Source organism: Triticum aestivum, chromosome 4D (assembly GCF_018294505.1).
Source record: "Triticum aestivum cultivar Chinese Spring chromosome 4D, IWGSC CS RefSeq v2.1, whole genome shotgun sequence".
NCBI lineage: Eukaryota > Viridiplantae > Streptophyta > Magnoliopsida > Poales > Poaceae > Triticum > Triticum aestivum.
In genome coordinates this window covers 390,958,324-391,030,412 of record NC_057805.1, presented here as the reverse complement: position 1 = coordinate 391,030,412, position 72,089 = coordinate 390,958,324, and the positions used below count along the sequence as shown (strand labels likewise).

Sequence of the window (72,089 nt, the reverse complement as noted above, 5' to 3'; positions counted from 1 at the left end):
CAATATTTGAATCTTCTCTGAATTCTTTTATGTATGATTGGTTATCTTTGCAAGTCTCTTCGAATTATCAGTTTGGTTTGTCCTACTAGATTGATCTTTCCTGCAATGGGAGAAGTGCTTAGCTTTGGGTTCAATCATGCGGTGCTCGATCCTAGTGATAGTAGGGGAAACGACACGTACTGTATTGTTGCCATCGAGGATAAAAAGATGGGGTTTATATCATATTGCTTGAGTTTATCCCTCTACATCATGTCATCTTACCTAATGCGTTACTTTGTTCTTATGAACTTAATACTCTAGATGCATGCTGGATAGCGGTCGATGTGTGGAGTAATAGTAGTAGATGCAGGCAGGAGTCGGTCTACTTGTCGCGGACGCGATGCCTATATACATGATCATGCCTAGATATTCTCATAATTATGCACTTTTCTATCAATTGCTCGACAGTAATTTGTTCACCCACCGTAATACTTATGCTATCTTGAGAGAAGCCACTAGTGAAACCTATGGCCCCCGGGTCTATTCTCCATCATATTAATCTCCCGTCAACAAGCTATTTCTATCGCCGTTTATTTTGCTATCTTTACTTTTAATCTTTATCATAAAAATACCAAAAATATTATCTTATCATCTCTATCAGATCTCACTTTTGCAAGTGGCCGTGAAGGGATTGACAACCCCTTTATCGCGTTGGTTGCAAGGTTCTTATTTGTTTGTGTAGGTACGAGGGACTTGCGTGTGGCCTCCTACTGGATTGATACCTTGGTTCTCAAAAACTGAGGGAAATACTTACACTACTTTGCTGCATCACCCTTTCCTCTTCAAGGGAAAACCAACGCATGCTCAAGAGGTAGCAAGAAGGATTTCTGGCGCCGTTGCCGGGGAGTCTACGCACAAGTCAAGACATACCAAGTACCCATCACAAACTCTTGTCCCTCGCATTACATTATTTGCCATTTGCCTCTCGTTTTCCTCTCCCCCACTTCACCCTTGCCATTTTATTCGCCCTCTCTTTCCGTTCGCCTCTTTTTCGCTTGATTCATGTGTGTTCGTTCTCTGTACTACCGTCATGTCTGAAACGGGGGAGGTTATCGTTGATAAGGATAATAGTATGGAAAACTTTGATGTTTTTGATGATCCTCTTGAAGATCCTACTATTTTACACACTAAAAGTTTCGGATTGGTAGCGGTAATATTATTGGGAAAGGAGTTCTTCAAGATTTCTTTACTTGTGCTGGTACCTTACCCTCTATGGGTGGGTCTATTCTTCATAGAACTAGTAGTCTTGCGGAGGCTATATCCTTGCTCGTAGTTGAACTTGAAAGACAATTTATTCATTTGCATCCTTGCATACAAAGGATATTTCTAGAGTTCTCCAATATAGAGCATTCTTCTGTTAAGCGAGCTGCTACCATCTTTTTGGCACATGAGTTTAGATTTATAATGAAAAAGGCGAATGAAATTTTTGCGCATTATAGGGTGGACGCTGGTCGTCCTCCCATAGAGGCTATCCTTTTTAATCAAGAAGATTTAATGCGCTTACGATCCGTAGATCATGTTGCTTACAATGAAAACCTTAGAAAAAAGGTACCTACCGATGTTCTACTTGATAGAATTTCTGAACTTAATGATGACTTTGCTATTCAGAACAACGGGTTAGGTTTTTCTCTTGAACAAAGGCTCATGACTAATTGCCAAAAGAATGCTTATAATGATGAATTGGTTGTGCAATATAAGGGGCCAAAGGAGGAACCCATACCTCCCGAGCTTGATCTTGGGGACTTTTGTCCTATTAAATTTAGCCCTTTTGATTACTTTTTCTTGCCACAAAGAAAACTTTATTGTGAACATAGGGAATATAAGATGAGTTTTCGTGATTTACCCTACTATCATTATGGCAATACCTAGATCTATCCTTGCCTTTATGCCTAGCTAGGGGCGTTAAACGATAGCGCTTGTTGGGAGGCAACCCAATTTTATTTTGGTTTCTTGATTTTTGGTTCTGTTTAGGAATAAATAATCCATCTAGCTTCTATTTATATGTGGTTTTTTGTTTTAATTAGTGTTTGTGCCAAGTAAAACCTTTGGGAAGACTTGGGGAAAGTCTTTGCGATCTTACTATAAAAAACAGAAACTTTAGCGCTCACGAGATTAGCTACAACTTTTTACTGGAGAGTGATATTTAGTTGATTCTTTTTGCAGATGATTAATAGATAAATTCCTCACGTCCAGAAATTTATTTTAGAATTTTTGGAGTTCCATAAGTTTGCGTTTGTTACAGATTACTACAGACTGTTCTGTTTTTGACAGATTCTGTTTTTCGCGTGTTGTTTGCTTATTTTGATGAATCTCTGGCTAGTAATGGAGCTTATGAACCATAGAAAATTTGGAATACAGTAGGTTTAACACCAATATAAATAAAGAATGAGTTCATTACAGTACCTTGAAGTGGTGTTTTGTTTTCTTTCGCTAACGGAGCTCACGAGATTTTCTGTTAAGTTTTGTGTTGTGAAGTTTTCAAGTTTTGGGTAAAGATTTGATGGATTATGGAACAAGGAGTGGCAAGAGCCTAAGCTTGGGTATGCCCAAGGCACCCCAAGGTAAAATCTAAGGACAACCCAAAAATCCTAAGCTTGGGGATGCCCCGGAAGGCATCCCCTCTTTTGTCTTCGTCCATCGGTAACTTTACTTGGAGCTATATTTTTATTCACCACATGATATGTGTTTTGCTTGGAGCGTCTTGTATGATTTGAGTCTTTGCTTTTTAGTTCACCACAATCATCCTTTCTGTACACACCTTTTGAGAGAGACACACATTAATCGGAATTTATTAGAATACTCTATGTGCTTCACTTATATCTTTTGAGCTAAACAATTTTGCTCTAGTGCTTCACTTATATCTTTTAGAGCACGGTGGTGGCTATGTTTTATAGAAATTATTGATCTCTCATGCTTCACTTATATCATTTTGAGAGTCCTTTAGAACAGCATGGTAGTTTATAAAGTGCATTGAATAGTAAGAGAAGTTTGATACTTGATAGTTGTTTTGAGATATAAAGGTGGTAATATTAGAGGTGTGCTAGTTGAGAAATTGTGAAATTGAGAAATACTTGTGTTGAAGTTTGCAAGTCCCGTAGCATGCATGTATGGTAAACGTTGTGCGACAAATTTGAAGCATGAGGTGTTCTTTGATTGCTTTCCTTATGAGTGGCGGTCGGGGACGAGCGATGGTATTTTCCTACCAATCTATCCCCCTAGGAGCATGTGCGTAGTGCTTGGTTTTTGATGACTTGTAGATTTTTGCAATAAGTATGTGAGTTCTTTATGACTAATGTTGAGTCCATGGATTATACGCACTCTCACCTTTCCATCATTGCTAGCCTCTTCGGTACCGTGCATTGCCCTTTCTCACATTGAGAGTTGGTGCAAACTTCGCCGGTGCATCCAAACCCCGTGATATGATACGCTCTTTCACACATAAACCTCATTTTATCTTCCTCAAAACAGCCACCATACCTACCTATTATGGCATTTCCATAGCCATTCCGAGATATATTGCCATGCAACTTTCCACCATTCCGTTTATTATGACAGGCATCATCATTGTCATATTGCTTCGCATGATCATGTAGTTGACATCGTATCTGTGGAAAAGCCACCTTCATAATTCTTTCATACATGTCACTCTTGATTCATTGCATATCCCGGTACACCGCCGGAGGCATTCACATAGAGTCATATTTTGTTCTAAGTATTGAGTTGTAATCTTTGAGTTGTAAGTAAATAAAAGTGTGATGATCATCATTATTAGAGCATTGTCCCAAGTGAGTAAAGGATGATGGAGACTATGATTCCCCCACAAGTCGAGATGAGATTCCGGACGAAAAAAAGAGGCCAAAAAGAAGAAAAAGAGAGAAGAAGGCCCAAATAAAAAAATGAGAGAAAAAGAGAGAAGGGACAATGTTACTATCCTTTTACCACACTTGTGCTTCAAAATAGCACCATGATCTTCATGATAGAGAGTCTCCTATTTTGTCACTTTCATATACTAGTGGGAATTTTACATTATAGAACTTGGCTTGCATATTCCAACAATGGGCTTCCTCAAATGCCCTAGGTCTTTGTGAGTAAGCAAGTTGGATGCACACCCACTTAGTTTATTTTGTTGAGCTTTCATAAATTTATAGCTCTGGTGCATCCGTTGCATGGCAATCCCTACTCCTTGCATTGACATCAATTGATGGGCATCTCCATAGCCCGTTGATTAGCCGCGTCAATGTGAGACTTTCTCCTTTTTTGTCTTCTCACACAACCTCAATCATTATATTCTATTCCACCCATAGTGCTATGTCCATGGCTCGCGCTCATATATTGCATAAAAGTTGAAAGAGTTTGAAAAGGCTAAGTATGAAACAATTGCTTGGCTTGTCATCGGGGTTGTGCATGATGAGAGCATTTTGTGTGACGAAAATGAAGCATAGCCAAACTATATGATTTTGTAGGGATAAGCTTTCTTTGGCTATGTTATTTTGATAAGACATAATTGCTTGGTTAGCATGCTTGAAGTATTATTATTTTTATGTCAATATTAAACTTTTGTCTTCAATCTTTCGGATCTGAACATTCATGCCACAATAAAGAAAATTACGTTGAGAAATATGCTAGGGAGCATTCCACATCAAAAATTCTGTTTTTAACATTTACCTACTCGAGGACGAGCAGGAATTAAGCTTGGGGATGCTTGATACGTCTCCAACGTATCTATAATTTTTTATTGTTCCATGCTATTATATATTCTATTTTGGATGTTTAATGGGCTTTATTATACACTTTCATATTATTTTTGGGACTAACCTATTAACCCAAGGCGCAGTGCAAATTGTTGTTTTTTTGCCTATTTTAGTGTTTCGCGGAAAAGGAATATCAAACGGAGTCCATACGGAATGAAACCTTTGGGAGAGTTATTTTTGGAACAAACGTGATCCAGAGGACTTAGAGTGGATGTCAAGAAACATACAAGGAGGCCACGAGGCAGGGGGCGCGCCTACCCCCCTGGGCGCGCCCTCCACCCTCGTGGGCCCCTCGTGGCTCCACCGACCTACTTCTTCCTCCTATATATACCTACGTACCCCAAAACCATCGAGGAGCACCACGAAAGCCTATTTCCACCGCCGCAACCTTCTGTACCCGTGAGATCCCATCTTGGGGCCTTTTCCGGCGCTCCGCCGGAGGGGGCATCGATCATGGAGGGCTTCTACATCAACACCATAGCCTCTCCGATGATGTGTGAGTAGTTTACCACAGACCTTCGGGTCCATAGTTATTAGCTAGATGGCTTCTTCTCTCTCTTTGAATCTCAATACAAAGTTCTCCTCGATCTTCTTGGAGATCTATTCGATGTAACTTTTTTTGAGGTGTGTTTGTCGAGATTCGATGAATTGTGGGTTTATGATCAAGATTATCTATGAACAATATTTGAATCTTCTCTGAATTCTTTTATGTATGATTGGTTATCTTTGCAAGTCTCTTCGAATTATCAGTTTGGTTTGGCCTACTAGATTGATCTTTCCTACAATGGGAGAAGTGCTTAGCTTTGGGTGCAATCATGCGGTGCTCGATCCCAGTGACAGTAGGGGAAATGACACATATTGTATTGTTGCCATCGAGGATAAAAAGATGGGGTTTATATCATATTGCTTGAGTTTATCCCTCTACATCATGTCATCTTACCTAATGCGTTACTTTGTTCTTATGAACTTAATACTCTAGATGCATGCTGGATAGCGGTCGATGTGTGGAGTAATAGTAGTAGATGCAGGCAGGAGTCGGTCTACTTGTCGCGGACGCGATGCCTATATACATTATCATGCCTAGATATTCTCATAATTATGCACTTTTCTATCAATTGCTCGACGGTAATTTATTCACCCACCGTAATACTTATGCTATCTTGAGAGAAGCCACTAGTGAAACCTATGGCCCCCGGGTCTATTCTCCATCATATTAATCTCTCGTCAACAAGCTATTTCTATCGCCGTTTATTTTGCTATCTTTACTTTTAATCTTTATCATAAAAATACCAAAAATATTATCTTATCATCTCTATCAGATCTCACTTTTGCAAGTGGTCGTGAAGGGATTGACAACCCCTTTATCGCGTTGGTTGCAATGTTCTTATTTGTTTGTGTAGGTACGAGGGACTTGCGTGTGGCCTCCTACTGGATTGATACCTTGGTTCTCAAAAACTGAGGGAAATACGTACGCTACTTTGCTGCATCACCCTTTCCTCTTCAAGGGAAAACCAACGCATGCTCAAGAGGTAGCAGAAATCAGTCTGGTATTTTATTTGCCCACACAGGACTTCGACATCTCCAACAATCCCAATTGGTGATATAGTGTCTCTATTAGCAAGTTTAATAGTAACATCTATGTCTTCTATTTCTACGGGTGCTATGTCATTCATAATTTCTTGATATAAGGTGTAAGGGATAGCACTCACACTAGCACCTATGTCACATAAACCATGATAACAGTGATCTCCTATTTTAACTGAGACAATGGGCATGCCAACAACATGTCTATGTTTATCCTTTTCATCAGGTTTGGCAATTCTAGCAGCTTCTTCGCAGAAATAAATAACATGCCCATCCATATCTTCTTCCAAGAGATCTTTAACCATAGCAATACTAGGTTCTACTTTGATTTGTTCATCAGGTTTAGGTGTTCTAATATAGCTTTTGTTAACCACAGTTGAAACTTTAGCATTTCCTTTATCCTAACAGGGAAAGGTGGTTTCTCAATATAAGCAGAAGGAACAACTGGATCGACATTATAAAGTATAGTTTCTTCTTTAATTGGTATCGGTTCTTTAATTTCTTCTTTACTAGGTGGGTGATATTTAAACCACTTCTCTTTAGGGAGTTCAACATGAGTAGCAAATGATTCACAAAAAGAGGCTACTATCTCAAAGTCAAGTCCATATTTAGTGCTAAACTTTTGAAAAGCATCGGTATTCATAAAAGATTTAACACAATCATACTTAAGTTTAATACCTGAATCTTTACCTTCGTCGAGTTCCCAATCTTCAGAGTTGCGTTTAATTCTTTCCAAAATATCCCATCGGAATCCAATAGTCTTCTTCATAAAAGAACCAACACAAGAAGTATCAAGCATGGTTTGATCATTACGAGAAAGCCGAGCATAAAAATTCTGGATAATAATTTCTCTTGAGAGCTCATGATTGGGGCATGAATATAACATTGAATTAAGCCTCCCCCAAGCTAGAGCGATACTTTCTCCTTCACGAGGCCAAAAAATATATATAATTCCGATCATGATGAACTAGATGCATAGGATAATTTTTTTAGGGAAACTCCAATTTCAATTGATTCCAATTCCAAGATCCAATATCACCGCATAGCCTATATCATGCCAATGCTTTTCCCTTCAAAGACAAAGGGAAAACCTTCTTCATAACTTCATCTCTGGGTAAACCTGCAAGCTTAAACAATCCACAAATTTGTTCCACATATATCAAGTGCATATCAGGATGTTCGGTTCCATCTCCTGCATAAGGATTAGCTAGCAGTTGTTCTATCATACCCGAAGGAATTTCATATTCAATATTTTCATTAGGTGCAGTAGGTTGAGGGGTAGCTAATTGTGGTTCCGGTCGAGGTGAAGATACCTCGAACAAACCCCTCAAAGGATTGTTTTCCATAGTAACAAGTGACAGTAAATTTCAGCACACTATATAAATGTTTCCTTACCAAAGGCGCTTCACTCCCCGGCAACGGCGCCAGAAAATAGCCTTGATGACCCACAAGTATAGGGGATCAATTGTAGCTCTTTTCGGTAAGTAAGAGTGTCGAACCCAACGAGGAGCAGAAGGAAATGACAAGTGGTTTTCACTAAGGTAATGTCTACAAGTGCTGAAATTGTAAGTAGCAGAGTAGTTTGATATCAAGATAATTTGTAACGAGCAAGTAACGATAGTAGTAACAAAAGTTCAGCAAGGTAGCCCAATCCTTTTGAGGCAATGGACAGGCCAAACAGTCTCTTATGATAAGTAAAGCATTCTTGAGGTTACACGGGAATTTCATCTAGTCACTTTCAACATGTTGGTTTGATTTGTGTTCGCTACTTTGATAATTTGATATGTGAGTGGAGCGGTGCTTAGGTGTTGTTCTTACTTGAACAAACCTCCTACTTATGATTAACCCTCCCGCAAGCATCCGCAACTATGAGAAAAGTATTAAGAAAAAATTCTAACCATAGCATTAAACTTTTGGATCCAATCAGTCCCTTACGGAATAGTGCATAAACTGGGGTTTAAACTTCTATCACTCTCGCAACCCATCATCTGATTGCTACTCCACAATGCATTCCCTTAGGCCCAAATTGGTGACGTGTCATGTAGTCGACGTTAACATGACACCACTAAGGGAATCACAACATACATACTATCAAAATATTGAACACACATCAAGTTCACATGATTACTTGCAACATGATTTCTCCCGTGACCTCAAGAAAAAAAGTAACTACTCACAAATAATAATCATGCTCAAGATCAGAGGGGTATTTGAAGGAAATATGCCCTAAAGGCAATAATAAAGTTGTTATTTATATTTCCTTATATCATGATAAATGTTTATTATTCATGCTAGAATTGTATTAACCGGAAACTTGATACATGTGTGAATACATAGACAAAACAGAGTGTCCCTAGTATGCCTCTACTTGACTAGCTCGTTAATCAAAGATGGTTCAGTTTCCTAGCCATAGACATGTGTTGTCATTTGATGAATGGGATCACATCATTAGAGAATGATGTTATGGACAAGACCCATCCGTTAGCTTAGCATAATGATCGTTTAGTTTTATTGCTATTGCTTTCTTCATGACTTATACATGTTCCTCTGACTATGAGATTATGCAACTCCCGAATACCGGAGGAACACCTTGTGTGATATCAAACGTCACAACGTAACTGGGTGATTATAAAGATGCTCTACAGGTGTCTTCGATGGTGTTTGTTGAGTTGGCATAGATCGAGATTAGGATTTGTCACTCCGAGTATCGGAGAGGTATCTCTGGGCCCTATCGGTAATGATCATCACTATAAGCCTTGCAAGCAATGTTACTAATGAGTTAGTTGCGGGATGATGCATTACGGAACGAGTAAAGATACTTGCCGGTAATGAGATTGAACTAGGTCTGATGATACCGACGATCGAATCTCGGGCAAGTAACATACCGATGACAAAGGGAACAACATATGTTGTTATCCGATTTGACCGATAAAGATCTTCGTAGAATATGTAGGAGCCAGTATGAGCATCCAGGTTCCGCTATTGGTTATTGATCGGAGATGTGTCTTGGTCATGTTTACATAGTTCTCGAACCCGTAGGGTCCGCACGCTTAACGTTCGATGACGATTTGTATTATGAGTTATGTGATTTGATGTACCAAAGTTTCTTCGGAGTCCCGGATGAGATCACGGACATGACGAGGAGTCTCTAAATGCTCGAGAGGTAAAGATTCATATATTTCAAGGTTGCATTCGGACATGGGAATGGTTCCGAGTGATTCGGGCAATTTTCTGGAGTACCGAGAGGTTACCGGAACCCCCCGAGGAAAGATATGGGCCTTATGGGCCATAGGAGGGAGGCTAACCAGCCCACAAGGGGCTGGTGCACCCCCCACAAGGGAGGAGGCCGAATTGGACTTGGGAAGGGGGCGCCACCCCCCTTTCCTTCTCCTACTCCCTCTCCTTCCCCTTTTTCCCCTCCGGTAGAAGGAAAAAAGGGTGGGGCCGAATCCTACTAGGACTGGAGTCCTAGTAGGACTCCCCTCTCCCTGGTGTGCCCCTTGTTGGCCGGCCTCCTCCTCCCCTCCTTTATATACGGGGGAAGGGGCACCCCAAAGACACACCAAAGTTTCTCTTAGCCGTGTGCGGTGCCCCCCTCCACAAAAACACACCTCGGTCATATCGTTGCAGTGCTTAGGCGAAGCCCTGCGCCGGTAACTTAATCATCACCGTCACCACGCCGTCATGCTGACGAAACTCTCCCTCGGCCTCAGCTGGATCAAGAGTTCGAGGGACGTCACCGAGTTGTGCGTGTGCAGATCGCGGAGGTGCCGTGCATTCGGTACTTGATCGGTTGGATCATGAAGACGTTCGACTACATCAACCGCGTTACTTAACGCTTCTGCTTTCGGTCTACGAGGGTACGTGGACACACTCTCTCCGCTCGTTGCTATGCTTCTCCTAGATAGATCTTGCGTGATCGTAGGAAAATTTTGAAATACTACGTTCCCCAACAGTGGCATCCGAGTCAGGTCTATGCGTAGATGTTATATGCATGAGTAGAACACAAAGAGTTGTGGGCGATAATAGTCATAGTGCTTACTAGCATGTCATACTTTGATGCGGCGGTATTGTTGGATGAAGCGGCCCTGACCGACATTACATGACCGCGTTCATGAGACTGGTTGTACTGCCGTGCTTCGCACATAGGTGGCTAGTGGGTGTCTGTTTCTCCAACTTTAGTTGAATCGAGTGTGACCACGCCCGGTCCTTGTTGAAGGATAAAACAGCACACTTGACGAAAAATCACTGTGGTTTTGATGCGTAGGTAAGAACGGTTCTTGCTAGAAGCCCGTAACATCCACGTAAAACTTGCAACAACAAAGTAGAGGACGTATAACTTGTTTTTGCAGGGCTTGCTCTGATGTGATATGGTCAAGACGTGATGATATATAATTTGTTGTATGAGATGATCATGTTTTGTAACAGTTATTGGCAACTGGCAGGAGCCATATGGTTGTCACTTTATTGTATGAAATGCAATCGCCATGTAATGTCATTACTTTATCACTAAGCGGTAGCGATAGTCGTAGAAGCAATAGTTGGCGAGACGACAACGATGCTTCGATGGAGATCAAGGTGTCAAGCTGGTGACGATGGTGATCATGACGTTGCTTTGGAGATGGAGATCAAAGGCACAAGATAATGATGGCCATATCCTATCACTTATTTTGATTGCATGTGATGTTTATCTTTTATGCATCTTATTTTGCTTAGTACGGCAGTAGCATTATAAGATGATCTCTCACTAAAAATTTCAAGGTATAAGTGTTCTCCCTGAGTATGAACCGTTGCGGCAGTTCTTCGTGCTGAGACACCACGTGATGATCGGGTGTGATAAGCTCTACGTTCATATACAATGGGTGCAAGCCAGTTTTGCACACGCGGAATACTTAGGTTAAACTTGACGAGCCTAGCATATACAGATATGGCATCGGAACACTGAGACCGAAAGGTCGAGCGTGAATCATATAGTAGATATGATCAACATAGTGATGTTCACCATTGAAAACTACTACATCTCACGTGATGATCGGACATGGTTTAGTTGATATGGATCACGTGATCATTTAGATGACTAGATGGATGTCTATCTAAGTGGGAGTTCTTAAGTAATATGATTAAATTGAACTTTAGTTTATCATGAACTTAGTCCTGATAGTATTTGCATAACTATGTTATGTTGTAGATCAATAGCTCGCGATGTAGCTCCCCGTTTATTTTTGATATGTTCCTAGAGAAAAATAAGTTGAAAGTGTTGGGGAACATAGTAATTTCAAAAAAATTCTACGCACACGCAAGATCATGGTGATGCATAGCAACGAGAGGGGAGAGTGTTGTCCACGTACCCTCGTAGACCGAAAGCGGAAGCGTTAACACAACGCGGTTGATGTAGTCGTACGTCTTGACGATCCGACCGATCAAGTACCGAACGTACGGCACCTCCGAGTTTAGCACACGTTCAGCTCGATGACGTCCCTCGAACTCCGATCCAGCCGAGTGTTGAGGGAGAGTTTCTTCAGCATGACGGCGTGGTGACGATGATGATGTTCTACCGACGCAGGGCTTCGCCTAAGCACCGCTACGATATTATCGAGGTGTAATATGGTGGAGGGGGGCACCGCACACGGCTAAGAGATCAATGATCAATTGTTGTGTCTATGGGGTGCCCCCTGCCCCCGTATATAAAGGAGCAAGGGGGAGGCCGCCGGCCAAGGAGGAGGGCGCGCCAAGGGAGGAGTCCTACTCCCACCGGGAGTAGGACTCCTCCTTTCCTTGTTGGAATAGGAGAAGGGAAGGGAGAAGGAGAAAGAAGGAAGGGGGCGCCCCCCCTCCCTAGTCCAATTCGGACTAGTCCATGGGGAGGGGTGCGGCCACCCTTTGGGGCCTTTCTCTCCTTTCACATATGGCCCATTAAGGCCCAATACGAATTCCCGTAACTCTCCGGTACTCCGAAAAATACCCGAATCACTCGGAACCTTTCCGAAGTCCGAATATAGTCGTCCAATATATCGATCTTTACGTCTCGCCCATTTCGAGACTCCTCGTCATGTCCCCGATCTCATCCGGGACTCCGAACTCCTTCGGTACATCAAAACATAAACTCATAATATAACCGTCATCGTAACGTTAAGCGTGCGGACCCTACGGGTTCGAGAACTATGTAGACATGACCGAGACACCTCTCCGGTCAATAACCAATAGCGGAACCTAGATGCTCATATTGGCTCCCACATATTCTACGAAGATCTTTATCGGTCAGACCGCATAACAATATACGCTGTTCCCTTTGTCATCGGTATGTTACTTGCCCGAGATTCGATCGTCGGTATCTCGATACCTAGTTCAATCTCATTACCGGCAAGTCTCTTTACTCGTTCCGTAATACATCATCCCACAACTAACTCATTATTCACAATGCTTGCAAGGCTTAAAGTGATGTGTATTACTGAGTGGGCCCAGAGATACCTCTCCGACAATCGGAGTGACAAATCCTAATCTCGAAATACGCCAACCCAACAAGTACCTTTGGAGACACCTGTAGAGCACCTTTATAATCACCCGGTTACGTTGTGACGTTTGGTAGCACACAAAGTGTTCCTCCGGTAAACGGGAGTTGCATAATCTCATAGTCATAGGAACATGTATAAGTCATGAAGAAAGCAATAGCAGCATACTAAACGATCGAGTGCTAAGCTAACGGAATGGGTCAAGTCAATCACGTCATTCTCCTAATGAGGTGATCCCGTTAATCAAATCACAACTCATGTCTATGGCTAGGAAACATAACCATCTTTGATTAGCGAGCTAGTCAAGTAGAGGCATACTAGTGACACTCTGTTTGTCTATGTATTCACACATGTATTATGTTTCCGGTTAATACAATTCTAGCATGAATAATAAACATTTATCATGATATAAAGAAATAAATAATACTTTATTATTGCCTCTAGGGCATATTTCCTTCAGTCTCCCACTTGCACTAGAGTCAATAATCTAGTTCACATCGCCATGTGATTTAACATCAATAGTTCACATCACCATGTGATTAACACCCATAGTTCACATCGTCATGTGACCAACACCCAAAGGGTTTACTAGAGTCAGTAATCTAGTTCACATCGCTATGTGATTAACACCCAAAGAGTACTAAGGTGATCATGTTTTGCTTGTGAGATAATTTTAGTCAACGGGTCTGTCACATTCAGATCCGTAAATATTTTGCAAATTTCTATGTCTACAATGCTCTGCACGGAGCTACTCTAGCTAATTGCTCCCACTTTCAATATGTATCTAGATCGAGACTTAGAGTCATCCAGATCTATGTCAAAACTTGCATCGACGTAACCCTTTACGACGAACCTTTTGTCACTTCCATAATCGAGAAACATATCCTTATTCCAGTAAGGATAATTTTGACCGCTGTCCAGTGATCTACTCCTAGATCACTATTGTACTCCCTTGCCAAAATCAGTGTAGGGTATACAATAGATCTGGTACACAGCATGGCATACTTTATAGAACCTATGGCCAAAGCATAGGGAATGACTTTCATTCTCTTTCTATCTTCTGCCGTGGTCGGGCTTTGAGTCTTACTCAATTTCACACCTTGTAACACAGGCAAGAACTTTTTCTTTGACTGTTCTATTTTGAACTACTTCAAAATCTTGTTAAGGTATGTACTCATTGAAAAAACTTATCAAGCGTCTTGATCTATCTCTATAGATCTTAATGCTCAATATGTAAGCAGCTTCACCGAGGTCTTTCTTTGAAAAACTCCTTTCAAACACTCCTTTATGCTTTGCAGAATAATTCTACATTATTTCCGATCAACAATATGTCATTCACATATACTTATCGGAAATGTTGTAGTGCTCCCACTCACTTTCTTGTAAATACAGGCTTCACCGCAAGTCTGTATAAAACTATTCCTTTGATCAACTTATCAAAGCGTATATTCCAACTCCGAGATGCTTGCACCAGTCCATAGATGGATCGCTGGAGCTTGCATATTTTGTTAGCACCTTTAGGATTGACAAAACCTTCTGGTTGCATCATATACAACTCTTCTTTAATGAATCCATGCAGTTTTGTTTATCCATTTGCCAGATTTCATAAAACGCGGCAATTGCTAACATGATTCGGACAGACTTAAGCATCGCTACGAGTGAGAAAATCTCATCGTATTCAACACTTTGAACTTTGTCAAAAACCTTTTTCCGACAAGTCTAGCTTTGTAGATAGTAACACTACTATCAGCGTCCGTCTTCCTCTTGAAGATCCATTTATTTTTTATGGCTCGCCGATCATTGGGCAAGTCAATCAAAGACCATACTTTGTTCTCATACATGGATCCCATCTCAGATTTCATGGCCTCAAGCCATTTTGCGGAATCTAGGCTCACCATCGCTTCTTCATAGTTCGTAGGTTCGTCATGGTCTAGTAACATAACCTCCAGAACAGGATTACCGTACCACTCTGGTGCGGATCTTACTCTGGTTGACCTACGAGGTTCAGTAAAAACTTGATCTGAAGTTTCATGATCATCATCATTAACTTCCTCACTAATTGGTGTAGGTGTCACAGGAACCGGTTTTCTGTGATGAACTACTTTCCAATAAGCGATGAGGTACAGTTACCTCATCAAGTTCTACTTTCCTCCCACTCACTTCTTTCGAGAAAAACTCCTTCTCTAGAAAGGATCCATTCTTAGCAACGAATGTCTTGCCTTCGGATCTGTGATAGAAGGTGTACCCAACTGTCTCCTTTGGGTATCCTATGAAGACACATTTCTCCGATTTGGGTTTGAGCTTATCAGGATGAAACCTTTTCACATAAGCATCGCAACCCCAAACTTTAAGAAACGACAACTTTGGTTTCTTGCCAAACCACAGTTCATAAGATGTCGTCTCAACGGATTTAGATGGTACCCTATTTAACGTGAATGCAGTTGTCTCTAATGCATAACTCCAAAACGATAGTGGTAGATCGGTAAGAGACATCATATATCGCACCATATCTAATAAAGTACGATTACGATGTTCGGACACACCATTACTGTGGTGTTCCAGGTGGCGTGAGTAGTGAAACTATTTCACATTGTTTTTACTGAAGGCCAAACTCGTAACTCAAATACTCTTCTCCACGATCAGACCGTAGAAACTTTATTTTCTTGTTACGATGATTTTTCGCTTCACTCTGAAATTATATTAACTTTTCAAATGTTTCAGACTTCCGTTTCATTAAGTAGATATACCCATATCTGCTCAAATCATCTGTGAAGGTCAGAAAATAATGATACCTGCTACGAGCCTCAATATTCATCAGACCACATACATCTGTATGTATGATTTCCAAAAAATCTGTTGCTCTCTCCATAGTTCCGGAGAACGGCGAGTTAGTCATCTTGCCCATGAGGCACGGTTCGCAAGCATCAAGTGATTCATAATCAAGTGATTCCAAAATCCCATCAGTATGGAGTTTCTTCATGCGCTTTACACCAATATGACCTAAACGGCAGTGCCACAAATAAGTTGCACTATCATTATCAACTCTGCATCTTTTGGCTTCAATATTATGAATATGTGTATCACTACGATCGAGATCCAACAAACCATTTTATTGGGTGTATGACCATAGAAGGTTTTATTCATGTAAACAGAACAACAATTATTCTCTAATTTAAATGAATAACCGTATTGCAACAAACATGATCAAATCATATTCATGCTCAACGCAAACACCAAATAACACTTATTTAGTTTCAACACTAATCCCGAAAGTATAGGGAGTGTGCGATGATGATCATATCAATCTTGGAACTACTTCCAACACACATCGTCACCTCGCCTTTTACTAGTCTCTGTTTATTCTGCAACTCCCGTTTCGAGTTACTACTTTTAGCAACTGAACCAGTATCAAATACCGAGGGGTTGCTATAAACACTAGTAAAGTACACATCAATAACATGTATATCCAATATACCTTTGTTCACTGCCATCCTTCTTATCCACCAAATAGTTGGGGTAGTTCCGCTTCCAGTGACCAGTCCCTTTGCAGTAGAAGCACTTAGTCTCAGGCTTAGGTACAGACTTGGGCTTCTTCACTTGAGTAGCAACTTGCTTGCCGTTCTTTTTGAAGTTCCCCTTCTATCCCTTTGCCCTTTTCTTGAAACTAGTGGTCTCGTCAACCATCAACACTTGATTTTTTCTTGATTTCTACCTTCGTCGATTTCATCATGAAGAGCTCGGGAATTACTTTTGTCATCCCTTGCATACTATAGTTCATCATGAAGTTCTACTAACTTGGTGATGGTGACTAGAGAATTCTGTCAATCACTATTTTATCTGGAAGATTAACTCCCACTTGATTCAAGCGATTGTAGTACCCAGACAATCTAAGCACATGCTCACTGCTTGAGCTATTCTCCTCCATCTTTTAGCTATAGAACTTGTTGGAGACTTCATATCTCTCAACTCGGGTATTTGCTTGAAATATTAACTTCAATTCCTGGAACATCTCATATGGTCCATGACGTTCAAAACGTCTTTGAAGTCCCGATTCTAAGCCGTTAAGCATGGTGCACTAAACTATCAAGTAGTCATCATATTGAGCTAGCCAAACATTCATAACGTCTGCATCTGCTCCTGCAATAGGTCTATCACCTAGCGGTGCATCAATGACATAATTCTTCTGTGCAGCAATGAGGATAATCCTCAGATCACGGATCCAATCCGCATCTTTGCTACTAACATCTTTCAACATAATTTTTTCTAGGAACATATCAAAAATAAACACAGGGAAGCAACAACGCGAGCTTTTGATCTACAACATAATTTGCAAAATACTATCAGGACTAAGTTCATGATAAATTTAAGTTCAATTAATCATATTACTTAAGAACTCCCACTTAGATAGACATCCCTCTAATCCTCTAAGTGATCATGTGATCCATATCAACTAAACCATGTCCGATCATCACGTGAGATGGATTAGTTTCAATGGTGAACATCACTATGTTGATCATATCTACTATATGATTCACGCTCGATCTTTCGGTCTCCGTGTTCCGAGGCCATATCTGCATATGCTAGGCTCGTCAAGTTTAACCTGAGTATTCTGCGTGTGCAACTGTTTTGCACCCGTTGTATTTGAACGTAGAGCCTATCACACCCGATCATCACGTGGTGTCTCAGCACGAAGAACTTTCGCAATGGTGCATACTCAGGGAGAACACTTTTATCTTGAAATTTTAGTGAGAGATCATCTTATAATGCTACCGTCAACCAAAGCAAGATAAGATGCATAAAAGTAAAACATCACATGCAATCAATATAAGTGATATGATATGGCCATCATCATCTTGTGCATGTGATCTCCATCTCTGAAGCACCGTCATGATCACCATCGTCATCGGCGCGACACCTTGATCTCCATCGTAGCATCGTTGTCGTCTCGCCAACTATTGCTTTTACGACTATCGCTACCGCTTAGTGATAAAGTAAAACAATTACATGCCGATTGCATTTCATACAATAAAGCGACAACCATATGACTCCTGCCAGTTGCCGATAACTCGGTTACAAAACATGATCATCTCATACAATAAAATATGATCAATTGGAGTTGAACAAAGGTATATTGGATATACATGTTATTGATGTGTACTTTACTAGTGTTTATAGCAACCCCTCGGTATTTGATACTGGTTCAGTTGCTAAGAGTAGTAACTCGAAAGGGGAGTTGCAAAGTAAACATAGACTAGTTAAGGGCGAGGTGATGATGTGTGTTGGAAGTGATTCCAAGGTTGATAAGATCACCATCACACACTCCCTTTAATTACCTTCGGGATTAGTTGAAGCTAAAATAAATGTTATTTGGTGTTTGCGTTGAGCATGAATATGATTGGATCATGTTTATTGCAATACGGTTATTCATTTAAGTGAAAGAATAATTGTTGTTCTATTTACATGAATAAAACCTTCTATGGTCATACACTCAATATAAATGGTTTATTGAATCTCGATCGTAGTGATACACATATATTGAAGCCAAAAGATGCAAAGTTAATAATGATAGTGCAACTTATTTGTGGCACTGCCGTTTAGGTCATATTGGTGTAAAGCGCATGAAGAAACTCCATGCTGATGGGCTTTTGGAATCACTTGATTATGAATCACTTGATGCTTGCGAACAATGCCTCATGGGCAAGATGACTAAGACTCCGTTCTCTGGAACAATGGAGCAAGCAACTGACTTATTGGAAATAGTACATACTGATGTATGCAGTCCGACGAGTGTTGAGGCTCGCGGCGGGTATCGTTATTTTCCGACCTTCACAGATGATTTGAGAAGATATGGGTATATCTACTTGATGAAACATAAGTCTGAAACATTTGAAAAGTTCAAAGAATTTCAGAGTGAAGTGGAAAATCATCGTAACAAGAAAATAAAGTTTCTACGATCTGATCGTGGAGGTGAATATTTGAGTTATGAGTTTGGTATTCATTTGAAACAATGTGGAATAGTTTCGCAACTCACGCCACCTGGAACACCACAGCGAAATGGTGTGTCCGAACGTCGTAACCGTACTTTATTAGGTATGGTGCGATCTATGATGTCTCTTACCGATTTACCACTATCGTTTTGGGGTTATGCATTAGAGACAACTGCATTCACGTTAAATAGGGCACCATCTAAATCCGTTGAGACGACACCATATGAACTGTGGTTTGGCAAGAAACCTAAGCTGTTGTGTCTTAAAGTTTGGGGCGGCGATGCTTATGTGAAAAAGTTTCAACGTGATAAGCTCGAACTCAAATCGGAGAAATGTGTCTTCATAGGATACCCAAAGGAGACTGTTGGGTACACCTTCTATCACAGATCCGAAGGCAAGATATTCGTTGCTAAGAATGGATCCTTTCTGGAGAAGAAGTTTCTCTCGAAAGAAGTGAGTGGGAGGAAAGTAGAACTTGAAGAGGTAATTGTACCTTCTCCCTAATTGGAAAGTAGTTCATCACAGAAATCAGTTCCAGTGATTCCTACACCAATTAGTGAGGAAGCTAATGATGCTAATCATGAAACTTCAGATCAAGTTACTGTCAAACCTCGTAGGTCAACCAGAGTACGGTCCGCACCAGAGTGGTATGGTAATCCTGTTCTGGAAGTCATGTTACTAGACCATGACGAACCTACGAACTATGAGGAAGCGATGATGAGCCTAGATTTCACGAAATGGCTTGAGGCCATGAAATCTGAGATAGGATCCATATATGAGAACGAAGTGTGGACTTTCGTGGACTTGCCCGATGATCGGCAAGCCATTAAGAATAAATGGATCTTCAAGAGGAAGACGGACGCTGATAGTAGTGATACTATCTACAAAGCTCAAATTGTCGAAAAAGGTTTTCGACAAGTTCAAGGTGTTGACTACGATGAGATTTTCTCACTTGTATCGATGCTTAAGTCTGTTAGAATCATGTTAGCAATTGTCGCATTTTATGGAAAATGGATGTCGAACCTGCATTCCTTAATGGATTTCTTAAAGAAGAGTTGTATATGATGTAACCAGAAGGTTTTGTCGATCCTAAAGGTGCTAACAAAGTGTACAAAGCTCCAGCGATCCATCTATGGACTGGTGCAAGCATCTCAGAGTTGGAATGTACGCTTTGATGAGTTGATCAAAGCATATAGTTTTATACAGACTTGCGGTGAAGCCTGTATTTACAACAAAGTGAGTGGGAGCACTACAACCTTTCTGATAAGTATATGTGAATGACATATTGTCGATCGGAAATGATGTAGAATTTTATGGAAAGCATAAAGGAGTGTTTGAAAGGAGTTTTTCAAAGAAAGACCTCGGTGAAGCTGCTTACATATTGAGCATCAAGATCTATAGAGATAGATCAAGACGCTTGATAAGTTTTGTCAATGAGTACATACCTTGAAAAGTTTTTGAAGTAGTTCAAAATGGAACAGTCAAAGAAAGAGTTATTGCCTGTGTTGCAAGGTGTGAAGTTGAGTAAGACTCAAAGCCCGACCACGGCAGAAGATAGAGAGAGAACGAGAGTCATTCCCTATGCCTCAGCCATAGGTTCTATAAAGTATGCCATGCTGTGTACCAGACCTATTGTATACCCTGCCCTGAGTTTGGCAAGGGGGGTACAATTTTGATCTAGGAGTAGATCATTGGACAGCGGTCAAAATTATCCTTAGAGGACTAAGGAAATGTTTCTCGGTTATGGAGGTGATAAAGAGTTCGTCGTAAAGAGTTACGTCCATGCAAGCTTTGACACTGATCTGGATGACTCTAAGTCACAATTTGGATACATATTGAAAGTGGGAGCAATTAGCTAAAGTAGCTCCGTGCAGAGCATTGTAGACATAGAAATTTGCAAAATACATACAGATCTGAATGTGGCAGGCCCATTGACTAAACTTCACTCACAAGCAAAACATGATCACACCTTAGTACTCTTTAGGTGTTAATCACATGGCGATGTGAACTAGATTATTGACTCTAGTAAACCCTTTGGGTATTGGTCACATGGCGATGTGAACTATAGAGTGTTAAATCACATGACGATGTGAACTATTGATGTTAAATCACATGGCGATGTGAACTAGATTATTGACTCTAGTGCAAGTGGGAGACTGAAGGAAATATGCCCTAGAGGCAATATTTAAGTTGTTATTTATATTTCCTTATATCATGATAAATGTTTATTATTCATGCTAGAATTGTATTAACCGGAAACTTGATACATGTGTGAATACATAGACAAAACAGAGTGTCCCTAGTATGCCTCTACTTGACTAGCTCGTTAATCAAAGATGGTTAAGTTTCCTAGCCATTGATACGTCTCCAACGTATCTATAATTTTTGATTGTTCCATGTTATTATATTATCTGTTTTGGATGTTTAATGGGCTTTAATATGCTCTTTTATATTATTTTTGGGACTAACCTATTAACCAAAGGCCCAGTGCCAGTTTTTTCCTATTTCAGTGTTTCGCAGAAAAGGAATATCAAACGGAATCCAAACGGAATGAAACCTTCACAATGATCTTTCTTGGACCGAAAGCAAACCAGGAGACTTGGAGATGAAGTCGGAGACGCAACGAGGCGGCCACGAGGCAGGAGGGCGCGCCCCCCACCCTCGTGGGCCCCTCGTAGCTCCACCGACGTACTTCTTTCGCCTATATATACTCTTATACCCTAAAAACATTAGGGGGAGCCACGAAACCACTTTTCCACCGCCGCAACCTTCTGTACCCATGAGATCCTATCATGGGGCCTTTTCCGGTGATCTCCCGGAGGGGGAATCGATCATGGAGGGCTTCTACATCAACACCATAGCCTCTCCAATGATGTGTGAGTAGTTTACCACAGACCTTCGGGTCCATAGTTATTAGCTAGATGGCTTCTTCTCTCTCTTTGGTTCTCAATACAAAGTTCTCCTCGATGTTCTTGGAGATCTATTTGATGTAATACTTTTTGCGGTGTGTTTGCCGAGATCCGATGAATTGTGGATTTATGATCAAGATTATCTATGAATAATATTTGATTCTTCTCTGTATTCTTAGATGCATGATTTGATATCTTTGCAAGTCTCTTCGAATTATCGGTTTAGTTTGGCCTACTAGATTGATCTTTCTTGCAATGGGAGAAGTCTTTGGCTTTGGGTTCAATCTTGTTGTGTCCTTTCCCAGTGACAGTAGGGGCAGCAAGGCACATATTGTATTGTTTCCATCGAGGATAAAAAGATGGGGTTTATATCATATTGCTTGAGTTTATCCCTCTACATCATGTCATCTTACTTAATGCGTTACTTTGTTCTTATGAACTTAATACTCTAGATGCATGTTGGATAGCGGTCGATGTGTGGAGTAATAGTAGTAGATGCAAAATCGTTTCGGTCTACTTGACAAGGACGTGATGCCTATATTCATGATCATTGCCTAGATATTCTCATAACTATGCGCTTTTCTATCAATTGTTTGGCAGTAATTTGTTCACCCACCCTAATATATGCTATCATGAGAGAAGCCACTAGTGAATCCTATGGCCCCCGGGTCTATTTTACATCATATTAGTTTTCCGTCAACTTGCATCTAGAGTATTAAATACTATGGGAAGTTTGATTCCTTATGATTGTTTTAAGATATGAAGATGGTGATATTAGAGTCATGCTAGTTGAGTAGTTATGAATTTGAGAGATACTTGTGTTAAAGTTTGTGATTCCCGTAGCATGCACGTATGGTGAACTGTTATGTGATGAAGTCGGAGCATGATTTATTTATTGATTGTCTTCCTTATGAGTGGCGGTCGGGGACCAGCGATGGCCTTTTCCTACCAATCTATCCCCCTAGGAGGATGCGTGTAGTACTTCGTTTCGATAACTAATAGATTTTTGCAATAAGTATGTGAGTTCTTTATGACTAATGTTGAGTCCATGGATTATACGCACTCTTACCCTTCCACCATTGCTAGCCTCTCTAATACCGCGCACCTTTCACCGGTATCATACACCCACCATATACCTTCCTCAAAACAGCCACCATACCTACCTATTATGGCATTTCCATAGCCATTCCGAGATATATTGCCATGCAACTTTCCACCGTTCTGTTTATTATGACACGCTCCATCATTGTTATTTTGCTTTGCATGATCATGTAGTTGACATCGTATTTGTGGCAAAGCCACCGTTCATAATTTTTCATACATGTCACTCTTGAATCATTGCACATCCCGGTACACCGCCGGAGGCATTCACAGAGTCATATTTTGTTCTAAGTATTGAGTTGTAATTTTTGAGTTGTAAGTAAATAAAAGTGTGATGATCATCATTATTAGAGCATTGTCCGAGTGAGGAAAGGATGATGGAGACTATGATTCCTCCACAAGTCGGTACGAGACTCTGGACGGAGAAAAAAAATAAAAAAAAAGAGGCCATAAAAAAGAGAGAAAGGCCCAAATAAAAAAATGAGAGAAAAAGAGAGAAGGGACAATGTTACTATCCTTTTACCACACTTGTGCTTCAAAGTAGCACCATGATCTTCATGATAGAGAGTCTCCTATGTTGTCGCTTTCATATACTAGTGGGAATTTACATTATAGAACTTGGCTTGTATATTCCAATGATGGGCTTCCTCAAATTGCCCTAGGTCTTCATGAGCAAGCAAGTTGGATGCACACCCACTTAGTTTCTTTTGTTGAGCTTTCATACACTTATAGCTCTAGTGCATCCGTTGCATGGCAATCCCTACTCACTCACATTGATATCTATTGATGGGCATCTCCATAGCCCGTTGATACGCCTAGTTGATGTGAGATTATCTTCTCCTTTTTGTCTTCTCCACAACCACCATTCTATTCCACCTATAGTGCTATGTCCATGGCTCACGCTCATGTATTGCGTGAAGATTGAAAAAGTTTGAGAACATCAAAAGTATGAAACAATTGCTTGGCTTGTCATCGGGGTTGTGCATGATTAAATACTTTGTGTGATGAAGATAGAGCATAGCCAGACTATATGATTTTTTAGGGATAACTTTCTTTGGCCATGTTATTTTGAGAAGACATGATTGCTTTATTAGTATGCTTGAAGTATTATTGTTTTTATATCAATATTAAACTTTTATTTTGAATCTTATGGATCTGAATATTCATGCCACAATAAAGAGAATTACATTGAAAATTATGTTAGGTAGCATTCCACATCAAAAATTCTGTTTTTATCATTTACCTACTCGAGGACGAGCAGGAATTAAGCTTGGGGATGCTTGATACGTGTCCAACGTATCTATAATTTTTTTATTGTTCCATGCTATTATATTATCTGTTTTGGATGTTTAATGGGCTTTAATATGCTCTTTTATATTATCTTTGGGACTAACCTATTAACCGAAGGCCCAGTGCCAGTTTCTGTTTTTTTTCCTATTTTAGTGTTTCGCAGAAAAGGAATATGAAACGGAATCCAAATGGAATGAAACCTTCGCGATGATCTTTCTTGGACCGAAAGCAAACCAGGAGACTTGGAGATGAAGTCGGAGACGCAATGAGGCGGCCACAAGGCAGGAGGGCGCGCCCAGGGGGTAGGCGCGCCCCCACCCTCGTGGGCCCCTCGTAGCTCCACTGATGTACTTCTTTCGTCTATATATACTCTTATACCCTAAAAACATCAGGGGGAGCCACGAAACCACTTTTCCACCGCTGCAACCTTCTGTACCCGTGAGATCCCATCTTGGGGACTTTTCCGGCGATCTGCCGGAGGGGGAATCGATCACGGAGGGCTTCTACATCAAGACCATAGCCTCTCCGATGATGTGTGAGTAGTTTACCACAGACCTTCGGGTCCATAGTTATTAGCTAGATGGCTTCTTCTCTCTCTTTGGTTCTCAATACAATGTTCTCCTCGATGTTCTTGGAGATCTATTCGATGTAATACTTTTTGCGGTGTGTTTGCCGAGATCCGATGAATTGTGAATTTATGATCAAGATTATCTATGAATAATATTTGGTTCTTCTCTGAATTCTTATATGCATGATTTGATATCTTTGCAAGTCTCTTCGAACTATCGGTTTAGTTTGTCCTACTAGATTGATCTTTCTTGCAATGGGGGAAGTGCTTAGCTTTGGGTTCAATCTTGCGGCGTCCTTTCCCAGTGACAGTAGGGCCAGCAAGGCACGTATTGTATTGTTGCCATCGAGGATAAAAAGATGGGGTTTATATCATATTGCTTGAGTTTATCCCTCTATATCATGTCATCTTGCTTAATGTGTTACTCTGTTCTTATGAACTTAATACTCTAGATGCATGCTGGATAGCGGTCGATGTGTGGAGTAATAGTAGTAGATGCAGAATCGTTTCGGTCTACTTGACACGGACATGATGCCTATATTCATGATCATTGCCTAGATATTCTCATAACTATGCGCTTTTCAATCAATTGCTCGGCAGTAATTTGTTCACCCACCGTAATATATGCTATCATCAGAGAAGCCACTAGTGAAACCTATGGCCCCTGGGTCTATTTTACATCATATTAGTTTTCTGTCAACTTGCCAATTTCTTTCGCTGTTTATTTTGCAATCTTTACTTTCAAATTTATACAAAAAAATACCAAAAATATTTATCTTACTATCTTTATTAGATCTCACTTTTGCGAGTGACCGTGAAGGGATTGACAACCCCTTTATCGCGTTGGTTGCAAGGTTCTTGATTGTTTGTGCAGGTACTAGGTGACTTGCGTGTAATCTCCTACTGGATTGATACCTTGGTTCTCAAAAACCGAGGGAAATACTTACGCTACTTTGTTGCATCACCCATTCCTCTTCAAGGGAAAACAAACGCATGCTCAAGAGGTAGCACCATAGACATGTGTTGTCATTTGATGAACGGGATCACATCATTAAAGAATGATGTGATGAACAAGACCCATCCGTTAGCTTAGCATAATGATCGTTTAGTTTCATTGCTATTGCTTTATTCATGACTTATACATGTTCCTCTGACTATGAGATTATGCAACTCCCGAATACCGGAGGAACACCTTGTGTGCTATCAAACGTCACAACGTAACTGGGTGATTATAAAGATGCTCTACAGGTGTTTCCGATGGTGTTTGTTGAGTTGGCATAGATCGAGATTAGGATTTGTCACTCTGAGTATCGAAGAGGTATCTCTGGGCCCTCTCGGTAATGATCATCACTATAAGCCTTGCAAGCAATGTGACTAATGAGTTAGTTGCGGGATGATGCATTACGCGACGAGTAAAGAGACTTGCCGGTAACGAGATTGAACTAGGTATGATGATAGCGACGATCGAATCTCGGGCAAGTAACATACCAATGACAAAGGGAACAACGTATGTTGTTATGTGGTTTGACCGATAAAGATCTTCGTAGAATATGTAGGAGCCAATATGAGCATCCAGGTTCCTCTATTGGTTATTGACCGGAGATGTGTCTCGGTCATGTCTACATAGTTCTCGAACCCGTAGGGTCCGCACGCTTAACGTTCGATGACGATTTGTATTATGAGTTATGTGATTTGATGTACCGAAGTTTGTTCGGAGTCTCGGATGAGATCACGGACATGATGAGGAGTCTCGAAATGGTCGAGAGGTAAAGATTCATATATTGGAAGGTTGCATTCGTACATCGGAATGGTTCCGAGTGATTCGGGCATTTTTCCGGAGTACCGGGAGGTTACCGGAACCCCCGGGGGAAAGATATGGGCCTTATGGGCCATAGGAGGGAGGCTAACCAGCCCACAAGGGGCTGGTGCGCCCCCCACAAGGGAGGAGGCCGAATTGGACTTGGGAAGGGGGCGCCACCCCCCTTTCCTTCTCCTACTCCCTCTCCTTCCCCTTTTTCCCCTCCGGTAGAAGGAAAAAAGGGTGGGGCCGAATCCTACTAGGACTGGAGTCCTAGTAGGACTCCCCTCTCCCTGGCGCGCCCCTTGTTGGTCGTCCTCCTCCTCCCCTCCTTTATATACGGGGGCAGGGGGCACCCCAAAGACACACCAAAGTTTCTCTTAGCCGTGTGCGGTGCCCCCCTCCACAGAAACACACCTCGGTCATATCGTTGCAGTGCTTAGGCGAAGCCCTGCGCCGGTAACTTCATCATCACCGTCACCATGCCGTCGTGCTGATGAAACTCTTCCTCGACCACAGCTGGATCAAGAGTTCGAGGGACGTCACCGAGCTGTACGTGTGCAGATCGCGGAGGTGCCGTGCGTTCGGTACTTGATCGGTTGGATCGTGAAGACGTTCGACTACATCAACCGCGTTACTTAACGCTTCCGCTTTCGGTCTACGAGGGTACGTGGACACACTCTCCCCGCTCGTTGCTATGCTTCTCCTAGATAAATCTTGCATGATTGTAGGAAAATTTTGAAATACTACGTTCCGTAACAGTATTAAATAGCATAATGGATCTGAACATATAATCTTTCACCAAATAAACCATATAGTAATCAACTACAAGATGTAATCAACACTACTAGTCACCCACAAGCACCAATCTATAGTTCCGGTAACAAGATTGAACACAAGAGATGAACTAGGGTTTGAGATGAGATGGTGTTGTTGAAGATGTTGATGGAGATAGCTCTCCCCAAGATGGGAGAATTGTTAGTGATGATGATGACGATGATTTCCCCCTCCGAGAGGGAAGTTCCCCCGGCGGAATCGCTCCGCCGAAGGGCAAAAGTGCTCCTGCACAAGTTCCGCCTCGAGACGGCGGCGCTCCGTCCCGAAAGTCCTCCCCTTATTTTTTTTCTAGGTCAAAATGATCTATATACCAGAAGATGGGCACCTGAGGTGGGCCTGGGTGAGCACAACCCACCAGGGCGCGCCCAGGTGGGTTGTGCCCACCTAGTGGGCCCTCTCTGGTAGTTATTTGCTCCAATATTCATCATATATTTGATAAAAAAATCTTCGTGAAGTTTCAGCTTGTTTGGAGTTGTGCAGAATAGATGGCCTGACGTAGCTTTTCCAGGTCCAGATTTCTAGCTGCCAGAATTCTCCCTCTTTGTGTGTATCTTACATATTATGAGAGAAAAGGCATTGGAATTACTCAAAAAATATTATTATGAATTAAAACATCATACATAATAGCAGAAAAACATGATGCAAACTAGACGTATCACTAAGTCCTTTGCGAAAAAGAAAAAGAAAACACTCCCGCTACTGAGAAATTCACGGGAGCACCAACGCGCGGGGGAACGCACCTGACTAGTCCTTTCCAACCGTCCGATTGCTTTCATATTCGTAAACGTTTTAAGTATTAGACATTTAATTAGTATAGGCTAGGTCCATCCATGCATGTGCATCCTATCTCTCATGCCTTTTCTGTTTCATCTTTTTACTTTTAATCTACTATTCTCTCCGTCTCAAAATAAGTATCTCAAATTTAGTATAATTTTATACTAAAGTTAATACAAAATTGAGACACTTATTTTGAGACGGAGGAAGTAGATTTTTCGTCCCTCAACTCTTTCGAGAGTATAGAAATGATCCATGAACTATAAAACCAGCAAAATTTGGTTCCTTAACTATTCAAACCGGATAAGTTTAGTCCCTCATACCGCTTTGACAGTTTTTTTTCTGATGGGGAATAGTGTTGACTGAAACCAGATACATCGTACAGGCTGGACTGTCACATCAGCGTGTACAAATGTGCAGGGTCCCACCTGTCAGCCTCAGGGAAGAAATAAAATAGCTTAAAATAAAATGTGTAGCTGAGGTTTTGAACTTAAGACCAGAAAACGCCAGATCAGTAGGATATATGAAACTTTTAATGAAGCTGAATTCTATTTCTATCCACTTCATGTCAGGTGCGTTTTGATAAATAATAAATAAAATATATTTGTCCGCATCAAAAAAAGCTTAGGGTGTGTTTGGATGCAAAGTATTTTTGCAGTTTTTTGGGAATACTGTGGTTTAAGAAAAAACCTTGGTATTAAATACTTTGAGCTGTTTGGACGAAAGAAATATTGTAGTTTAAGATACCGTGGTATTTCTCATACCATGGTTTTCTTGCAGTATCTAAAAAAGAGGTCATGGTCTCTTTTTTAAAAACTGAACCGAGCGAAAAGTCAGCATCTCCGACTCCTCATCATTATCTGTTAATCGTAGTGTAATTTTATATCCTGATTCTTAGGCGTATTTGTTAGGTGATTAACTTGTGTTCCGTTGGTCTCTGGAGTCCATGTTCTTTTGGCCGTTGTTACCAGCGATTCCTCTGTCCGATCAGTGATCTAGCATGCATCTATTGAGTCGCGCTAGCAGCTAGAAGAGGCCGAGGGGACTTGGCTTGCATGGCATGACTGCGTGCACTGAACGACCGCTTTTACATGCTTAAGTGTAGTTGAGTTAGTTGCAGTCAGCCAAAAATTACAAGAAAACAACATTTGCCAAACGAGTGGGTGGTTTCGGCAAAACAGAAAAAAACATGGTTTAGACAAACCAAGGTATTCATTACCCTCGCGTTGAAAAGCTGAGGTTTTGGATTACCACGGTTTTAAAAAGACAGTGCTGCCAAACTAGGCTTTTACTCGCTGGGTAGCTAGCCCGTGCTTGCACTTAGCACGGCGTTCCCCGTTCGAGTCAGTCGACCAATGTTATATTTTTTGCATGTCTTTTACTTTTTTACAGCACATACGTTCAAATGATCCCACTGTTCCAAACAAAAATCAGTCCACGTCAGCAAAAATCAGCTAAAGTGATATAAGGGACTAAACTTATCCGGTTTTAAAAATTAAGGGACTACAGTTCGCTGGTTTTTAGAGTTGAGGGACCATTTCTATATTTCTGAAAAAATTAAGGGACGAAAAATATACTTATCCCAAAGTCAAAATTAAGTTTCGCTCACATATTTGTGTTTGTCGAGAACTTTCGAACAAGACCAATTTTAAATACATTTCGACCTCTTTTCTTAGAAAAAAAATACTGAGTTTCAAATACTGAAACTTGATAATTGTAACATTAAGTTTTACCAAGTTTCGTATGCTTTTAGGGTTTTAGGGTTATGGGCTTAGGGCTTAGGTCTTTATTTATCAATTTTTAAACTTTTAATAGTTGAGACTTACCCGGCTGCCTGATTTGGCTCGCGATCCGCAAAGTCGTTGGATTCTAGAGGGCACACCAAGTTTTAAGTTTCAGTTTCTAAAACTTACGATTTTCTCATTTGCTCGTATCAAGTCTCGGTAGTTGAAACTTAACAATCTTTTAAAAACTTGTCAAAAATGTACTCCCTTCAGCCCATAATATAAGACGTGTCATATATTGTGGAATGGAGGAAGTATCCAAAATGGATCTTATTTGAAAGTCCTCGTCATAAAAAACACAAATATGCAAATGAAATATAAATTTGATTTTGGTTTAAAAGATATATAGATTCAAATTTGAATGCTAAAAGAAATAGCATGGGATGTGGAATGGGTGGAGTTCTCAAAAGCTGTATACATGGACCTCGTCTAAGGTAATTAAGGGCTAATAAAACACATGCAACACCAAAACAGTTTATGAATCACGAGGCAATCGGACAGCCGCAAATCTGTGTTCCACCGCAACTGCTTGCCACAAATCCTCTCCCTCCGCTACCGCCTGCTCCATCCGTCACGCACGATGTCATGACATTTCAGCGGAGCAAGTTGAACCTGCATATTCCGCTTCGAAAAGGAAAAATGCTTTCCGCCAGCATGCACGCGGGGTAGCGTAGTTGTTGCGAGCTTGAGGCCAACTCCACCACGCGACCTCATCCTGTCCGGCCCCGTCCGTTTAGGGTAAAAGGGACAAACGAGGTGGCCCAGCGCGCGACGGCCGGCACCCATCTGGTCCGTTTTGTGTCCGGACCGACCCATTTTGAGCTCAAACATGCGCGGGTTTGGATCGCGGCGGACAGCAAACAGACGCGTCGCTCGTCCGCGTCGGGGCCGCGTGGCAGGCGGCCACCTACCTCCCACCACCGGAGATCAATGCGCATGCGCGGCCGGCCTCGCCTGTCATCCGCCCATGCGAACGGTCGCGGTCGTTCTTAAATGGGGAAGCCGTGGACCGGTTGTCGTCCACACTTCCCCACTCCACCCCGCGGCCTCCTCGAAACCCGACAACCCCAAACCCCCAAACCCTAGCCTCGAACTCGCCGCCGGCCGCCCGCAGCCATGGGGCTATGGAACTACGGCCACCACGGGAAGCACGACCGCGAGGCTGGCTCCTCGTCGGGGCGCCGCCGCGGCTCCGTGAAGAAGGAGGAGCCCGCATCACCACCGCGTCGGGCCCCCGTGCCGCCCGCGTTCTCCATCGCCCCCACGGTCGCCGGCGAGCGCGACCGCCACTACATCGAGGCAGCTGTATGCCGCCGCTACTGGGAGACGAGGACGCCGCTCCCTGGAGCGACGTCCACCTCCCCAATAATTGGCACTTGTCCGTCGACCGCGTGCCGATCCCGCCGGTCCCGTTGAGTGGCCGAGCTCGCCGCCAGGAGATCGAATGCCGCCGCCTCCTCCTCCCGGACGACCTGTACTACGACGACAGGTACGCCCCGGACTCGCCCCTGTGGGACACTGTTGGGGATCGTTGCAGAAATTTAAAATTTTCTACCCATCACCAAGATCCATCTATGGAGTTTACTAGCAACGAGAGGGAAGGAGTGCATCTACATACCCTTGTAGATCGCGAGCGGAAGCGTTCAAGAGAACGGGGTTGATGGAGTCGTACTCGTCGTGATCCAAATCACCGATGACCGAGTGCCGAACGGACGGCACCTCCGCGTTCAACACACGTACGGAGCGGCGATGTCTCCTCCTTCTTGATCCAGCAAGGGGGAAGGAGAGGTTGATGAAGATCCAGCAGCACGACGGCGTGGTGGTGGAAGTAGCGGGATTCCAACAGGGCTTCGCCAAGCACTGCGGGAGGAGGGAGATGTGTCACGGGAGGGAGAGGGAGGCGCCAGGGCTTGGGTACTGCTGCCCTCCCTCCCCCCTCTTTACCCTGGGGGGCACCGGCCCTAGGAGATGCAATCTCCAAGGGGGGCGGCGGCCAAGGGGGTGGCTTGCCCCCCAAGCCAAGTGGGGCGCCCCCCACCCCTAGGGTTTCCAACTCTAGGCGCAGGGGGAGGCCCAAGGGGGCGCACCAGCCCACCAGGGGCTGGTTCCCCTCCCACTTCAGCCCATGGGGCCCTCCGGGATAGGTGGCCCCACCCGGTGGACCCCCGGGACCCTTCTGGTGGTCCCGGTACAATACCGGTGACCCCCGAAACTTTCCCGGTGGACTTCCTATATATAATTCTTCACCTCCGGACCATTCCGGAACTCCTCGTGACGTCCGGGATCTCATCCGGGACTCCGAACAACTTTCGGGTTACCACATACTAGTATCTCTACAACCCTAGCGTCACCGAACCTTAAGTGTGTAGACCCTACGGGTTCGGGAGACAGGCAGACATAACCGAGACGACTCTCCGGTCAATACCCAACAGCGGGATCTGGATACCCATGTTGGCTCCCACATGTTCCACGATGATCTCATCGGATGAACCACGATGTCGAGGATTCAATCAATCCCGTATACAATTCCCTTTGTCAATCGGTACGTTACTTGCCCGAGATTCGATCGTCGGTATCCCAATACCTTGTTCAATCTCGTTACCGGCAAGTCACTTTACTCGTACCGTAATGCATGATCCCGTAACCAAACACTTGGTCACATTGAGCTCATTATGATGATGCATTACCGAGTGGGCCCAGAGATACCTCTCCGTCATACGGAGTGACAAATCCCAGTCTCGATTCGTGCCAACCCAACAGACACTTTTGGAGATACCCGTAGTGCACCTTTATAGCCACCCAGTTACGTTGTGACGTTTGGCACACCCAAAGCACTCCTATGGTATCCGGGAGTTGCACAATCGCATGGTCTAAGGAAATGATACTTGACATTTGGAAAAGCTCTAGCAAACGAACTACACGATCTTGTGCTATGCTTAGGATTGGGTCTTGTCCATCACATCATTCTCCTAATGATGTGATCCCGTTATCAATGACATCCAATGTCCATAGTCAGGAAACCATGACTATCTGTTGATCAACGAGCTAGTCAACTAGAGGCTCACTAGGGACATGTTGTGGTCTATGTATTCACACATGTATTACGATTTCCGGATAACACAATTATAGCATGAACAATAGACAATTATCATGAACAAGAAAATATAATAATAACCATTTTATTATTGCCTCTAGGGCATATTTCCAACAGTCTCCCACTTGCACTAGAGTCAATAATCTAGTTACATTGTGATGAATCAAACACCCATAGAGTTCTGGTGTTGATCATGTTTTGCTCTAGGGAGAGGTTTAGTCAACGGATCTGCTACATTCAGGTCCGTATGTACTTTACAAATATCTATGTCTCCATTTTGAACACTTTCACGAATGGAGTTGAAGCGACGCTTGATATGCCTGGTCTTCCTGTGAAACCTGGGCTCCTTGGCAAGGGCAATAGCTCCAGTGTTGTCACAGAAGAGAGTCATCGGGCCCGACGCATTGGGAATAACTCCTAGGTCGGTAATGAACTCCTTCACCCAGATTGCTTCTTGTGCTGCCTCTGAGGCCGCCATGTATTCCGCTTCACATGTAGATCCCGCCATAACGCTTTGCTTGCAACTGCACCAGCTTACTGCCCCACCATTCAAAATATACACGTATCCGATTTGTGACTTAGAGTCATCCAGATCTGTGTCGAAGCTAGCATCGACGTAACCCTTTACGACGAGCTCTTCGTCACCTCCATAAACGAGAAACATATCCTTAGTCCTCTTTAGGTACTTCAGGATATTCTTGACCGCTCTCCAGTGTTCCATGCCGGGATTACTTTGGTACCTACCTACCAAACTTACGGCAAGGTTTACATCAGGTCTGGTACACAGCATGGCATACATAATAGACCCTATGGCCAAGGCATAGGGGACGACACTCATCTTTTCTCTATCTTCTGCCGTGGTCGGGCATTGAGCCGTGCTCAATTGCACACCTTTCAATACAGGCAAGAACCCCTTCTTGGACTGATCCATATTGAACTTCTTCAATATCTTGTCAAGGTACGTACTTTGTGAAAGACCAATGAGGCGTCTTGATCTATCTCTATAGATTTTGATGCCTAATATATAAGCAGCTTCTCCAAGGTCCTTCATTGAAAAACACTTGTTCAAGTAGGCCTTTATGCTTCCCAAGAATTCTATATCATTTCCCATCAACAGTATGTCATCCACATATAATATGAGAAATGCTACAGAGCTCCCACTCACTTTCTTGTAAACACAGGCTTCTCCATAAGTCTGTGTAAACCCAAACGCTTTGATCATCTCATCAAATCGAATGTTCCAACTCCGAGATGCTTGCACCAGCCCATAGATGGAGCGCTGGAGCTTGCATACCTTGTTAGCATTCTTAGGATCGACAAAACCTTCCGGCTGCATCATATACAATTCTTCCTTAAGAAAGCCGTTAAGGAATGCCGTTTTGTCGTCCATTTGCCATATCTCATAATCATAGGATGCGGCAATTGCTAACATGATTCGGACGGACTTCAGCTTCGCTACGGGTGAGAAAGTCTCATCGTAGTCAACCCCTTGAACTTGTCGATAACCCTTAGCGACAAGTCGAGCCTTATAGACGGTCACATTACCATCCGCGTCTGTCTTCTTCTTAAAGATCCATTTATTTTCTATGGCTCGCCGATCATCGGGCAAGTCAATCAAAGTCCATACTTCGTTTTCATACATGGATCCTATCTCGGATTGCATGGCTTCAAGCCATTTGTTGGAATCTGGGCCCGCCATTGCTTCTTCATAGTTCGAAGGATCACCGTTGTCTAACAACATGATTCCCAGGACAGGGTTGCCATACCACTCTGGTGTGGAACGTGTCCTCGTGGACCTACGAAGTTCAGTAGTAACTTGATCCGAAGTACCTTGATCATCATCATTAGCTTCATCTCTAGTCAGTGCAGGCACCACAGAAACATCTTCCTGAGCTGCGCTACTTTCCGGTTCAAGAGGTAGTACTTCATCAAGTTCCACTTTCCTCCCACTTACTTCTTTCGAGAGAAACTCTTTCTCCAGAAAGGACCCGTTCTTGGCAACAAAGATCTTTCCTTCGGATCTGAGGTAGAAGGTATATCCAATGGTTTCCTTAGGGTATCCTATGAAGATGCATTTTTCCGACTTGGGTTCGAGCTTTTCAGGTTGAAGTTTCTTGACATAAGCATCGCATCCCCAAATTTTAGAAACGACAGCTTAGGTTTCTTCCCAAACCATAGTTCATACGGTGTCGTCTCAACGGATTTCGACGGAGCCCTATTTAAAGTGAATGCGGCAGTCTCTAAAGCATAGCCCCAAAATGAGAGCGGTAGATTGGTAAGAGACATCATAGATCGCACCATATCCAATAGAGTGCGATTACGACGTTCGGACACACCATTTCGCTGAGGTGTTCCAGGCGGCGTGAGTTGTGAAACTATTCCACATTTCCTTAAGTGTGTGCCAAATTCGTGACTCAAATATTCCCCCCCACGATCTGATCGTAAGAATTTTATTTTCCTGTCACGTTGATTCTCAACCTCACTCTGAAATTCCTTGAACTTTTCAAAGGTCTCAGACTTGTGTTTCATTAGGTAGACATACCCATATCTACTCAAGTCATCAGTGAGAGTGAGAACATAACGATAGCCACCGCGAGCCTCAACACTCATTGGACCGCACACATCAGTATGTATGATTTCCAATAAGTTGGTTGCTCGCTCCATTGTTCCGGAGAACGGAGTCTTGGCCATCTTACCCATGAGGCATGGTTCGCACGTGTCAAATGATTCGTAATCAAGAGACTCTAAAAGTCCATCAGCATGGAGCTTCTTCATGCGCTTGACACCAATGTGACCAAGATGGCAGTGCCACAAGTATGTGGGGCTATCATTATCAACCTTACATCTTTTGGTACTCACAATATGAATATGTGTAACACTACATTCGAGATTCATTAAGAATAAACCATTAACCAGCAGGGCATGACCATAAAACATATCTCTCATATAAATAGAACAACCATTATTCTCGGATTTAAATGAGTAGCCATCTCGAATTAAACGAGATCCTGATACAATGTTCATGCTCAAAGCTGGCACTAAATAACAATTATTGAGGTTTAAAACTAATCCCGTAGGTAAATGTAGAGGTAGCGTGCCGACGGCGATCGCATCGACCTTGGAACCATTCCCGACGCGCATCGTCACCTCGTCCTTTGCCAGTCTCCGTTTATTCCGCAGCTCCTGCTTTGAGTTACAAATATGAGCAACCGCACCGGTATCAAATACCCAGGAGCTACTGCGAGTGCTGGTAAGGTACACATCAATAACATGTATATCACATATACCTTTGGTGTTGCCGGCCTTCTTGTCCGCTAAGTACTTGGGGCAGTTCCGCTTCCAGTGACCACTTCCCTTGCAATAAAAGCACTCAGTCTCAGGCTTGGGTCCATTCTTTGGCTTCTTCCCAGCAACTGGCTTACCGGGCGCGGCAACTCCCTTGCCGTCCTTCTTGAAGTTCTTCTTACCCTTGCCTTTCTTGAACTTAGTGGTTTTATTCACCATCAACACCTGATGTTCCTTTTTGATCTCCACCTCCGCTGATTTCAGCATTGAATATACCTCAGTAATGGTCTTTTCCATCCCCTGCATATTGAAGTTCATCACAAAGCTCTTGTAGCTTGGTGGAAGCGACTGGAGGATTCTGTCAATGACCGCGTCATCCGGGAGATTAACTCCTAGCTGAGACAAGCGGTTGTGTAACCCAGACATTTTGAGTATGTGCTCACTGACAGAAATATTTTCCTCCATCTTACAACTGAAGAACTTGTCGGAGACTTCATATCTCTCGACCCGGGCATGAGCTTGGAAAACCATTTTCAGCTCTTCGAACATCTCATATGCTCCGTGTTGCTCAAAACGCTTTCGGAGCCCCGGTTCTAAGCTGTAAAGCATGCCGCACTGAACGAGGGAGTAATCATCAGCACGCTGCTGCCAAGCGTTCATAACGTCTTGGTTCTCTGGGATGGGTGCGTCACCTAGCGGTGCTTCTAGGACATAATCTTTCTTGGCAGCTATGAGGATGATCCTCAGGTTCCGAACCCAGTCCGTATAGTTGCTGCCATCATCTTTCAGCTTGGTTTTCTCTAGGAACGCGTTGAAGTTGAGGGCAACATTAGCGTGGGCCATTTGATCTACAAGACATATTGTAAAGATTTTAGACTAAGTTCATGATAATTAAGTTCATCTAATCAAATTATTCAATGAACTCCCACTCAGATAGACATCCCTCTAGTCATCTAAGTGAAACATGATCCGAGTTAACTAGGCCGTGTCCGATCATCACGTGAGACGGACTAGTCAACATCGGTGAACATCTTCATGTTGATCGTATCTTCTATACGACTCATGCTTGACCTTTCGGTCTTCCGTCTTCCGAGGCCATGTCTGTACATGCTAGGCTCGTCAAGTCAACCTAAGTGTATTGCGTGTGTAAATCTGGCTTACACCCGTTGTATTCGAACGTTAGAATCTATCACACCCGATCATCATGTGGTGCTTCAAAACAACGAACCTTCGCAACGGTGCAGTTAGGGGGAACACTTTCTTGAAATTATTGCGAGGGATCATCTTATTTAAGCTACCGTCGTTCTAAGCAAATAAGATGTAAAACATGATAAACATCACATGCAATCAAATAGTGACATGATATGGCCAATATCATTTTGCTCCTTTTGATCTCCATCTTCGGGGCACCATGATCATCTTCGTCACCGGCATGACACCATGATCTCCATCATCGTGTCTTCATGAAGTTGTCACGCCAACGATTACTTCTACTTCTATGGCTAACGTGTTTAGCAATAAAGTAAAGTAATTTACATCACGTTGTTCAATGACACGCAGGTCATACAAAAATAAAGACAACTCCTATGGCTCCTGCCGGTTGCCATACTCATCGACATGCAAGTCGTGATTCCTATTACAAGAACATGATCAATCTCATACATCACATATATCATTCATCACATCCTTTTGGCCATATCACATCACACGGCATATGCTGCAAAAACAAGTTAGACGTCCTCTAATTGTTGTTGCAAGTTTTTACGTGGCTGCTATAGGTTTCTTAGCAAGAACGTTTCTTACCTACGTAAAACCACAACGTGATATGCCAATTTCTATTTACCCTTCATAAGGACCCTTTTCATCGAATCCGTTCTGACTAAAGTGGGAGAGACAGACACCCGCTAGCCACCTTATGCAACTAGTGCATGTCAGTTGGTGGAACCTGTCTCACGTAAGCGTACGTGTAAGGTCGGTCCGGGCCGCTTCATCCCACGATGCCGCCGAAACAAGATAAGACTAGTAGTGGCAAGAAAAATTGACAACATCTACGCCCACATCAAGTTTGTGTTCTACTCGTGCATAGAAACTACGCATAGACCTAGCTCATGATGCCACTGTTGGGGATCGTTGCAGAAATTTAAAATTTTTCACGCATCACCAAGATCCATCTATGGAGTTTACTAGCAACGAGAGGGAAGGAGTGCATCTACATACCCTTGTAGATCGCGAGCGGAAGCGTTCAAGAGAACGGGGTTGATGGAGTCGTACTCGTTGTGATCCAAATCACCGATGACCGAGCGCCGAACGGACGGCACCTCCGCGTTCAACACACGTACGGAGCGGCGACGTCTCCTCCTTCTTGATCCAGCAAGGGGGAAGGAGAGGTTGATGAAGATCCAGCAGCACGACGGCGTGGTGGTGGAAGTAGCGGGATTCCAACAGGGCTTCGCCAAGCGCCGCAGGAGGAGGGAGATGTGTCACAGGAGGGAGAGGGAGGCGCCAGGGCTTGGGTACTGCTGCCCTCCCTCCCCCCTCTTTATATAGGGCCCCTGGGGGGCGCCGGCCCTAGGAGATGCAATCTCCAAGGGGGGGCGCCGGCCAAGGGGGTGGCTTGCCCCCCAAGCCAAGTGGGGCGCCCCCCACCCCTAGGGTTTCCAACCCTAGGCGTAGGGGGAGGCCCAAGGGGGGCACACCAGCCCACCAGGGGCTGGTTCCCCTCCCACTTCAGCCCATGGGGCCCTCCGGGATAGGTGGCCCCACCCGGTGGACCCCCGGGACCCTTCCGGTGGTCCCGGTACAATACCGGTGACCCCCGAAACTTTCCCGGTGGACTTCCTATATATAATTCTTCACCTCCGGACCATTCCGGAACTCCTCGTGATGTCCGGGATCTCATCCGGGACTCCGAACAACTTTCGGGTTACCGCATACTAGTATCTCTACAACCCTAGCGTCACCGAACCTTAAGTGTGTAGACCCTACGGGTTCGGGAGACATGCAGACATGACCGAGACGACTCTCCGGTCAATAACCAACAGCGGGATCTGGATACCCATGTTGGCTCCCACATGTTCCACGATGATCTCATCGGATGAACCACGATGTCGAGGATTCAATCAATCCCGTATACAATTCCCTTTGTCAATCGGTACGTTACTTGCCCGAGATTCGATCGTCGGTATCCCAATACCTTGTTCAATCTCGTTACCGGCAAGTCACTTTACTTGTACCGTAATGCATGATCCCGTAACCAAACACTTGGTCACATTGAGCTCATTATGATGATGCATTACCGAGTGGGCCCAGAGATACCTCTCCGTCATACGGAGTGACAAATCCCAGTCTCGATCCATGCCAACCCAACAGACACTTTCGGAGATACCCGTAGTGCACCTTTATAGCCACCCAGTTACGTTGTGACGTTTGGCACACCCAAAGCACTCCTATGGTATCCGGGAGTTGCACAATCGCATGGACTAAGGAAATGATACTTGACATTTGGAAAAGCTCTAGCAAACGAACTACACGATCTTGTGCTATGCTTAGGATTGGGTCTTGTCCATCACATCATTCTCCTAATGATGTGATCCCGTTATCAATGACATCCAATGTCCATAGTCAGGAAACCATGACTATCTGTTGATCAACGAGCTAGTCAACTGGAGGCTCACTAGGGACATGTTGTGGTCTATGTATTCACACATGTATTACGATTCCCGGATAACACAATTACAACATGAACAATAGACAATTATCATGAACAAGGAAATATAATAATAACCATTTTATTATTGCCTCTAGGGCATATTTCCAACAGACACTTGGTTCCAGGACGAGCACGACATGCGGCGGGCGTCCTTCTTCACCGGCACGTTGACGGGGCCGCGGCGGCCACGTCCAGAGCACCGAGCGGCTGCTCCCCAGGTGCGTGGGCGTACGCGGGTGCGCGGCCTCACGCCCACTCCGTCGCCATCGCCATCTCCGTCGCCACCACCACCTCCTCGCATGACAGCGGAGGAGGAGGCCCGTCTTATGGCGCGTGTCATGAAGGACTCCATGCGCACGCACGATGAGCGGCAATGGGAGGGCCTCGAGGAGATGACGGCCCTCTCCGCGGCCGGCGACGTCGCCATCCCCGAGCTGGAGATGGTGGGACGCCTCGGCGTGGGAGGAGGTGGTGCGGGCACCTGCCACCTTCCAGCCCGCCGCCCCCGTGCACCACGGTCTGCCGGCCCACCTCTGGATACCGCCGGACTACGTCGACCTCGTCAGCGACAACGACGACACCGGCGGCCACTGAAGACGGCGACAACCGCGGCATCGACGGGCGCGGCAGGAGCGCGCGGGCGGCGTTTTTTTATTTTGTTTCTATGTTAATTATGGCACTGGGCCGTTTAAGTGAACCGCGAAACTGGGCCGTTTTGTGGCCGTGACCTAAACTTATGTTTTAAGTTTTTTTAGCAGTGTTTATTTATTTATTTTAGTTTTCCTATTCTTTAATCACGTTCAACACGGACATGATTTAAGATGCGGCCGCACGTTAGGCGCACCTACGATCCAACGGACAGACGCGGATATGGGCGAACTCATTGTCGCCCTAAAGGGACAAAATCTGACCAAACTGAACGTCGTTTGGGGTCGTGTGATGGAGTTGGCCTAAGCAAAGATGGAACCCGTATGACAGGATCTACATACTATCTTGTCACGGTACAAGGGAATATCCAACGTATATGTCGACCCCCTCGAAACATGTACCTCGAATATTCGCACACCGCGCGCGGCACTGCGCAAGGCAACGTACGTTTGACGCAGAGTAGCCTTAGGAGTTAGGAAGAAAACGGCTATTCATGGAACGATTACATCATTACATACAGTACATGCGAAATATTTGGTGCCCGAAATGTTACCCCCTTTTTGTTCTTTTTTTGCGGAAGTGTTATCCTTCTGTGTCACGTAGTACTACTGATCTAGCACTGCTGCTAGAAGCATGCACTCACTTTCTTTTCCCACACGCAACAAAAAGCTCGACGGAACAATACGAAAACCAGGAAATGTCCGAAAACTGCATGCGCCTGACGGCATGCAGCCCAACGGAGGTACTCCTAGTTTTGCTACCGTGTGTATGCACGCTTGTCAATCGTGTTTGCCTGGCAACTTCACCTTTTAACTCGTACTACAAGAAACGTACGTGGACACTGCGGGTGAGTGAGACAGTTCAGTTCACTTCCCTGGCCAGTTCTTACCTGACTGAGCTGCGAGCTCTGTCCTGCCCAAGAAGACGCCGCGATCGATGTACTAGCGAGCCTCATCCTCGTCACGCGCCCAACAGGGCAGCATGATTACATGGACATGTAGTACCAGCCCTACAATAATGCCCGCACATGGTGGACCAAGCTTGGCGTCAGTAAGAAAAGAGTTCGTAAAACAGCACCGGAGATCCACGAAACGGATTGGCCCGTACGTGAACCGTATGGAGTACTATTATACTATAAGCTCATCGTGGTTTACGTGACGGGAAAACTCGCCCAAGTCATGAGCGACTGGATCAGTCATCACCACCCGTGCGACTAGCTGCTCGAATCTCTCCAATAACAATGCGTGCCACATGGAAAGATGACATGGATGCGTTATCCCGTCGCTGTAGATTAACAGCAACCCAACAAAAAAAAACAAGATGATCGTGGCCGTCTCAAGCGCCACGAGTAGCACAAAAGTAAGCAGAAAGCCCCAAAGGCCCAAACGGAAAAGAAAGGCCGGCCACGCGCCAACTGGGCAGGCAGACAGTGACATGCACCTTCACCGGCTTCACGGTCTCGCATCCTTCCTTCCCTACTACTCTCCTCGCCCACCTCCTTTTTTCGTTGCGATTATTACGCTTGCAAGGCACCTAATCGGCGTCCTGCACACACTGTCCATCGCTTTCTTAACCATCCCAGATTCCCAGTGAGCAGTGGTAACTTGCCGTGGTGTCCCTCCTCCTCGCCTCGATCGTGCGTGTGTGTGGGCGTGGCCGCTATATATCCGCGTGCGCACTGGCCATCGCTTTCTCGCTACACCTTTGTTAACGAACCGCACTGCCGCCGTCCCCGTCTGCCTCCGGCCATCAACCATGGCGAGGAGTTCCATGGCCGCGGTGCTCGCCGTCCTGGCCGTGGCGGCGCTCCGGTGCGCGCCGGCCGCCGCGGAGCTCCCGCTGGTGGAGCACCCGGCCAAGAACGACGGGTCGCTCAGCCTGCTCGTCATCGGGGACTGGGGCCGCAACGGCACCTACAACCAATCCAGGGTCGCGGACCAGGTACGCGACGATCCTTCCTCGGCCCGATCTCCTCTTCCTCTTGGTCCGCCAGTAGGATTGTACTACGACTTTAGCTCGTAACCGCGCGCCGCGGTAGGGTCGTTGCGATTGGATGGATGGGGAATGAAAACCGCCTGGCGGTTGGTCCACTTGGCATTTCGGTTATTGTTTATCGGAGGAAGGGGTCGTCTTGATCTTCTGCCTCCATCGTGCGTGCGTGCGTCTCCGAGTTTGGCGGGCAGAGCTGCTGCTGAGTCATGGCCTCATGGGGATTCTGCTTTGTTGGTGTAGATGGGGAAGGTCGGGGAGAGGCTGGACATCGACTTCGTGGTCTCCACCGGCGACAACTTCTACGAGGACGGCCTCACGGGCGTTCATGACCAGCAGTTCGAGGAATCCTTCACCAATATCTACACCGCCCAGAGCTTGCAGAAGCCGTGGTATCTCGGTAAGCTTCATTGATCTACTCCCTCCGTTCCTAAATATTTGTCGTTCCCAAATATTTGTCTTTCTAGAAATTTTAACAAGTGATTACATATGAAACAAAATGAGTAAATTTACACTCTAAAATATGTCTACATACATCCGTATGTTGTAATCCATTTGAAATGCTTAGAAAGACAAATATTTGAGAACGAAGGGAGTATCATCTCCATCTTTTTTCAGAGAAATGGGAAGCTTTTCCGTGCTTTCTCACGTGCTGCTGCTAAGGCCTGGACGTTTTTGTTCCTTTCAGTTCTTGGAAACCATGACTACCGGGGCAATGCGCTTGCACAGCTTGACCCAGTCATGCGCAAGCTCGATGAGCGATTCGTTTGCATGAGATCATTCATTGTCAATGCAGGTACATGGTCATATTTTGTTTGAACTGAGAAAAGGATTTTTATATTTGTTCATTTCGTAAAAAAAAAAAGATGCTATACTTGTAAAAAACAACATGAGACTTGACTATCATTCATCCCTGTTCTCTCAGAGATCGTGGAGTTCTTCTTCATCGACACTACTCCATTCCAGCTCAAGTACTGGACTCACCCTAAAGACAGTCACTATGACTGGAGAGGAGTGGCGCCTCGAGAAAACTACATAGCTAATCTGCTGAAGGTGCACACATTGAATAAAGATTCTCATCCATGTTAGTTACAAAGCAAAATAAATTCACACTCCTCCGTAAATTCTACAATCTAGGATTTGGATGAGGCAATGAAGAAATCAACTGCAAAGTGGAAGATCGCTATTGGGCATCATACCATCAGGAGCGTCAGTGATCATGGGGACACCAAGGAGCTCCTGCAATTGCTTCTTCCAGTCCTCAAGGTAATTCATAAGTAGCCTCACTATTAGTACTATATCAAAAAGCCCAGAAAAAGGATCCTTTTATGACACTTTCATGCCCTTCCAGGTTAACGGCATCGACTTCTACATCAATGGGCACGACCACTGCCTGGAACACATTAGCAGCAGAGACAGGTTAACATGGTTTGATAAACATTGTTCTTTTTAGTACAGAGCAGTAAGGCATTAAATTCACGCTTGTTGAAGTTGTCTAACCTTAACGCACGCGCTTCTGTTGTACCAGTCCGATCCAATACTTCACTAGCGGAGGCGGTTCAAAAGCATGGAGGGGAGTCTACCAGCCAAATGATGATAAGCTCCAGTTCTTTTATGATGGGCAAGGGTTCATGTCCCTCCAGCTAAACCAGGACCAAGCTGACTTCATCTTTTATGATGTTTCTGGGAAAGTCTTGTACAAGTGGAGCTCGCGCAAAACAAACTACTTCCAGCCCTCCATCTATGTCACTGCAGAATGAGGGAGATGCAGATCATGGCAGGAGAATTAGTTTGGTAGCGCTATTTGTGAAAGAAATTGAATGTGCCACTGTGGTAACAGTGGTAAAGGTAATAGATTGGTATTTAGTATGGTGTGTGGTTCAGCGCTGAAGAAATATTGAACTGGCTGTGAATTGTCTACAATAAAGGAGCAGAGATGCTCAGTATGGTGTCCATTGGTTCTGATGCATACATAAGTCGCAGGGATCTATTGATGCGATGTGCATTTAGAGAAATATATGCATAAACTCTAATATTGTACCCTGCACTCGAAAAATTAAATGAACTGTAGTATCTGGCGGTGACCTTTGCATACTGGTATCAGGATTCAACAAGAGTGCAAAGACCATTTTCTTCAGCTTTCACAAATAAAGGGCACTTGTTTGTGTGTGGAAGAGAGAATGCATGGGGATCTGATGAGCTGATATTTCAAATTTTCAAGAACCAATGAAACAAGTTTAAATTAACCAATGAATGGTCTACCATAATGTTTCAGACCATCAGAGAGATCCCCTTAACAGGTCGTGCATTAAGTTTGGAGACTCAGATTGCAGAGGCCCCTAACTGCATTTTCAAGTGTTCCATGACACGAAAAGTTGCCAAGAAAATATTACTTCAGGCATGCAAATTACAAGTACCAGAATAACTTTGTGGCAAAAACTCGCAAATGTTGCCAAGAAAATATCACTTCAGACACGCAAACTACAAGTACCAGAATAACTCTGGCAAAAACTCAGCAACCAAGAAAATGGTAACCAGCTTGAGAGGTAACAGGCTAACAGCAGATAGAACGTTCTATAAAACAGAATAGGTCTATATTAAGCCACATGAAAGCTATCTGAAATACATATATCAAGGAACGGTCTTCCATAATGTTTTAACACCAGTGAATCCATCTTAGAGAGATTACCCCAATGAGCAACAGTTAAATCAAAAACTCTCCACGGCCTTGTCAGACGTAATGCTACCTACCATCATTGTTATGTTGCTATAATTTTCATTTTTGTAAGGGCAGTGTTTAGTTCCCTTCGCCACATACCTGGGTGGGCTCGGAGGGATCTACAACAAAAATGGTTCCATTGGACAGCCAATTTGGCAAGAATATCGACAACTTTCTCTTCAATTCTTCTGAATAATTCTCCCACATAGCAAGAGCTAACACAACATCATCCCATTCAATAACAGAATCCACATTGCCATATGATCCAAATATGGTTTGTGCAAGTCCATGGTTACACGGTAATGGAAGTTCCGTTCCACTTGACCGTTGTACTTGTATAGTAGGATAGCAAACTGTTTCTGAACCACCAGTAGTCTGGTTTCTCCTTGATGCCAGCTCAGGTGCTTTCCAGTAGTAAAACTGAACCACCTAATTAATGAATTTGAAATGAATGCAACTCAATTAGCAGAAAAGATGCCAGATGTGACCTAGTTGAAAGATGTAGGTAAGTCGTTTGTATAAAAAAAAATTGTTCATGATCAGTGTCAACAAGCACATTCACTGAGCAATAAACTGATACTTCAAAATCAAGTTCTACAATCCACAGTGACGTTGGAGTAATGGCATGATAAACTTGCAGGAAATGAGTGGCCAGAAAAAAACATTCAACAATCTTAAAAGGTATAATATAATAATGCACTTGATAAAATTTCTTCACATATTCTTCAGCAGTTTTGGCATCCCTTGGGTTAAGTTTCTTTGGCACATATACTATGATAAAACAGCGCTATTAGGAATTAGTTTAAAAGGGTCTTTTGACAGCGATGTTCTTAAGCATTTGGGTCTTTTCAAGCTTCTGATCGGCCTTCTACATGCATGAGATGGAAAACTAAATATTCCAGAATTGCGTATGACTAAACTCAGCTTTATAAGAAGATTTTCATCAGGTTCACTGATTTACAACAGGAAATCAACTAGTCCCAAAACTCTGTAGAAGTAGACTATTTCTTGGAACTTTAGTACTTTACTATCATCCACTTTCTGTAATAGCATCTGAGCAGTTAGATGGGCTGCGAAACATTCTTGACCAAGTTATTTTGCATAATTACATAGACTGTTGATCTTGCATTTGGGGCACTAATGACTTAAAATGCTTCAAAGACATACACACTGATTACAGGATGCACTGAATTTTGCCATGATTCAGTTGGGCATGGAATAATAAATGTAGGTTGCAACATAGTACAAATTCTGACAGATTCTACTAGAGGAAACTAAATACCAAAGCAATGTTGAGAAAGAATGAGGGACTGTTTGGTTCGCTGCCCTCAACTGCTAAGCCAAAACATTGGCGTTGACTGACACGTGGGCGTCCATTTGGATCAGCTACTATTTCTTTGGCACGCCCAGCCCGTCCACCCTCCCTACAACTGATTTCACACCAATTTGTTGGCGAAACCAGGGCGCGCGAATCGGTCGCCAATTTTTTGGTCGGCCCGCGATTTGGCAGGGCGGACATGGGCAGCAACCAAACAGCCCCTGAGTTATTTGTTGAATTGAATTTTTTGTGCCCTTGTAACATGGATTGCCAAGAAGATTGGTTTCACCTACTCTTGACATGTAACTTCGGCAAGGGACTGTTGGGCATTCACCAATAAGTATGTTATAACAAGCCAACTTATCATTTATCAGCGGCAATGAGACAAAGATTCTTTATAAAAACTATTCGCTCCTCACTGCTGGCATATCTTGTTTCAAAAGAATATATGCATATGATCTTATTGCACTTAATCTGACCGCAGAATCAAATCCACTCAAAAAGGAAAGTATGCAGAATGTGGTTACCTGAAGAGCATGCAAGCTGTTGGCAAATATCTTCCCAAAGACATCATCTGCTCTCCCAATTCGCAGTGGCTTCCCAAGCAACTCTATGGGGTCATCAGCTGGTGCAGCAGATGTACTCTTACTGTCTTCATCGCTGCTTGCACGAAAACTAAACCCAAGAATGTGCATTCTAGCACATCGTATGTCAAAGCCAGACTGATCGTAGGAAAACCAGTACATGTTATCTGAGGCCGGCAAAGGAATGTAAGAGTTCTGATCAGCTGGCTCATAGCTCAGTGATGTCTGGGATAGAAAACTAAGGAGCTTTGGATCCTCGTCAAAGGAACTATCTCTAGTGAACCAAAGAGTAAGTGTGAGCCTTTCACCCTCAGTTACCTGTAAAAGACTTGCTATAGTTTGTTGATAAAAAGAAAAATTCTTGTGTAAAACGTCAAAAGACTGAGAATATCTTGAGGAAAAAACAAAGGCTACGAATGAATTGAGTTTTGCAAAGCCTGTGCAAGGGGAAAAGAGAAAATATTTTACCATGAAATTAGTTCGCAATCAACCGTTGCTACAGCTGACTTTAACACACTGTCCCCATTTGTTTCATAAATAGAAAACATTAAAAATAATAGAGAACTCTTATTGTATCTAAATAATGGCACAAAATATGATAACCAACATCAGTGAAGGAGAATAGGCATGCTTATACTACAGGAAAAAGAATCTGATCCACACAGAAAACAGAAACGTACCTCATCTACACAATGGACATTACGATTATCAGCAGTGTAGATGACAGCATCCTGAAAACAATATTAATTGTCATAAAATGAAAGAAATTATCCAATAGATTTTAGCCGGTGGAAGATAATATCCACATCAATGATTCTGAAGAAAAATGCATGTAGTGTGTGCTGCTTACACCAGCAACTGGAATAACAGAGGAGGGTTCACCATCCTGAAACTTCAACAGTCCACCCTTAAAGTCCTTTCCATGATTGTTCAAGTAGCAGACAGCCTTTTTAATTGAATCCAGAAGAGGGAAATAAAGTCAGCATGAGAAAGATCACATCTAAAAGAAGCAGAAAAGCAAGTGATCGGTGTGGGCAAAAACTTATTTGTGATCATCATAGCAGAACTAAGAAAACCTCTCCATGTTATGAATGACTTCAATATCTAATCACAATGATAATACACATATCAAAGCATATTTCCAGTGTGTGTTGGTTCTTAACAAACTCATAGTTTCATGGTGATCATTTCTTACATTGTTTATGGAATTGGCAAGCATTTGCAGTAGTCTATTAATGCAAAGCAGGATACATAATGGCATGTTGTTGTTTTACAGCAATACATAACAACATGCTCCTTGTGTATGGTTCGCCAATAAGTAGGCAAATGGGAACTAAATCAACCAAAATGATAGTTAAGCAACTAAGAATTGTGTGATATCACTGTCTCGGAATTAAAAATTCGAGATACAAGGAGAAACCATGCAAACTGACTGAATCCCCCAAATCAAATTGGTCCTCACCGTGAAGGCTCTTTGCCTAAGGTAAGGTTTGTTGTCGTCACTGTGCCATCCAATAGAAGCACCCTTGCACCAACTGCATGCCCAATATAGAGGTTTTGTATAAGGAGAGAATTATAGTGTCAAGTTATGTCAGGTCTCCTACATAAACTACCTTCAAGGTTTATGCGCACCATTAATAAGGTGACAACATTTTCTATAAGGGTTATTATGCATTCGTATAAAGTTAGTGGAGTCATGAGGGTACTGAGCATATATGTAAAATTGATCTGCTCCAAGGAAACATGCTGATACCAATGTGAAACTACTAGGATCGACCAGACAGCATGACATGAAAGAGGTGATGCGACTGTTCAGCACCTGACTAGTCCGGTGAACTCGACGAAGAGGTCGAAGTGGCAGGAGAAGAAGGACTCGACGGCGTCGCGCAGTCGCTCGCGGATGGGCACGAAGGGGAGGAGTAGGTGGCCGCAGCCGGTGGCAGCTAGATGCGGCAGCGATGTAGACACCACCGAAGGCCGGTACCCCGCCGTCCCGCAGCTCCGGTGCACGAACTCCAGCTCCTGGACGCGGTGGCCACCGTATGAGACGGTCGATTCGGATCGCAACAAGCTGGAGTTTAGGGCTCGGAGGAGGAGGGTTTAGGGGGAGGAGCGTGTGATATACCTTGCAGGTCTCGGGGGAGAGGAATCCAGGGAGAAGGAGGCGGACGTTGTCCTCGGCGGCGGTCGGCGGCGGCGAAGCGGCGGTGGTGGCCATGGTTGGAAGAGACTGGAGATGTGGAGGGGAGAGAACAGACCGTGAGACCGGTGGGCCCCGCGGAAGAGGTCTTTGACCACGCTGACTACTCTATCGACGAAATTGAGCAGGATTCTGTTCGAGGCGCACAGGACGAAGGGATATACAGTAGTCGCTCATTACCTGTGCAAAAAAAAAACGATAGTCGCTCATTTACGGCAAAACACAGGGTGCCCTATGCATATTTTCCATGGGGAAGAGGTTGATCAATCCTGTCCTATAGTCCAGATCTAACGCCCGAGATGGTACGGGATGACCGTATCATCTGATGAGCCGTATCATCAGATATCGACCCTAGAGATTCAGCCATGCATCAAGAGAACGTATCAGGTGTACCAACTCAATTCATGCACCAAATGCTCTGTTGCTATATGAGCCATTGGATGGAAAACAAAGGGATATGATCAGGTTGGTAGGTGGATTGTTGAAACATTGCAGTCGACCCACATCTCCCTCTCCTCTAAATAACTCTCCATGTTCAATTTTTTTACTTCAAACAAAAAAGGGATCATATATTTTAAGCGAATCTTTTGATTTCAGAAACGTTTTGACTGCCTTCTTTGTTTTGACGAGATCTTTGAATCAAGATTAATATTAGGTATATTTTTGAAAATTCATATTTTTTGTCTTTTGGAACTTAACTCGAAACTTAACTGATTTTTTTATACAAGTTTTGTAATTTGTCTATGAGAAACATCCGCCTCTCTCACACGTGGGTCTCGCATGCAACATGCTTCTGGTACATCAAGTTTTGAGTCAAGTTTCAAAAAAGCAAAAAAATAATATTTGTTAGAAACATATTCAACATTGATCTTATTTCGAAGATCTTGTCAAGAAAAATATGACGGTCAAAACGGATCTGAAATCAAACATTCAGTTCAAAAAATATGAATCATTTTGTGTTTGGGCCAAAAAAATAAACATGCAATTTTCTGATGGGAGTGTGGGCTGTAGTGTGCGGGTTAATTTCTACAAAGTACAAGGTTGTCTCCGCAAAAAAGTCGTAGTCCAACTTTTGACCATAATCTAGCCCATTTCTTTTTCATCTAAGGGCCCAGAATCCACCGGTGCATTGGGTGCAAAAATTGGCTTGGTGCACAGGATACATTCTCCATGCATCAACTAGCGGTTCTACTGTGCGTAATGTCAGTGGCATGTTCTCCCTCCGTTTCGAAATATAGGTCGCTGAAGATATCCTTCCGACCAGGTGAAAACGATGGATTTTACATCCTGCCCCTACTTTGAATCGGTATCCCCATCGTCGTCTTCCTCCACCCCAGGATTTGAATCCTCCGTCGTCCACCCCTGTCGTCGCCCGCCCCTGCTTCTCCTCAGCGCTCCCAGGCCCAGGTCCCCTGCTTCTCCTTGTCTCCAGCAGCAGCGATCCGGAGGCGGATCCAGCAGCATGCCCAGGTCACAGATCCTAGGTCCTCAGCGCTCCAGCAGCAGCCATCCAGGGCCTTCTTCTCCTGGGCGTGCTCCTTCTTCTCCTACAACAGCAGCAACAGCAGGTCAATAACAATAGCAGCAACTCCTGGGAATGCTTCAATTTAGTCCATTTCTTTGATCAACAACTTATGCTAAGGACGCCTTGCTATCGAACTTTGGAAAATACAGTATGAATATGAGAGCAATAGCAGCAGTTTGACAACAGAAACTAAACTACAAATGCAAGTTAACTGAACATTTTGATCTACTGCAAGTTCATTGATCTAGCTACTGGAGTACTTCATTTTAAGCTACTGAAGCTACTCTAACTATCCCAGTTTACTCTAACAGAGACTGAACTAAGCAAGCACTACTGCTTGCAAGTCCTACACTAAACTAAGCAATCATGATTTCTAACAGCAGCAATCATCATCAGCAAGTCCTAACTTAACAGCAGCAAAGAGAATAAGAGAAGAAGAGAAGAGAGGAGAAGAGAAGAAAAGAGATGAGATGAGAAGTTTCTGTTAATGAAAAAAGAATTACTCCTCTCTTCAAATGAATCAAATGAGTAGCTCTACACTGCATGTTTAATTAAAGTAACTGAAAATGTTTGAGTTAATTTAAATTAACAGAAAAGGGTTGTGTTGATCAGTTAATAGAAAAAGGTTTTATTTAAAGTAACTGAAAAAGGTTTCAGTTAAATTGACAGAAAAAGGTTTCAGTTAACTGAAGGGAGGTTCCATTTACTCCATTTACAGTACTCCTAATGCTTGTACTGCAGTAAAACTACTCCTAATGCTACAACAGTTAACAACAACTGAAATTACTGTAATGTTCAAAAATTACAGTACATACTCCACTGAATGTTGCTGAAACTTAATAGAGGCAAGAAAATATGCTTCATTTCAGATAAATTTTGATAAATCCAGTGTGACAACTTCATTTCAGTCAAATTTTGACAATCCAGTGTTACATGCTAACAGCAGTAGCTTAGTTACAGAATTAGGAGTAGAAGTTGTTACAGGCTAGTAGCAGCAGCTTCACATTAACAACTTAATTTCAGACAAATTTATAACTTCATTTCAGAATTAGGAGTACAACTTCATTTCACTGAATCCAGTGTTACAGGTTAGCAGCAGTAGGAAGGGAACTGCAAGATTAACAAAGCTACTCTAAAGGACGATTCATGACTAACAAAGGTTGGCCTCGGCGAAGCTGCACATTCATGACTAAGCTACGGAAGATCAATAAGCTACAGAAGTTGGAGTAACAGAAGCTACAGAAGCTTCATGAGAAGATTCATAAGGAGATTAACAAAGACGTGCAAGATTAACAAATCAACCACGGTGTTGGATGGATGGATGGACGATGGAGGAGATTACCATGAGGACGACAACGCCGTGGCGTGGCGGGGCAGGGCCCCCGCTACCAAGGTGGGGGCACCGTCAGGACGACGACGCCGCTCCACATCCAACGCCTCCATCGCTCACATACAACACCGGCGCACGTCTCCGTCGCATAGAAGCTCATCACCAGCGCAAAAAAACCTCAATCTTTTCACCATGGGACTCACCGGCGCATGTAGACTGGGTGGCGGGGTGGTGGGGAGAAAGGGGGTAGTGGGGAGAAAGGGGGTGGTGGAAGAGGGCCGGCGACGTCGAGAGGGAGAGGCAGAGGGGAGGCCGACGTCGAGAGAGAGAGGCCGCTCGCGATGGTGAGAGGCCGCCGGTGAGCGGATATGTGAGGGAGAGAGCAATGGGGAGAGGGAGGGAGCCGCTGGAGAACGAGCGAGTGGGAATGGTGCGAGTGTGAGTGAGCGAGCGGTGGAAGGGCAATTTTGGAAAGTGACGAAATTTCGTAACATGAAGAAAATTACACTAGAAAAGCTTAAACGACCTACAGTTCCGAAAAGAGGGAGTAGCAGTTTACCCGTAAAAAAGGTGGCATGCAGCGGGGTAGAAACGCACGCACCGCCTCAACACGTCGCTTAGGAAAAGTGGAAGGAAGGAGCTATGGGCCCCCACCTGGACACGTGGTTCGCAGGGGAAGCGGCTGATGCGTGGGCGTGATCAGCCGTTTGATTTTAAACCCTTTCCTTAAGAAAAACGTTTAGTTTAAGCCGGATGATTTTCGTCTCGCGTAAACCGCCTCTTACGCGCGACACGCGTCCCCGTGGAGGCCCACCAACCTCCCACCATTTCCTTATCTCCAGCGCGGAGGCACGCAAGCCATCCATTCTTTTTCCTCTTTCTCTGAACGAGTTCCCTTCTTTCCTATTACATCTTCGCTACTACTCCTCTCCGCCATGGATTGGATAACTCTCAAGCGGCCGTGATGTGAAGCAAGGACGGCCGCTGGCTCAGCCCGTGGTGGGATGCGGCGCTCACCGGCGCTGCAGGGGGACACCCGCGCGACGCTCACCGGCGTCCTTTCCCTGCTGCTGTCCGCGCCTCTCCGCCATTGGCGTGCTGCCCCCAAGCTACTGCCCAAAGCCTGTGCATCTCTCCGTGCATGGACGTGTTGTCCCCAAGCCACTGCCCACAAGCCCATACATCCACCATGGATGCGCTGTCCCCAAGCCACTGCCCCAACCCAAGCCAGTGCATCTCTCCGCCATGGAATTGTCCCAAGCCACTACCCCAAGTCGTGCTCTTCATCTCTCCAATGAAGCATTCACTCCGTTGCAACCTCGTCGGCGCTTCTGGCGTTGCAAGTCAGATGGGGCGGGGAGCTACAGGCGGCACCGGCGCTGCGATGCAACCTCGTCGGCGCTGCTATGCAGCTCTCCCGGCGCACACTACAGGATGCACTAGCGCGGAGATGCAACCTCGTCGGCGCTGCAATGCAGCTCTCCTGACGCACGCGACAGGAGGCACCGGCGCAGCCTCGTCGGCGCTGCTATGTTGCTCTCCTGATGCACGCGACAGGAGGCACCTGTGCTGCAGACCGGCGTCTGATGAGACGCACTCGCGGTACTGCAGACGACGATGGAGCGCCGCCGTCGTGGCTGCAATGGAGCGCCTCGTGGGTCTTTGAAGGTCTGTCGGGGCTGCAATGAAGCGTGCCGGGGCTACAATGAAGGCGGCCGGAGTTGCAATGAAGCTCTACCATGGCTGCAATGAAGCGCGCCGGAGTTGCGTTGAAGCTCGTCGGTGCTTCAATGGAGCGCCGTCGGGCATCGTCGGTGCTTCACGCCTATTAGTGCTGCCATGGAAGCTGCTGCACTGAAGCTTTTTGCTGTGCTCGGTGCTGCTCATGCACCCGGTGGCTCCGGCTGATGTGATGCGCGGTAGCCGGTGGCTCCGGTGCTGCGAGGTCGCTGACGTAGAAGTCACGGGTGCAGACCGTCGGTGTGGCTGTGGTGGATGGAAAAATAGAAGAAAGAAGAGCAGAGGAAGAAAGACGAAGCCTCCCTTGTCTCTTTGGTTCGATCGGACGGCCAAAGTATGTCAGATCGGACGGTCAGCTCAGAAATATCATCCGGCTGATTTGTAGCAGCAGCCTTTCCTTAATGGATAGGAAACCTCGGGAGCACCTCACCTCCGGTTACAAAACGCACGCAAAGAAACCAGACATACCAATTTTCACACCACGTACGCATCTGCCTTCGTCTTCCAAAACCCCTCCAGCAACGCCGTACCACACAGCGCCACCGTTCCATGGCCACGGAGGCCATGGCCGGCGCCGTGAGGGACCTGGCCGCCCTCTCCATGCGGTTCCTCCTCCACCTCGGCGGCAACCAAACCAACCTGGCCTTCTCCCCGCTGTCGTTCCACTATGTCCTCGTCCTTCTCGCTGCCGGTGCCACGGGCGACACCCTCAACCAGATCGTCTCCTTCCTAGGCCCCTCCGGCGGCATGGCGCACGCATCCCTCGCGTCCCATGCAGCCTCTGCTTTCCTCGCTCGGGGCAATGGCTCGGAGCCCGACGTCCGGTGCGGCGTAGGCCTTTGGGTGGATTCGTCGCTCCGGCTTAGGCCTGCCTTCGCAGACATGGTCGCCTCCCGGTACAATGCCACAGCTCAAGCCATGCCTTTCCAAGAAAAGGTGATTTATCTATATGAGCATTGAGCAATATGATTTATTTCTCCTGTTATTGCGAATTTTTTGCTGGCTAGATTTGATCACCGCTTATCTGTCTGCATTAACTCTTTGGTGTGTCCAATCTCTAATGAAGCCTGACGAGGCGAGAGTTGAGATCAACCGCTGGTTCGAGGACAGGACAGGCGGCCTGATCAAAGAACTCATGCCGGAGGGCCACCTCGACAGCGACACCGCCCTGGTCATCGGCAACGCGCTCTACCTGAGAGGCTCATGGCTGCGCCCGTTCGATCGCGAAGACACAGTGGACGGCGACTTCTTCTTGGCCGACGGGAGCAGTGTGCGCGTGCCGTTCATGACGAGCGGAATCCGCCAGCGCATCAGCTCCCATCCAGGCTTCAAAGTACTGCAGCTGCCCTACGATTCCGGCAGGGTCGGCGGCAGGCACAGCTTCAGCATGCACATCTATCTCCCCGACGAGCGCGACGGGCTGCAGGCGCTGATCCGCGAGCTCAGCTCCGACACGGGCGGGTTCCTGAACCGCAGCGCCCCCGCGCAGGCGGTGGAAGTGGGGTACTTCAAGATCCCCAAGTTCAAGGTGTCGCGCAAGGTGGAAGCGTCGGACCTGCTGAAGGACATGGGGCTGGAGCGACCGTTCTGCTTTTCACATGACTTCGCGGAGATGGTTGACTACTCGGAACCTCTCGCGGTGCGTAGCGTGCTACACGAGTGCGTGGTTGAGGTCGACGAGGATGGAACCATGGCCGCGGCGGCCACCGAAGCTCACATCATGACGGGCTGCTCCATCGGATGGGAGGAGCCGGTGCGTGTCGACTTCGTTGCAGATCACCCGTTCCTGTTCCTCATCAGGGAGGACGAGAGTGGCATAGTGCTTTTTGCAGGGCAAGTCGTCAATCCCGAGCTCTAGTTCTGCTGCCTAGAAATCCATGAGTGCTGTTGATCTAATAAAATCCATGAGTGCTAGCAGTGTTCTTCTCTCCCGTGTCGGGACTCGGGGTGGAATAATGAATAATAGACGGCCATTGTCAACAGCTTGCTTGATCCATAAATCTGCATCAGTCAAATTTGTTTAACGCAGTTTTAATACTTCCATATTGTTCTCCCGAAAATGCTAGAACTACCCCCCCCCCCCCCCGCCCCCCCGATTTTCAGGGGTTTGTGGGCCGATTTTCTCCAATGCCCAATGACAAATAGCCAAGTGGAACAACCCCGTAATAATCCGGTATTAGTCCGTGTGTGTAGCATTACTATTGTTCTCCTCCACGGCCCCGCAAGTTATCTCCGTAGCGCACCTACTGATGCCCCTCCGCGTAGCGCACATAGCAGTAGAAGAGAGCGTAGCGCATCAATTTGACACCATGTTAATCGATCATAAAGATGTCGAACACCTTGCGCGCAGTGCTCGAGCTGGAGGAAGTGGAAGACTGAGGAAGGGTGAATAGGGTAGTGGTAAGCATATAAGTAGCTTACTCCGACAGTGGAAGGACACAGTTATTCCCGCGTGCTTGAGATGTTGAGTTAAAGCGATTGCTCGAGCGTGCATTAGTTCAGTTTTTTTTAATCGATGAGGAGCTCCTCGCTTGCAATTTTCGTTTGACAAACCAAACATGCATTCGTTCAGATATGAGCAACAGTTCATTTTCAACTTATGTATCCTATAATTCTTTCTTCAGAGAGGTGCGCCTCTACTTGCATCACAGTTTGTGCATCCGGCAACTGGGCAACTGATACGCAGGTCGTCGTCTCACACCAAAGAGTAAAATGCAAAAAACCACCGCGTTAGCGTCATAACTCTCGGATAACCATCACTTTATAAAACATAACACTTTGCACTGCACCGAAAATTTGACAATGGTAAAAAACACTGACAATAGATGCTAAGCGGTTTGATGACATCACTAATCAGCCGGGCCCACTTGTCAGGCTGAGTTGGCAGAAAAAACGCCACATAACCAAATTGACTTGGTCTTCTTCTTCTTTATCGGCGACGGGTTACAAATACCCGCCGCCAGCTCGCCATCGAGCAGGAGCTCGGCGATGGGTTACACATGCACATAAGGCCAACTCCACCGCGGGACCCCATTCTGTCCGGCCCCGTCCGTTTGGGGTAAAAGAGACAAACCGGTCGGCCCAGCACGCGACGGCCCGGACCCATCTGGTCCGTTTTGTGTCCGGGCCGACCCATTTCGAGCGCAAACATGCGCTGGGTTTGGGTCGCGACGGACACCAAACGGACGCGCGCCTCATCCGCGTCGGGGCCGGCAGGCGGCCACCTACCTCCCACCCGCCCACATCAATGCGCACGCGCGGGGCGCCCCGCCTGTCATCTGCCCAGTCGAACGGTCGCGGTCCTTCTTAAATGGAAAGCCATGGACCGGTCGTCGTCCACACTCCCCCACTCCACCCCGCGGCCTCCTCGAAACCCGACAACCCAAACCCTAGCCTCGCCTCGAACTCGCCGGCCGGCCACCTCGTAGCCATGGGCCTGTGGAACTACAGCCGGAAGGGGAAGCATGACCGCGAGGCTGGCTCCTCGTCGGGGCGTCGCCGTGGCTCCGTGAAGAAGGAGGAGCCCACATCACCACCGCGTCGGGCCCCCGCGCCGCCCGCGTTCTCCATCGCGCCCACGGCCGCCGCCCCCCGCGACCGGCACTACATCGAGGCGGCCGTATGCCGCCGCTATTGGGAGACGAGGACGCCGCTACCCTGGAGCGACGTCCACTCCCCAACAACTGGCACTTGCCGGCTGACCGCGTGCCGATCCCGCTAAGCGGCCGTGCGCGTCGCCAGGAGATCGAGCGCTGCCGCCGCCTCCTCCCGGACGACCTCTACTACGACGAGAGGTACGCCCCCGACTCACCCCTGTGGGACACTTGGTTCCGGGATGAGCACGACATGCGGCGGGCGTCCTTCTTCGCCGGCACGTCGACGGGGCCGTGGCGGCCACGTGAGCACCGAGCGGCTGCTCCCCAGGCGCGCGGGCGTACGCGGGTGCGCGGCCTCACGCCCACGCCGTCGCCGTCGCCATCTCCTACGCCACCACCACCTCCTCGCATGACAGCGGAGGAGGAGGCCCGTCTCATGGCGCGTGTCATGGAGGACTCCATGCACACGCACGATGAGCAATGGGAGGGCCTCGAGGAGATGACGGCCCTCTTCGCGGCCGGCGACATAGCCATCCCCGAGCTGGAGATGGTGGCGAAGGAGGAGGTGATGGAGGAGCCGCCGGTGGCCGCGTTCCACCCGGGCCTGGTGGGCCAGGGGTGGAGCTGGTCGTGCACGGCAGACCAGATGGCGGACGCCCTGGGGGGCGTGAACTGGTGCCCCACGCCGCCGCGGTCACCGGAGCGGGACGCCTCGCCACGGGAGGAGGTGGTGCAGGCACCTGCCACCTTCCAGCCCGCCGCCCCCGTGCACCACGGACCGCCGGCCCACCTCTGGACGCCGCCGGACTACGTCGACCTCATCAGCGACGACGACGACACCGGCGGCCACTGAAGACGGCCACGGCCACGGCATCGACGGGCGCGGCAGGAGCGCGCGGGCGGCGTTTTTTTTGTTTTTATGTTAATTATGGTACTGGGCCGTTAAGTGAACCGTGGAACTAGGCCGTTTTGTGGCCATGACCCTTAAATTATATGTTAAGTTTTTTTAACAGCGTTTATTTACTTTTTGAAGTCATTTATTTTAGTTTTTCTGTGTTTTTATCACGTCCAACACAGACATGATTTGGGGTGCGGTCGCGCGCTGGGCGCACCCACGACCCAACGGACAGAGCCGGACATGGGTGAACCCATTGCCGCCCCAAAGGAACAAAATCGGGCCAAACCGGACATCCGTTTGGGGTCGTGTGGTGGAGTTGGCCTAAAGTGTTTAATAAAATGCTTCAAAAAAAGAGGAGGAGAAAGAAGAAGACCAAGTCAATTTACCTACGTGGCAATTTCTTTTGCCAACTCAGCCTGACGAGTGGGCTCGGCTATCAGTGACGTCATCAAACCGCTTAGCATCTACCGTCAGTGTTTTTTGGCACTGTCAAATTTTCGGTGCGGTGCAAAATGTCACGTTTTGTAAAGTGATGGTTTTCGGAGAGTTATGATACTAAAGCGGTGATTTTGTGCATTTTACTCCCCACCAAAAGTTGATCTCAGGTGAAAAGTGAACACGAACATACGTCACCTTTTGCCGGCCGGTCCGCAACAACAACGGGAAATACGCTTTGGAGCTTGGTCGTATATACAACCTATATGGGGATTTTTTTAATAAATAAACAAAAGGCCAAAATAGTTTAGAAGTTTTTTTTAGAATAAACTTGACTCTCTTTCACACTAGTATATAAATTTTCACAAAAAAAAACCAAAGTTGACTTCAAGGCAAAACAGACAAAATTTATTTGCTATTATAAGTCACTATTTACACTATTTTAGCTAAAAAATTGTATTTTTGGAAAAGAAGTCAAATGGGGGTTTTCTTTTTGTGGAATTTTTCTCAAAAGTACAATGGAAGGTCAAGTTTATTTCCAAAATATTTTTAGAATTTTTTGACTTTTTGTTGAATTACGAAAAAAATTCATACAGGGTGTGGACACACCCAAACGTCCGCGGAAGTGAACATGCTTCTTGCTTTATTGTAAATAATAAATTTTTTCGAGAGCACGTCAAAAGCGTGCCTTAATTTTATAGAAAAAAGTAGAATAGACAATGTACAAGAAACCTAGGGATGAATGCTAACAAACACCCCCACACCCCCTAGCTAGCCTAAGCCTACTCTCTCACAGAAACCACTGAAACCTCCTCCCCCTAGGCCTGCCGCCTTACGCTCCTTCAACTCCCCAATAATGGCACTAGCCAGATCTGGAGCGTTCAACTGCTGGTTGGTCCTGTGGAAGACTCTCGCATTTCGCTGCTTCCATAATGCCCAGATGACCGCAATGACGACCGTATCGAAACCCCTACTCCAACTCGCTCTCTGCGTCAACTACCAATCCAAGAGGTGATCATGCGCGTCTGGGATGGTTGCCTGCAGACCCAAAACATCAAACATGGTATGCCACACTTCCCTTGCGTACACGCACTGGACCAAAATGTGCTCCGCATTGTCCTCCCCTTGGAGACACGTATAGCATGCCGAAGGCCGATCCTGCAACCCATGCCTCGCTCACCTATCTGAGGTCCAAATGCGATGTTGCACCGCCAACCAAGTGAAAAGTTTGCACTTGAGAAAAGCCCAACTTTTCCAGATGCATGAGGCATAAGGCACCGTAACTGCACCGAGACAAAGCCGTTGGTATGTCGACCGAGCCGTATAAAGGCCAGACGGATCCGCGGGCCACGAGAAGGAATCCTGACTGGAGGCGTCGCGCTGTACCGTGCTCATTGCCAAGTTGAGATGGATGAGCTGCATGTGATCACCGAAGCTGAGATCACCCGATATATCTAACAGCCACCTCCCATTCTCCAAGCCATCCGCCACCGTTCTCCTGTTTATTGTCCTCGTTTCCACCTTGTCATGTATGAATGGTGCAATATCCTTAGCCGAGAATCCATGGATCCATCGATCCCGCCAAAACAGGACCTTAGTGCCATCACCCACCGAGATGTTAACTAGGCTGTCAAACACAGCGTGGGCATCTCTGTCCTCCATCATCGGCAGCCCGTGCCACGGCCTCTCAGGGTCCGTCCTTCGCAACCATTCCCATCTAACCCGTAGTGCTAGCCCTTGCATCTGCAGGTTCTGAATGCCTAGGCCACCCAGACAAGTAGGCTTACACACCGAGTCCCAAGCGATCAGACATTGCCCACCATTGGACTTATCCTTGCCGGCCCAGAAGAAGCCCCTCATCCATTGCTCAATCTCCTCAAACACCCATCCAGGAGCCTCCGCCACCATGAAGTGGTGTATCGGTTTGGCCGCGATAACCAATTTGACCAGCACAAGCCTACCCGGCCGATGCAACAGCCCCCTTTGCCAAGCCGGCGCAAATTTCTTCGCATGGTCCAACATGGGCTTCCACTTAGCCCGGGTGAGCTTCCTAGGCCAATTGCAGCCCCAGATACCTACATGGGAAGGCTCCCATGCGACAATGCAACACCGATTCGACACGATCCTTATCAGCATTATCTCCATGGATCATAATCTCCATTGATTTGTGATAGTTCACCCTCAATCCAAATGCCTCCCCCGGACACCGAGATTTTGGAGAAGACCAGGCGAATATGCTTGCACAACATCGGGGAATTACATAATCGGGTAGCTCGCCTTCTTGGCGATCCCGCACAGCCCTCGAGGTTGCTGGACTCCACATTGGATGCACATGTATCCCTTCTCGCACCATGAAGTGTCGTATGAATTTTTGATGATCCAGTACGGCACTCCCTTGCAGTGGTGGAGCTAGACGTATTCTGCTGGGGGCCAATGGCAAAATACGAGTGTTTGGAGGGTCCAAAAGCTAAAGAAGTTTTAATCTAAGTCCTCCCAATATTTTTCCTTCATAAATTGGTTCAAAGCTGGGGGGGGGGCACAGCCCCCCAGCACAACACATAGCTTCGCCATTGCTCCCTTGTCATTGGTTCCGTAGCCTACGACTGTGACGACGCGCTTAATCGCCACAAGGGCCCTTGAAGATGCCTCCGCGGTAGTTCTTGTAGGAATCATCCTTGGCCAAACGAGCCCGGCCACCACCGGCTGCGCCGCCACGGCGGTCATAGCCTGGCCTTCGTTTTGCCGACTATGATGTACCCCATGATTGTGACGGCGTGGATCCCCAGCTTTTGTTCCCTGCACTGGTCATGTCGAGCGATGAAGGGGTAGTCGCTATTCGCTGCGATCCCACCGTTCTTCCCAATCCAGCTGAATGCCGCCCGAGGGGAGTCCTTGTTGCAGCCGTTGTTGCTCTTGTCGTAGTCGACGAGCTCCTGAGCCTTTGATGCCTTTTATATGCGCTTGTTTGACAGTAATAGAGCTCCGGGCCCTAATAATATCTCAGCTGAATTCTATAGGTACTGTTGGGACTTTGTCAAACCTGACATTATGCGCTTGCTTGATGCCTTTTATAACATCACTTTGGATGTTGCCCGTCTTAACTACGGGGTGACCACGCTTATTCCCAAAATGAATTATGCTAAAAAATACAACAATATATGCCCATTTGTCTCCTCTGTTGTCCTTACAAATTGATTACTAAGGTAATGGATAACATAGTGGCCATCTTCGTTGATAAACTAATTGCAAACACCAAAATGCCTTTATTAAACACAGAAACATTATGGATGGTATCCTTACTCCCCATGAGGTACTACATCACACACACCGCAAGAAGAAGATTGGGGTGGTGCTTAAACTAGACTTCGAAAAAGCTTACAACAAAATCAATTGGGATTTTCTCCTTGAATGCCACAAGAACCGTGGATTTGGACCTACGTGGTGTGGCTAGGTCAAAAAGATCCTAAACAATGGGACGGTGAGTATAGAACTGAATAAAGAAACATGTCCTTATTTCCAAAGTCACAACAGGGTGTGTCAAGGCGACCCGTTTTCACCTTTTCTATTCAACGTTGCTGTGGAAGCCCTCTGGAAAATGATTCTTAATGCTCAAAAGGAGGGCATGCTAACTAGCCTTGCTTCGGACCTGGTCGATGGGGGAGTGGCCATTCTACAATATGTCGATGATATGGTCATTTGCTTTGAACATGATAGGGAGATTGCGGTCAACCTAAAACTCCCACTATACATCTTCGAGCTCATGTCAGGGCTCAAAATAAATTTCCTCAAGAGAGAAATCATGTGTGTTGGAGGGGATGACGAGCTACTAACTTTCTACTCTGAACTATTCAATTGTCACATTGGGCACTTCCCTATGAAATACTTGGGAGTGCTAGTGAGCTACTCCACACTACGTGCCCTTGACTGGAGCTTTGTCGATGATAAATTCCTAAAATGTTGCGAATCCTAGATTGGTAACGCGGCATCCTCGGGAGGGAGGCTGACCCTCTTAACTCCTCCCTTACTAGTATAGTTTATTACTACATGTCTATGTTTTTGCTTCCTAAAATGGTCATTGAGAAATTGCATAAGCGTCGGAAAAAATTCTTTTTGCAAGAGAAGAATGGTTGTAAACGACACCACTTGGTGAAATGGACAAGGATATGTAGATCCAAGAACAAAGGTGGCTTGGGAGTGAAAGATCTCCATAAGCAAAATATTAGCCTGCTCACCAAGTGGTGGTGGAAACTTCAAACTCAACATGGTCTTTGGCAAGATGTGATCTGCACTAAGTACCTTAAAAACGACACGATGACCTCGGTGAAGAGAAAATTTGGAGATTCCCCGATCTGCAAACCCATTATGAAAGTAAAAGAATATTATTTGGCAGTGAGAGGGGTGATTCTGAACTCTAGCAACATTGCTAGAGTATGGGTTGATTCAGTTAGGGATATATCTCCTTTGCGAGCTAGGTTTCCCATCTTATACAATATCTGTAATCATTAGGAAATCACAGTAGCTGAATTCCAAAACTATGTTGGTGATGATCTCTTCAAGAGACGTCTTCATCCTCCCCTTATGGAATAGTGGAGGGTGCTCAAGACTTTAGTGGACTCTTGGTCCCTATCTTGTGAATCAGATCGGATTATTTGGACTATGGAAAAGAAGGCTTCTTGACCAAATCGGTCTATGCTTATTTGGAAAGACACCTAGTAGGTTGTGACTATAGATGGATTTGGAAAGCCAGGCTTCCTCTCAAGATCCAAATCTTCTTATGGCAGCTATTCCAGGATGCCATTCTGACGAGAGAGGTCATGAAGAAATGAAACGGGGCCGATAATCCCAGATGTTCGTTTTGTAGAGTTAAAGAAACTTCTCGGCATTTATTTTTTACTTGTCCAGTTTCCAGGGTAGTTTGGAGGACTATTGGGTGTGTGCTGGGCACCGAACAACCTCTCGCAATTCTTCTCCTGGTGTTATGTCTTTTTACCATATGGAGCAAAATTTTATACATTTGGCCTTGCTGCGATGTGTTGGGCGATCTGGAATTGCCGCAACCAAGTTACCTTTGAGCAAAAAAAAATATAGGACCCCTTTTGATGTGATGTTCTTAGCTTATGGATTTCTAACTTACTGGGCATGTCTGATGACTAGAGCTGGTCATGAAGCCATGGAGTGAGGAGCCAAAGATTCTTAGGACGAATGCCTCGACTATGATGAGGATCTGCGCGGCTCTAGTCGGTCCAGGGATGGACTAAAAAGGCTCTTTCTCGTTGCTGCTATGGATATCTTCCTATGCGTCTTTTACTGTCCTGTTACTTTGATGATCAGTGCTCTACGCGAGATTTTGTTTCTAGCTCTCTTGTGAGCTTTCTCATGCGCCGTTGTTGGCTTCCTTTTGCTTGGTTAAAAACTATTACTGGTTTAGGTTAGGTTAGTTTGGTTTGAGGTGTCGCTGGGTTTCCGCCCCACGGTGAGTTGATTGATGACGAGTGCTTACAATGGGTTTCCCAGTGATGCCCTGAACCCGCTTTCCCCTTTCTAGTATCCTTAAAACAGCTGGTACAGACTGGTAAAATGTATTTCCGTTATGCTAAGTAATGGAAAGGGGTTATGCCCGGTTCAAAAAAAGCTCCTGAGCTGATAGCCGAAGAGATCTCCCCGTCTTGATGCAGTACAGGCCCTCGATGGACGCAGCGGTGGCCAAAGCCCAACAACACTCTGTATGAATAAACAAAATGCAAGGCAGATCATGTCACCAAGAAAGAAAGATTTGAATGTACTCCTAATAATGTACGACTAAGCATAAAGTTGAATCTGCTTACCGCAGGGTCCAATGGCAGCAGGAGGAGGGAAAATTTGGTGTTATGATCCTTTTGCGAAAGTTGAGTCAGATCTGACCCTGGTTCGAAAGTTTTTCGAGATCTGACTCTTTTTCCACCGCCGTGGTCGATGGCGGTATGGTATACCACTATTGGGTATAACAACCTACCGCTGAGGCCCTAAACGGTAGGGATGCATGTCCTACTTTAAAAAAAATCTAAGTGTCAAATACAGTGCTTGTACCCACCTACCGCCAGGCACCTCGGCTGTGGGGTTGCACAGGCTACCGCCAGCCTGTTTGGCGGTAGGTCTGCACTGCGTTGACATGGATAAGTTGCCTACCGCCAGGGCCTCGGTTGTAGGCTGGTATACCCTACCGTCATCGAGCCCGATGGTAAGAAAATGGTCAGATCCGATTTTTTTTCAAACCAGGGTCAAATCTGGCTCAACTTCAGAGAGGGCAGACCATCCTTTAGTGTCAACATGATTCTATCGAGGAAGCATGTGCAGGTCGTGGCCTATTGCCTAGTCCACTGTAGAAGGCAGATCGCCCTTCACCATCGCCACTTTCCGCTCCCAAAACATGCATGTGCAGGTCGCGGCCTTCTGGCGGCGGAATTGGTGTGGGTGGTGCATAGGACGAGAGCGAGCACTAAGCATAACTGTCGGATTCTGGGTTCTGGCAAACCCTTAAGGTTCGAACTTTGGGGTGCGCACGAAGAACCCTCGACACTCAGCTGGATCGAGAGTTTGTGGGACGTCACCGAGCTGAACGCGTGCTGATCGCGGAGGTGCCGTACTTTTGGTACTAGGATCGGTCGGATCGTGAAGACATACGACTACATCAACCGCGTTGTCATAATGCTTCCGCTTTCGGTCTATGAGGATACGTAGACAACACTCTCCCCTCTCGTTGCTATGCATCACCATGATAGATCTTGCGTGTGCGTAGGAATTTTTTTGAAATTAGTGTGTTCCCCAACAGTGCCATCCGAGCCAGGTCTATGCGTAGATGTTATATGTAGAACACAAAGAGTTGTGGGCGATAATAGTCATACTGCTTACCAGCATGTCATACTTTGATTTAGCGGTATTGTTGGATGAAGCGGCCCGGACCGACATTACGCGTACGCTTACGCGAGACTGGTTGTACGTTGTACCGACGTGCTTCGCACACAGGTGGCTGGCGGGTGTCAGTTTCTCCAACTTTAGTTGAATCGAGTGTGGCTACGCCCGGTCCTTGTTGAAGGTTAAAACAACACACTTGACAAAAATCGTTGTGGTTTTGATGCGTAGGTAAGAACGGTTCTTGCTCAGCCCGTAGCAGCCACGTAAAACTTGCAACAACAAAGTAGAGGACGTCTAACTTGTTTTTGCAGGGCATGTTGTGATGTGATATGGTCAAGACATGATGCTAAATTTTATTGTATGAGATGATCATGTTTTGTAACACAGTTATCGGCAACTGGCAGGAGCCATATGGTTGTCGCTTTATTGTATCAAATGCAATCGCCATGTAATTGCTTTACTTTATCACTAAGCGGTAGCGATAGTCGTAGAAGAAATCGTTGTCGAGACGACAACGATGCTTCGATGGAGATCAAGGTGTCAAGCCGGTGACGATAGTGATCATGACGGTGCTTTGGAGATGGAGATCAAAGGCACAAGATGATGATGGCCATATCATATCACTTATATTGATTGCATGTGATGTTTATCCTTTATGCATCTTATTTTTCTTAGTTCGGCGGTAGCATTACAAGATGATCTCTCACTAAATTTCAAGTACAAGTGTTCTCCCTGAGTATGCACCATTGCGAAAGTTCGTCGTGCCTAGACACCACGTGATGATCGGGTGTGATAAGTTGTACGTTCACATACAACGGGTGCAAACCAGTTTTGCACACGCAGAATACTCGGGTTAAACTTGACGAGCCTAGCATATGCAGATATGGCCTCGGAACGCTGAGACCGAAAGGTCGAGCATGAATCATATAGTAGATATGATCAACATAGTGATGTTCACCATTGAAAACTACTCCATCCCACGTGATGATCGGACATGGTTTAGTTGATTTGGATCACATGATCACTTAGATGATTAGAGGGATGTCTATCTAAGTGGGAGTTCTTAAGTAATTTGATTAATTGAACTTTAATTTATCATGAACTTAGTACCTGATAGTATTTTGCATGTCTATGTTGTTGTAGATAGATGGCCCGTGTTGTTGTTCCGTTGAATTTTAATGCGTTCCTAGAGAAAGCTAAGTTGAAAGATGATGGTAGCAACTACACGGACTGGGTCCGTAACTTGAGGATTATCCTCATTGCTGCACAGAAGAATTACGTCTTGGAAGCACCGCTAGGTGCCAAACCCACTGCAGGAGCAACACCAGATGTTATGAACGTCTGGCAGAGCAAAGCTGATGACTACTCGATTGTTCAGTGTGCCATGCTTTACGGCTTAGAATCGGGACTTCAACAACGTTTTGAACGTCATGGAGCATATGAGATGTTCCAGGAGTTGAAGTTAATATTTCAAGCAAATGCGCGGATTGAGAGATATGAAGTCTCCAATAAGTTCTACAACTGCAAAATGGAGGAGAATAGTTCTGTCAGTGAACATATACTCAAAATGTCTGGGTATAACAATCACTTGATTCAACTAGGAGTTAATCTTCCTGATGATAGTGTCATTGAAAGAATTCTTCAATCACTGCCACCAAGCTACAAGAGCTTCGTGATGAACTATAACATGCAAGGGATGGATAAGACAATTCCCCGAGCTCTTCGCAATGCTAAAGGCTGCGGAGGTAGAAATCAAGAAGGAGCATCAAGTGTTGATGGTCAACAAGACCACCAGTTTCAAGAAAAAGGGTAAAGGGAAGAAGGGGAACTTCAAGAAGAACGGCAAGCAAGTTGCTGCTCAAGTGAAGAAGCCCAAGTCTGGACCTAAGCCTGAGACTGAGTGCTTCTACTGCAAAGGGACTGGTCACTGGAAGCGGAACTGCCCCAAGTATTTGGCGAAATAAGAAGGATGGCAAGGTGAACAAAGGTATATGTGATATACATGTTATTGATGTGTACCTTACTAATGCTCGTAGTAGCACCTGGGTATTTGATACTGGTTCTGTTGCTAATATTTGCAACTCGAAACAGGGACTACGGATTAAGCCAAGATTGGCTAAGGACGAGGTGACGATGCGCGTGGGAAATGGTTCCAAAGTCGATGTGATCGCGGTCAGCACGCTACCTCTACCTCTACCTTAGGGATTAGTTTTAGACCTGAATAATTGTTATTTGGTGCTAGCGTTGAGCATGAACATTATCTCTGGATCTTGTTTGATGCGAAGACGGTTATTCATTTAAATCAGAGAATAATGGTTGTTCTATTTATATGAGTAACATCTTTTATGGTCATGCACCCTTGAAGAGTGGTCTATTTTTGTTGAATCTCGATAGTAGTGACACACATATTCGTAATATTGAAGCCAAAAGATGTAGAGTTGATAATGATAGTGCAACTTATTTATGGCACTGCCATTTAGGTCATATTGGTGTAAAGCGCATGAAGAAACTCCATTCTGATGGACTTTTGGAATCACTTGATTATGAATCACTTGGTACTTGTGAACCATGCCTCATGGGCAAGATGACTAAAACTCCGTTCTCCGGAACAATGGAGCGAGCAACAGATTTGTTGGAAATCATACGTACTGATGTATGTGGTCCGATGAATATTGAGGCTCGCGGTGGGTATCGTCATTTTCTCACCTTCACAGATGATTTGAGCAGATATGGGTATATCTACTTAATGAAACATAAGTCTGAAACATTTGAAAAGTTCAAAGAATTTCAGAGTGAATTGGAAAATCATCGTAACAAGAAAAAAAAGTTTCTACGATCTGATCATGGAGGAGAATATTTGAGTTACGAGTTTGGTCTTCATTTGAAATAATGCAGAATAGTTTCGCAACTCACGCCACCCGGAAAACCATAGCGTAATGGTGTGTCCGAACGTCGTAATCGTACTTTACTAGATATGGTGCGATCTATGATGTTTCTTACTGATTTACCGCTATCGTTTTGGGGTTATGCTTTAGAGACGGCTGCATTCACGTTAAATAGGGCACCATCTAAATCCGTTGAGACGACACCTTATGAACTGTGGTTTAGCAAGAAACCCAAATTTTCGTTTCTTAAAGTTTGGGGCTGCGATGCTTATGTGAAAAAGCTTCAACCTGATAAGTGCTACCTCTTGAGCGCTGCGTTGGTTTTCCCATGAAGAGGAAAGGGTGATGCAGAAAAGTAGCGTAAGTATTTTCCTCGGTTTTTGAGAACCAAGGTATCAATCCAGTAGGAGGCCACGCACGAGTCCCTCCCACCTACACAAACAAATAAATCCTCACAACCAACGCAATAAAGGGGTTGTCAATCCCTTCACGGTCACATACGAGAGTGAGATCTGATAGGATAATATTTTTGGTATTTTTATGATAAAGATGCAAAGTAAAATAAAAGGCAATAAAAATAACTAAGTGTAGGAAGATTAATATGATAGAAAATAGACCCGGGGGCCATAGGTTTCACTAGAGGCTTCTCTCGAGAGCATAAGTATTACGGTGGGTGAACAAATTACTGTTGAGCAATTGACAGAATTGAGCATAGTTATGAGAATATCTAGGTATGATCATGTATATAGGCATCATGTCCAAGACAAGTAGACCGACTCCTGCCTGCATCTACTACTATTACTCCACACATCGACCGCTATCCAGCATGCATCTAGAGTATTAAGTTCATAAGAACAGAGTAACGCTTTAAGCAAGATGACATGATGTAGAGGGATAAACTCATGCAATATGATATAAACCCCATCTTGTTATCCTCGATGGCAACAATACAATACGTGCCTTGCTGCCCCTACTGTCACTGGGAAAGGACACCGCAAGATTGAACCCAAAGCTAAGCACTTCTCCCATTGCAAGAAAGATCAATCTAGTAGGCCAAACCAAACTGATAATTCGAAGATACTTGCAAAGATAACCAATCATACATAAAAGAATTCAGAGAAGATTCAAATATTGTTCATAGATAAACTTGATCATAAACCCACAATTCATCGGTCTCAACAAACACACCGCAAAAGAAGATTACATCAAATAGATCTCCACAAGAGAGGGGGAGAACATTGTATTGAGATCCAAAAAGAGAGAAGAAGCCATCTAGCTAATAACTATGGACCCGAAGGTCTGAGGTAAACTACTCACACATCATTGGAGAGGCTACGGTGTTGATGTAGAAGCCCTCCGTGATCGATGCCCCCTCCGGCGGAGCTCCGGAAAATGCCCCAAGATGGGATCTCACGGGTACTGTTGAGGATATAACCCTTAGAGTCACCCGCCCGGCGGAGCCGGGTTACACATAAGGATCATCACCTAAAGCCCGGCGCCAAGCGTGAAGACGGTGGGCCAAAGATGGGCTTAAGACCCGGAGATGGCTTAAGGCCCGTAGTTACAACCGTCATTATGGTAGAACTTGTAGTATAAGGCAAGAATAGTTGAGAGTCTGAGCCGGACACTCTTATGAGCCGGCCGGGATTCTCAGAAGCTGCTGGGCGTCAACCTCTCTATATAAAGGGACGACTCGGCAGCGGTTTAGGAAAAAAGAAAGATCTCGTCGAGAGCCAGGCATAGCAGTTAAGCTCCCTGGTCATCAAAACCCTAATCAATACCATCTCAACTGGACGTAGGCTTTTACCTTCACCGTAAGGGGCCGAACCAGTATAAACCCTCGTGTTCCTTGTCCCGTTTAACCCCTTCAAGCTTCCTAGCGGCGATGGCTCCACGACTAAGTCCTAGCTTGAGGACATCTGCCGTGACAATTCCACGACAGTTGGCGCCCACCGTGGGGCCAGCGCACGATGGATTTGAGTTCTTGAAGGGCAGCTTCGAAGGGCTGAAGGGATACACTGTGGGCCGGATGACCAGGAGTCGTCGCGGCAAGCTCTACATCGACGATGCAAGCTGGGGCCCCGACGCCGGCTCAATTGAGTACGGATACCGGGTCCCCTTCGGCGGAATTCATGTTTTCATTGGCAAGATTGGTGAGCCGGGCCCTGAGCCGGATCTCTGCGCCGATCTCATCGAGACGGCTCAGCGCGCACGACCCGCCCGGGCCCTGCCTGCCTTGAAGCATGCTTTTGTGGGATGTATCCATGGAGGGCTCTCTGGTGGATCTGGATCTGGTGATGAGACGGCCGCCGGCTCTGACGGCGAATCATCCACAGATGAGTCGAACTCGTTGTATCAGCTTCAAGATGGCAGGCTAATGGGTTGTTCCGATGGTGACAGTATTCCGGACCCGTTTGAGCCGCCGAGCCGGGTTGGAATCTTCATGGCCGGTGCGCAGCCTGTTCAGAACCCTGCTGCTGGGGCGGGAAACCCGGTGCCCTCGCCGGCTCAGGTGCTGATGGATCTCACGGACAAGATGACGGCCCTGTTGACCGCCGCGGTTGACCCGGCGGATCAAGCTCAGCATGACGCGGAGGTGGCGCAGTTAAAGTTAGATCTAGTGAAAGCCAAGGAGGATCTGGCAGCGGAAGGGATCAGGATGGCTGCGGAGAGGGCGGCTCTCGACGCCCAAACTCAGTTGATTCAGGCGCAGTCCTTCCGGCTCACGATGGATCAGAACGCGTCCAATGAGGTCATGAGAAGGAGGCATCAAAAGGCCCAATCTCGACTCCCTCCGGTCTACGATCCTCGAAACCTCTTCAACACGCCAGGTGCAGGGTCTAGTAACCCGCCAGGGATCATAGTGCCCGGGTCTGGGACCCCTGTTCAGCCACAAGTGATGGGGCCTCCCCGGGTGAGCCCTGCCCCGCCTCAGTATGTGCCAATACCACCGGGTCATTATGCTAACCCGCTGGAGAACATGGTCGCCGCAGCAGCACGGCTGGCGGCCCTCCCAATTGACGGCGACTCTCCGACGGCTATTGAAACCCGCCGGGTCAGGGAACTCCTTCAGACAGCGCTGGCGCAGCAAGAGGCGTACTCTTACAGCCGGGACAGGATCCACTCGACCCCTCGTCCAGGCCGGAGCCCGAGTTATAGCAGACACATGGTCTCAGCGACCGGCTCAAGTAATGTCCGACGCCATGACCCGCCCCCTGGCCATGGCCCGGCTCATAACGGAGCCTTTCACGCAGCAGACCAAGACAGAGCGCGGCAAGAGGCGGAGCAGGTGCCTCAGTTGACGGCTTACCA

General features: G+C 45.4%; 3 protein-coding genes across 4 annotated transcripts; 2 read left to right on the top strand and 1 right to left on the bottom strand.

Annotated features, from left to right (window-relative positions):
• Positions 1–42,217: 42,217 nt before the first annotated feature.
• On the top strand, positions 42,218–44,611 carry LOC123098121 (purple acid phosphatase 3). Its single transcript, XM_044520013.1, has 7 exons — positions 42,218–42,608; positions 42,900–43,056; positions 43,345–43,452; positions 43,582–43,709; positions 43,794–43,922; positions 44,008–44,075; positions 44,185–44,611. The coding sequence occupies exons 1-7, from the start codon at positions 42,423–42,425 to the stop codon at positions 44,414–44,416; spliced, it is 1,008 nt and encodes a 335-aa protein (XP_044375948.1). The 5' UTR covers positions 42,218–42,422; the 3' UTR covers positions 44,417–44,611.
• A 205-nt stretch (positions 44,612–44,816) lies between these two features.
• Positions 44,817–49,593, bottom strand: LOC123098119 (prolyl 3-hydroxylase 1). Of its 2 annotated transcripts, none has more exons than XM_044520011.1 (7): positions 49,403–49,593; positions 49,097–49,299; positions 48,740–48,812; positions 48,128–48,223; positions 47,958–48,008; positions 47,221–47,595; positions 44,817–45,804 (listed from the first exon to the last, which is right to left on the bottom strand). In XM_044520011.1, exons 1-7 carry the CDS (start codon positions 49,493–49,495, stop codon positions 45,454–45,456), a joined length of 1,242 nt encoding a protein of 413 aa, XP_044375946.1. In that variant the 5' UTR covers positions 49,496–49,593; the 3' UTR covers positions 44,817–45,453. The 2 variants fall into 2 exon arrangements, with proteins under 2 accessions (XP_044375946.1, XP_044375947.1); XM_044520012.1 differs by having other exon boundaries at positions 45,640–45,863.
• A 3,875-nt stretch (positions 49,594–53,468) lies between these two features.
• Positions 53,469–56,096, top strand: LOC123098118 (serpin-Z1). Its single transcript, XM_044520010.1, has 2 exons — positions 53,469–55,008; positions 55,139–56,096. The coding sequence occupies exons 1-2, from the start codon at positions 54,622–54,624 to the stop codon at positions 55,928–55,930; spliced, it is 1,179 nt and encodes a 392-aa protein (XP_044375945.1). The 5' UTR covers positions 53,469–54,621; the 3' UTR covers positions 55,931–56,096.
• Positions 56,097–72,089: the final 15,993 nt, after the last annotated feature.

Excerpts from the sequence above, each read along its gene's own strand:
- LOC123098121 (XM_044520013.1), top strand. The coding sequence starts at position 42,423 with ATGGCGAGGAGTTCCATGGCCGCGGTGCTCGCCGTCCTGGCCGTGGCG. Across the intron at positions 43,453-43,581 it reads ATCATTCATTGTCAATGCAG|AGATCGTGGAGTTCTTCTTC; the intron begins GTACATGGTCAT and ends CTGTTCTCTCAG. Across the intron at positions 44,076-44,184 it reads CACATTAGCAGCAGAGACAG|TCCGATCCAATACTTCACTA; the intron begins GTTAACATGGTT and ends CTGTTGTACCAG.
- LOC123098119 (XM_044520011.1), bottom strand. The coding sequence starts at position 49,495 with ATGGCCACCACCGCCGCTTCGCCGCCGCCGACCGCCGCCGAGGACAAC. Across the intron at positions 49,300-49,402 it reads TCTCCCCCGAGACCTGCAAG|GAGCTGGAGTTCGTGCACCG; the intron begins GTATATCACACG and ends CACCGCGTCCAG. Across the intron at positions 48,224-48,739 it reads TTAGGCAAAGAGCCTTCACG|GCTGTCTGCTACTTGAACAA; the intron begins GTGAGGACCAAT and ends TCAATTAAAAAG.
- LOC123098118 (XM_044520010.1), top strand. The coding sequence starts at position 54,622 with ATGGCCACGGAGGCCATGGCCGGCGCCGTGAGGGACCTGGCCGCCCTC. Across the intron at positions 55,009-55,138 it reads CCATGCCTTTCCAAGAAAAG|CCTGACGAGGCGAGAGTTGA; the intron begins GTGATTTATCTA and ends TCTCTAATGAAG.